This window comes from Lissotriton helveticus, chromosome 2_1, assembly GCF_964261635.1.
Source record: "Lissotriton helveticus chromosome 2_1, aLisHel1.1, whole genome shotgun sequence".
NCBI lineage: Eukaryota > Metazoa > Chordata > Amphibia > Caudata > Salamandridae > Lissotriton > Lissotriton helveticus.
In genome coordinates, this window is record NC_136059.1 from 238706635 (window position 1) to 238778723 (window position 72089).

The window sequence follows — 72089 nt, forward strand, 5'->3', positions numbered from 1 at the left end:
CATTAATGAGGTGCTTGTGATGCGAAGAACTATGGCGAGAATGTGTTGCGCAGCAGCTGTTCTGAGGAAGTTGTGAGGCTGTGATACAATGTGCTGTATTTTCATTGAGGATGACGTTGCTGAAAGGCTTGGAATGCCAAGTCCTGCATTGAGGATATATCATGCAGTAGTGGCTCCAAGGATGCATCAAGCATCAACAGTTCTGAAGTGGAAGGAAGGTGATAGTTCGCACTGACTTCATTCTGCCCACAGGACCAGAGCTGGGCTGGCAGAGCACCTTCAGGCTCACTTCCAAATATTCAGGACCTGACTGGCAGGACTCAAAGCACACAGAGTCCAGTTGCAGGGTTCACGGTGGATTGAGCCTTTTCTTCCCTAAAAGCACTGGAGGCCAGCCAACTAGCTCTTGGAGTCACTCTGGTGGTCTTTGAAACAAGATGCAGGTCCAGTCCTTCTCACTCAGGCAGCAGCACAGCAGAGTATCAGTCCTTCTTGATGAGCAGCACAGCAGTCCTTCAGAGTCTTTCACAGGTCCAGAGGTGAACAGAAGAACTAGGACTGAAGAGTTCATTATATATTACTAGTGCCCACTATGAGGTGGGAGAAAGTTCTGCAGGTTTCCACCCTGAGAGGTGTCTGGAATTTCCTGTCTCTCTACCCTGACCCCAGCTGGTATGGAGTTACAAACAAATTGTGTCAACCCCTTTGTTAGTGTGCTCAGGCAAAGGCTTTGTGATGTGCAGGTGTGGTAGGTGACAGCTCTGCATCGTGATCAAACCAAAGACGGTCCAACCTGCAAACACCTGTTTCCCCTTTGACTATCTGGCATCAGTACACAAAGACCAGCTGCCAGCTAGATCTAGTCATGTGACCCAGGATACAGACACTAAATGGTTAGGGCAGGAATATGCCAAATTTCGAATTTGCAATTAAAGAGGGATTTAAATCACAATTTCCCAGACACCAAACATGAAATGTTACCTGTTCCTGATCAAAAGCTAACACTTATTGAATATAATAAGGCAACCCAATGTTATCCTATGCGAGAGGTGGACCTCAAAGTAGTAAAAAACAAATTTGTAAGTTGTTCACTACCAGTACATATAAAACTTAAAAGTACATCTCCAACCTTTTAATTACAAAGCACCCTTCTTTATGGGCTGCCTATGGCCTTTCTTAGGGGGTGACTTATACGTAATAAAATGGGGGGGTGTAAGACTTGGCAAGGTGGTTATTTTTGGAAAAATCGAATTGGCAGTTTAATCTTCACTCAGGCTGTAATGGCAGACTTGGGTCATGTTTTAAGGGGCTACGTGAGACGGAGGCACAATGAGTGCTGCAGGCCCACTAGTAGCATTTTAGTTTACAGGTACTGGGTATACGGTATACAACCCTACGAGAGACTCATAAGTAAATTAAATAGGCCAATCAGGTGTAAGCCAATTATATAATGTTTTAGTTACTGAGCACAAGCATTTCAGCACTGGTTAGCAGTGGCAAAGTACACAGAGTTCAAAGGTCAGCAAAACTATTTCAGAAAAATTGGAGAGGTGAAGGCAAAAAGTTTGTGGGTGGCCCTGCAGAGAGGGCCAGGTCTGTAATTAACTATCGGTAAAAACGTTGTCACAGCCTGAAGATTGTGCATAGTAGTTGGCTTTTCTCCTAAGGGTCCTGAAGGGTCTGGACTATGTCCCTGAGACCTGTAATGTCTGCTGCATCACATTGTTCAGGTTGTGAGCACCCAATCAGGATTTACTAGTCTCTATTAAAGTGGCCAATCAGAGTATATTGGGACACCAAGAGTAAAAACTTCACTAACATTTGAAACTAAATTTCTGAAAAAAGCTGAATGTATTTACACAAAAAGTACACTTTCATAGTTAATATCTAGCTTTCTGCCCAATGTGGCGCAATTCAGTTCAGTTGTTATATCTATATCACTGTTAAGGATTCCTATGGGAAATTGCATGAGGAAAATATGTTTAGGGCCCCCCCTTTTTCTCAGCCCTCACTTGACAAATGACCCATCTCATATCCATTTTGGGAGCAAGATGCTAGAAATGGATATTTCACAAATTAAAGGATATTTATGCATAATGTTTGAACTATAGAAAGTCAGATTGCACAGAAAAACCCTTTCTGAATCACTGGCACTATGTGGGTGTTTGGTCAAAAATATTGAATAGAAAATATTGTAATACAAAAATATTGGAGACAGATAAACATGTTTCATGGGAATTAGATACAAAAGCAAGATCAAGGGCACACAATTCACTGGGAATCAATAATTCCGAGGTGCGAGTGACCTGACCAAAAAGTCTGAGCCAGTACCTTCGAGTCCCTGCAAACTGACTCCCATTTTAAGGCCTGCTGTTATTCAAGAGGGCTAGTTCACCCACTACTTTGGAAGTACAACCCTGATGGACTTGAGGCCCAAACCTCTTAAGAGTCAAATTAAAAGTGTCATGGTCTCTGTCATGGCGCTCAACCGCCACCTAATCTATAAGGGAGTGCCATATCTGTGTGGATATAAATATATTATCTGACCAGTGCTTGAACCTGTACTTGATTATTAACAAGTACACTATTGCTTGACTGGGGTCGCTTCATCTGACTTTTATGGACCTTACGTCTGCTTTCGACAGGGTTTATAGAGACAAACTTTGGGATATTCTCTTAGGGATGGGGTGGACCCAAAGATTGTTCACCTATTACAGGATCTATATGCTTTTACCACTGCCTAATACAGCCAGGCAGCCAGCACTGACCACTTTAATATTGGAAGAGGGATACGCCAAGGGTGCATATTTGTCCCTTTCTGATTTTCCCTGTATGTTACTAGACATGAACAAGCCCTGTTGACACAGGGACTGACAGTCTGTGGCTTCTCAATCTTTCCCCATCCTGCTTTATGTGGACAACGCAGTGCTGATGGCAAGGACCGCAAAGGACTTACAAATATTGCTGAACACCTTTGCAGATTTCATTGCAAAGTAAGATTTAGGGGCGATTCCGATGTCGGATGGACCTCAGACAGGAACTGGAACCAAACGACCTATTGCCGTTGGTTCTAGATCTGCAATTAGGATGCAACCGAACTCTGGGGGTCATTAGGATGGCAGACGACTGGAGTCCCACCTCCATCCTGGTGGGAACTGGGACTGTCTGCAATGCATGCGGCGGTCCCGCACACCCGATCAGGACGCGACCACCACCATGGTAGTCGGATCATGAATTTTAACATTGCAGTGGGTGCTGCTGCTAACAGCACCCGCTGCAATGTTAAAATGCCATGTTGTGCATTTCACAGCACTACGTTGAGGCACCACACAGTGACTGCTATGTAGTGCTGTGAAATGTAGGGGGTAATATGGGTACGCCTAAGTGCACCCTCACCTCCCCCCGCAATGGGCCGCCGTCACAAATCCCCACCAGCCTTTAAAGGCAGGCTGTAGCCAGCATCCTAAATTGGTGGATGGTGCCTGCTAGGCACTGCCACCATTTTAGGCTATGTTGTCCATCCGCCAGGCAATCTGTGAGATTGCTTTTGGTGGTCCCGTGCGGACGATCTTTGCTTCTGCTACGGTCCAAGCGCGATTCCCTCAGTGGGAGGGACTATTGGGGAAGGGCCACTACTGCATGGCTGGCAGTGAGAGGCCTTCCACAATCGTAATCGCCCCCTAAGTTCGTATGCAATCCTATACTTAACAATGTGAGCATGCATTCTGAACGGAATGCATGCTGGCATTTTTAAGTTCAGAGGTGCAGTTCATCCCTGCACCATAGGTGCCCCCTAGGCTACAATTTCGGGGTATCGCACCCAAGGGGGCCCTGTTGGTGGCCCCAAAAGACAGTTTCCCACTGCCTTTCTGTTTCAGAAATGCAAGCACAAAAAGGCAGTGGGAAACTGTGAAACTGTCATCGTACTCCCTTGGCTGGAAAGAGCCAGGCAGGGGAGTACTTAAGGGTTTCCGGATGGCAGATGGGCTTTTGGCAGTCATCTGGAAATCCGAGTCAGATTCCTTTCCAACCAACCCCATCAGAATAGCTAGGTCGGAAAGGAATCCAAACAGCAAAATCAGATGGAGGCAAGAGGGCTCCAACCAACGATCGGAGCCCTTCCTGCCCGCATCGGAATCAGTCCCTTAGTAGTAAATCCCACCAAATCTTTGGAGATTGTGGTGGACTCTGGCTCCACTAGGAGTCAAGCCTTCAGTATCTGTAACCACAAAAGTCAAAGCTTTCTCATATTTAGGAGTATTGTTTGACTCCAATATTAACTGGAATCCAATGGTGGCAGGCAAGAAGGTGGAGATATTCAAATCAATTGCCGCTGTTTTCAGTTTTACTATCAGATTGGGACAATACGTCCTTGTTGAAGATATATCAGGCTAAATGTGTCTCCAATGCTTTATACAGGACTTACATTTGGGTCTATGTGTTCGGCAATGGTCTCCAGCTAAATACATGCTTATGGTGTCTACTGTGCGTTCCACAAAGCACTCCATCTTTGTGTGTTCACAAAGAATTGGGTGTTGGGTACATGAGCGATCACTTAGCCCTCCGTCCTCTGTTAAGCTGGATTAGTCCATGGACAAAGAAGGAACTTTGCTTGAACAGATCAATCATAATGGACTGTATCCAGCTTGACGGAGCTCTTAAAATGCCATTGATCAAATATATTAAGAATACACTCATGACACTGGAGTGTGGGAAGCTATTAAATAATCTGGAAAGGGCCTGTAGAGCTGAAAGAATATAGGTAAAGGAAAACTTCCTAGCAAGGAGATCTTTGCATAGAGAGGAGACCGAACAGGTCATATCTACAGTTTGAAGTTTTATATTGTTAAAAAACCCCACACACAGTATTTGCAGCCATATCTCGTTTTTATTGAAAACAATAGGGATTGCTATCTGCTCACTTGGTTCAGGTTCAACCTCCTACATCTGTTTCTAGCTACTACCAAAGGATATTTTAATCATGGGGCCCATGGGATACTGTGGCTGCAAAACTATGTCTTCACAGGACACATTACATTTTTTGATGTTTTGCAGATTTTATGATGAACCTAGACTAGCTTTAATCTTACCACTATTGAAGGATAAGGGTTTTCGCAAAGTCCACACAGCATATATATACCTTCAGCTGCAACCTTATGATCTCACAACGTTTACTGTAACCTTCTTTTTAAGATCTATCACGAAACTAGGAACCTAAGGAACCTATGGAAAGATTCAATTTTAACATCTGTTTTATCCTGTTTATAGTGATTCATGCCTTTTATTTAATGTGTGTAATTATTTGCATTCTTTCGTGGTTGAATAGTAACAAAATAAAGATATTGAATTTAAATATATAATTAATACATCTGTTTTGCTGGAGATGCTTGAAAGATTAGGCGCCATTGCGATCAGAAATTAACATAAGATTACAGCTCTGAGGTGAAGAGAAAGGCCCATCAGCTTGTTAACGACCACCGTGCGCCTTTTAACAGGTTCCAGATCTAACTGAGCAACACCCCAGGTCAATTCTTCTTCCTCTGTTATATTGAGAGAACAGGAACACAAGGGTTAAAATCGCCAGCTGCAATTGCCTGATCATTGTGAGGGAGGGAGTCAATAACATCCTCTAGAGTTTGAAGCGCACACGATGGCCTATTTGCCACATTTGGTCTATTATAGAATTTGAAAATGTAATAAGAAGAACCACACTGCAAAAGCAAGAAAACTATACAAATAACTTAGTTAAAGCCTAGTAATTGTACAAGCTAGTACCTTCCTGATCCATGTAATTATACCAACTGCAGGCCAACTACTACCCTGTGCGATGGCTGGGCAAAAAAAGTTTATATACCCAGATCTATAAACTGGCTCTACACACTAGGATTCCTGAAGCATGCAAAGGTCAAATGAGTCAACACAAATTCTCTAGTGTGGATCAGCCAGTTTAGAATTAAGGCAAGAAATGTTCCGTGACAATATGTTCCCGGTTCCATGCGGTGGCTTTGAATAGGGAACCTTGAGCATCATTCTGCTGGGGGAATTGGCTGTCACATCTCAAGTTAGTCAGTGCCCCTATGCTGGGATGGAATCAGGTTGTTCACAACTGTGGTACTGGGCTCATTGAGTTTCAAGCAGATCTTAGACAATACTGGAGTTGGAAATCGCCGCCCCAGGAGCAAAGGGGTTATCTACTATGCTGTGGAAAACCAGATTTAGCTCAACAGTGTCTAATCCACCCAATGGGGATGGGCTGTGTTTCGCACCAACAGTGTCCTGGCGGATGATGGACGAGCATTCCCTCACATTGTGTAGCCAAAGAATACATTTACATGTTAGTCAGTGAGTTTTGATCTTCTCTAGCCCCTTCTGGTAACATTGGGATATTGTGCATAAGGATGGTAATTCGATTCTCTGCGTTGCGCACCCCAAAAGGGAACAAAGGACTGGCATCTGAAGGGCCAGCAGGACAAGTTGATGAGTTTTTCATTAACCCAGACCCATTGCTCAGTGTTGCATGAGAAGCGTCAAGCCCTATGCGATCTGGACCATATTTCGTATGATGTTGAAAAGCTGGAGGATTATGACAGGGGCTGTCTACCATAGCCTCACCTTGTGTCCTCTTCCCTGGCCTCTGGAAGGTACTAAGAGACATAGGAACCATGGGTTATCCAGTTGGGCTGCCCAAAGTGGGGCTGCATTGAGATAGTCATAGGGTAAGCAGCCAAGTATTTCTCACCTGATCGTCCACTTGCGGTTGATGGAATGAAAGCAAGGTGGTTTTGTAGATCAATTTGTGAGTTTATCTGTTCCTTCAGGTCAGTCAGTCAGTCAATAATCTTTATTCTGTCACTAAAAAGGCCATAACAGAATGAAGTAAGATACATATAATCAACAGGCTTAAGGTAAATTCCACTTTCATAAAGCATATCTCCTTAATTTGATAGCAGCAGAAATATAAGTAAGAACAGCAAAATAGATTTCTGGAGAAAATAAACATTTTAAATATTCCATATCTTCTTGATGAGATGTAAAATACTCAGTAAGCAACAAAGGAGGGACAGGGGCGGGACAATATTTAGAGGGGTCCAATGTGCGTGTCCCATCAGACAATGCTCACAAAGAATGCACAAAGTTCCCCTAGGGAGTGAAATAAAAATAGAAGAATAAATTTTGTAATCCTTCCTCTCTCCGGGTGTAGTTGTATGTGATAATCAGGGGCAGGTGTCCCTTGTCGGAACTAGGGATGCCTCACACAACCGGTTGGCTTAATGACTGCTGTCATATCACCAGCCAATTGTCACGTATCATCATCGGCTTCCTGCTCCTGCGTCAAGCCGGCGCTGCAATGCCTGACGGGTAGCACAGAGTGCTACACTTTTACGGAGATCTTTTGTTCCTGGCCGTTTGATTGAATGAGTGTGAGGGACCCTAGTGATAAAGTAGTGAGCGTGAGGTGAGGTGTATTAAAAAAGGTTAGTATAGTCTACTCTGGACACTTTATTCATGTAGCTAACTACCTTGTTAAAAATAAGAAGAGGGGTATGGCGACTCAACCAAACTATGGGTGGGAGACCCGTTCAACCCTCATTAGTGATCAGGTCAACATGTTTCTTGCCAACATGGCAATTCGTCAGGACCTAAATAGTGCTCATAAACTAGAAAGAAGCCCTAGTTGGGCTGAGGGGTCAAGCAGATACAACCTGATACAACCTGGAGGGTCAAAGACCGGAACAGGAAGAGTTCATGTGTTGTAATCCGCCCCTCAGTAGCTGTAGGGGGTCCCCATAGACTGCTTGGGTGGGAACAACGCCCTCAACCAACAATCTTGGAGGTGCGAGGAAGTTACCTCTGCACCTAAGCCCACAACACCGGCACGACTCGGTTGCGAAGCAGCCTGTAAAATACTCAGACAGAAAAATTGGGCCTAAAAAGCGAAGTCTCAAAGTGCGGTATAAAATGTAAAATAGCATAAAATAGCATAAAATGCGTAGTAGTTTGAGAAGAAGCATCACATGGACAGCATGGTCGAGATACTTCAAGTCATTTACCTCCGATTTGAGGTCCACAACAGACTTTATTGAAGTTTGGACCAGTCCTATCAGAGAGCCAGCTTGGTTTCCCTTGGATACTGTGCCTGCCACAGCAGCCAGCTCAACAGTGCTGACATGCACTAGACTTGCACGGGAAGGCGTAAAGATTACTTCAAGATTTGATGGGAATAACAGAGAGCTGGGTCAAAGAAATCTCATGGGCAGACACAATGGCTGAAGGGCTCATTGTAATGCAGACATTTCTTCTGCTTGAGAGGTTGTGAGGCTGCAGCTTGGAAACTTTAGACTTCTGCCCATTATTTTTGGAAAAAAATCCCAGCAAATGGGTTCCTCAGGCCCCTTATCACTGTGAGAAGGGATAACACTTGAAGCATGATGGGTTCTAACTTGGCCCAGGCTTTGCCCGGGCACATCCCACACCACAGTTATTGGGGAACAACTATTTGAGCTCAGCAAGTCCGCCCCCTTTCAGAAAAGGCCTCTTGGCGCAGAGGAACGAGGGACCTAGAGTCCCCAGAACATGTGATGTTGATGTCCCACACCGCGGGTATCATGGCAGCGCTGTATGCGCTCAACAAGTCGCACCCTTTCTGCAAATGGCTCCTGGTGCAGGGCAATGTGAGACCATGAGTTCCACAGAACACGCATTATCAGCGTCCTGTGCCACGGGTATAGGAGTAACTTCATATGCGCTCAGCAAGTCTGCCTCCTTGCAGCAAGCGCCTCCTGGTGCAGGGTGATGTGGGACCTGGAGTCACAAGAACAGGTGATGTTAACTTTAAATAAATTTTAGAAGTCAGCCATTTATCGCCATATATCAGTTTATGAGTTCTGCCAAGTACAGGCAACACAACAACGTCTCCGATCAGCCCCAGCTCCCTCTGTGGCGCAGTCGCATTCTTGATACTATTGGATCAAGAATATTGGGATGTTAAAAGAATCACCAAGAGGCATATTGAAGGTAAAAAATATTGTTTTAAGTGTTGTTTTTAACAATATTGCAAATAACATTGACTTAGAAACTATTATTGTATGTAATATTGCTTTTAAGTGCTAACTACTATGTAATTTACTGTAGTGTGGTTGATTTGATATGTTCATTACTTCTTTTATTTGTGTTTTTAGCAAGATAATTTATTAATTAGGACATTTTTGAAATTTGCATTTGTAGTTAAATTTATGTATAAAAATGAGGATTTCTAATTTCTTTTAGCAGCAGGATATGGGTTTTTAGGAAATAAGGGTGGGAAGAGTTTTAAAAAGTGGATATTTTAATGTAAATGAATATTGATTATTTTAATGATATACACATTAATATTGATTATTTTGTTGACATGAATAATATATAAATTATAATTTATAATTAATTAAAATATATTCATTATATTAAATTTTTTAAACTTTTGTTTCTTATTTAAATACATATTTATATTTCAATGTTTGAAATTTCAAAATATCTAACATTTAAATTTATTAAAGTAAAATTATTAGATTTTTCAAAAATAAATATTATATATTTTTATAATTTTTGTGAAAACATTCATGATTAAAATATTAATTTTTTTTAATGAAAATTAAGCCATTGTAAACATATTTTTTGATATTCTTTTTTAAAACAATGTTTTATATATTGTTCAGAGTTTAGGTTTAGGAATGGTAGCAAATATGCAAAAAATGTTTACCTATTGATATTGATAAAAATATTCTTTTATATATTAATGTTTACATTTGAATATATAGGTTTTCAGTTTTGGTTAGTGTGTTCTTTAATTACATTTTTGTTTATTTTATAGATCAAAAAATGTATGGAGTACTGATCGTTTATGTAAAATATTTAGGGCCTGCTATAGATCTTGGCAGATCTGGTCCTGCCATCACTTTTTTGATAGTTTCACCGCCCTACTGATTGGCGGTCAGCCCTCTCTATTTAGATATTAGAGGGGTCCATGGACGTAGGACCGCCCGAGTGCCGCCGACCTGCCTGGAATTTCCCCAGTGTCAACAGCATCATAGGTAGAAGAGGCTGTCGGCGGGAGTCCAGCCAAGAATACCGCCTGGCCAAGCCCAATGTGCTTTTCTGTCAAAAAACTGTGGCAGGGATACCTTCTACTTTGAGTTGGCAGTATCGAAGGAAATGAGGTAGAAACATACCTTTCTCACTTCTTTTTCCGTCTTGAACCCTATTGTACGGGCTCTCCCTTTGCCGTTACTTCATGACCACAGCGAAAATCAACTCCGTTATGGGCAGGATCTACAGTAAGCTTCATCTACACTTCTCTTATTGTGAATATTGTGTTGACAATGGCTTTAGTCATGTGTATTGCTCTTACATGCATTTGATTTCTATGTGTAATGCATTAGTGTACATTTGACTAATCAAGGTTAAATTACCAGAACTGTATTGACACAATAAAAATATATGTTGTTGTGGTGATTGTGACAGTTGTGCTTGTGGTGCTCGAGGGTGGGTAGTCAATAGTGGGTGTGTGTTGTTTGTGTAATAATAACTGTCAAGGTAGTTATTTGTTAACACTACCTCTTTTCACTGTTTTTAATATTGGGAAAGGAAGGTCTTTATTAAACTTTTTTCCTCCATTTACCCCATTTTATTGGCACCACCACATTTTGATATAATTTGTTTATTTCAACATTTAGCACTGCTTGTTAGAAACCTCCTGATACCTATTCAGTGACAAAACATACATTTGGATATAGAGAACAACTTGAGCACTGTTGTGCATTATCGCACACTGGGCCATTTCCAGTGTGTCTGATGATGTCTTTCCCAAATGATGTGGGGCGGTACAGGTTGGTTTTCTGATGGGAACACAACAAACATTCTGAAAGTGCCCAGGGAACGATTTTTCAAATAGTGCACACATACCTATGTACTCCTCTTCGGAGGTTGAGACCAAGTGCTACCTTAATGTTGGTTTCTGTAAGTTAAGAGGGTTGTTGCATTGTGGTCGTTAATATTCCCTCAGACCCCCATTCGAGTTAGTATTATTGTTTGTGTAATATGCAATATGTAGGAAAAGGGGCATAATACATTTCCAACATATAATTCAGAAGCAACCACAACATATGTATATATTGACACATAAATCAGTAGCACTTACCTGTCTCCACTTCACCAAGTACTCACTTCGGCAGCAAACCACCACTAGGACAACACCAGCACAACAGGGACATTAAAATAGGCTTGCCACTAACCTGCTGGTCTGACAGTGATGGAGTACTGCTAGCCAGCAGAGTAGCCTGCCACCTCGATGACGGTGCACCATTTACAGAACAGGAAACAGTCTGCCGATAAAGTTTGTGGTTCAGCAAGCACACATCTAAATACAGCAGGCGGGATTACATCAGCTTGGCGGAGTACTTGGATTCTCTGCCGCAGAGGGACAGCGGGAGTCCCACCAAGATCAAATCAGGCCCTCACTCTGCAGCACCATGTATAAAATGTATTAGAGTGTAGTGAAAATAGTAAATGTTACCCTTTAGTGTCCAACACCTTTCCACAGTAGAGTTAGATTGGAGTCAGAATAGTAAATGTGACCCCTTCAGTGTTCAACACCTTTTCCAAATTGGTATAAAGGCAAGTTTGAATAGTAAATGTCACTTTTTTAGTGTCCAACAAATTTCCCAAATTGGTATTGGTTGAGTGCACATAGTAAATGTCACTCTTTCAGTGTCCAACACCTTCCTAAATTGTTTGTGTTTAGGATTTTAATAAAACATGCTAGTTGTATGTAGGTATGAATAGACAAAGTCATTTCGTTTGATCTGTATGTGCTCGTTAGAGAAAGGTCGTGTTAGGCACAAACTGTGGAGCCTGTTCGAATGGTTTACGACTTAAAGATATGGTGGAGGCCAGAATTTGGGGCCCACAGTACAAGTGTCTGTTTGCAGGTGCGAGGAGGTTCTAATCAAGAGAGTGATGAATAGACTTTTGTTCAAGAGAGCCAGGCACAGGCCTGGAGGAGTCTTCAGGAATTTCCTGGGGGTACCGTCTTGTCGGAGAGGAGCCTGGGAAGCAAGGTCAACGCTAACGATGGGCCTAGAGGAGTACCAGCATGGAGCATACCAGAACCAACACCACGTGAGGGGTGTCTCTAAGGGGCGTCTCCAAAGGGCGTTTCTATTGTAAATGTGATTTTGTATTAGGGACAGTACCCCTGGGTGGAGTTAAGGCAGATGATCTGAGGAACCTAAGAGAGCGGATGGGTAGGCAGATAGGGAACTACGAGACATCGTTTTTTGAAACAAAGACTAAGAGAAGTGTGTGTTCTTCTTTGGAAGTCGAATAAACAAAGTAGAATCCACTCAGAGTGGTGGTGATCCCTAAAGTGATGGGGAACACACAGTGTTGTTTAAATGCCCCTCACACACCAACAGGCCCCTTGGTGTCATGCTTCATCATCGGGGCCTTCGCACCCCTCTGCGGGATGCGGCGTGCTACGACTCGCGACTACGCAGGAGCACTAAGTAGTGAACTATGTGAGGGGGTGTGTTTATTAAAGGAGTGAGTGAGGTGAGGTGAAAGTGAGTGGTTAAAAAATACCTGGCACGTAGGTGAAAAAATAATTTTATTAAATCCTCGGCTGGTATTAGTAAAAGAAGTGCAAAGTGGGGTTGTAAAAATACATGTTAGGGTATTACAACCGCCTCAAAGTGTCAACATGTTTCGGAGCGCAGGAGCTCCTTCTTCAGGACAAGGATAAGCACAGATCCTCCCCTTACTCACATGTAAATGTAAAAGTGTATAAAAAATTTTTTTACAACAATGTGTAATGTACCTAACAATGTTTATATATAGGTAGGTTCAGTTGCGCCCAATTGGCGTTTGATGAGAACCTGCAAAAAGAAAGCACAATAAACACACTGGTCTATAGTACACAAACTAAGAGAGAAAAGCTGGTTCTCTTAGTGTAAAAGGGTAAGCCCCAAGTGAGGGTCGCAAAACCCTGTAAGGATAAAAATGGACAAACACAGCAACATACAGACATACAATCACAGTGTGGAAATACTCTCTACTCAGGTGGAAAGAGAGAGAAAAAAACAAACAGGTTTATAAAAGGCTTACTTATAGTTCTCAAAATCAAAACCTCATGAGCCTATGCGTGTTATTGGGGAATCCTTCCTTACTGCTCAGTAAAGTAACCTAAAAGACATTAATACGTGGGATTTAGTTTGTTGTACACACAAACTCCCTTAAGCATCAAGGTAGTACTTAATGTCATGGCCCAACTCACGGTTACTGCAAAAGCTAGTTGCCTGCCTTCCCTCAACGCGGCTCTGATGAAGTGAGCGTGGGAAAGCTGGTGTCCATTTTATACTCTCCTAATTAGCAATTAGTTGGTTGTGGATTGAATGATAGGACCCGGGAAATGCCCAAATACGGGGACTGTTATAATGTAGATCCGGAACTGCGCGCCCGGTTAAGCGTTTGGAGACGCGCATGCGTGCATAGACCTAAGCTTAGTTGCGTGTGCGCAAGCGTCGAGGCGAGTGAAGCCGCGCATGCGCGTACCATTAACACTAATGGGAAATGCGGTGTAAACGCGCATCTGTATAATTAAAGTACTGATCAGAAGCGGTATTAATGTACCCAGGATCGGCCAAGCGCTGTTTAGGAATGGATGTCTAAGCAAGGGGAACGCCCGATAGAGTCAAAATATGTATATCTGGACCCAGGAGGTTAAGAGAGAGTGAGCCTAAAAGTAGTGTGGTCAATTTGGCAATGTTAATAGAGATATATCTTGGGGAGCAGTTTAACCATTACGGAACCTCCGTGATTACCCCATTGACTATGGCCATCCCATACCGAGATGAGATGCAGAGTTCAAAAAAGCTGGCCTGATATAGCTTAACTTGAGAAGCCCTGTTTAACAATGATTCCCAAGCTGATATAATTTATCTTAGCAGATTCCAAGGAATGGAGTCATTGAGGCCGGTAGTATCGGTCCCAAGACGGAACACCCACCGTTGTTCCTTTTCCAGAAGACCTGCCTCAGACTGTAATTGCTCGATCACTGTCCACTGTAACTCATTGACAAAGTGTTGATGTTCAATAAAGTGGGCTGACATTTTTGTTGTATGTTTTTTGCACCTAATGTTACTTTTGTGCTCGTTGAGTCTTACTTTCACTGGTCTTGTTGTCATTCCCACATATTCTTTCCCGCATGGACATGTGATCAAATATACAACATTCTTGCTGTTGCAGTTCGTAAATGCACGTTGTTCCCAATTAGTTCCATTGGAAAAAGTAAGAGTTTGGCTTTTTTTGGTGAGGTGACAATTATTGCAGTTGCCACATGGATGGTGGCCCTGTACCCCCTGCAGTCTTGGCTGTTTTTCTTTGATAGGACGGGGTCTTGTGTGGACAAGCATGTCTCTCAGGTTCCTACCCCTTCTGTGTGCAAACAGAGGTTTCTCCAGTTTTAGAGTACCACTTGTTAATATACGCCAATGTTTATTGACCAGTTTCGTAACCTGATTGGTTACTGGACTGTATGTGGTAACACAGACTGTTCTATCCGCTTGGTTGTCTCTCTGAGGGTTATCCTCCAGGAGGGCATCTCAGTTGTTATTTCTGGCTCTTTTCATAGCCTTCTGGATCACCTGGTCAGGATACTTTCTCTGTCTCAGTTTCATGCTGAGATCCTTGGCCTGAGTTTTATATTTCGCAATGTCACTACAGTTCCGACGTAGGCGAAGAAACTGTCCATATGGTAAGTTCTCCCTCAGATGACGCGGATGAAAGCTGTCAAATCTGAGGAGACAGTTCTTGGCCGTCGGTTTGAAATGGGTCTCCGTCTTCAAGACGCCTGCCTCATGATAAATGATCAAGTCCAGAAAAACCATGGTACTGCTTGACATTTGGTAGGTGAATTTGAGGAATGCATTCTGGTTGTTAAGCCAATGCATGAACTCAGAAATTGAGTTCACATCTCCTTCCCAGATAACCAAAATGTCGTCAATATATCTTCGCCATGTAAGAATCCTCGCCCTGTAGGGGTTGTTTGAATGTAGGATCTTAGAGGATTCCAGATGATGGACATAGAGTCCCGCCAGACTAGGGGCAAAAGTGCTGCCCATGCTGGTCCCGTGACTCTGCCAAAATAGAGTGCCCTCATATTCAAAAAAGTTCTTAGTGAGCGCCAGTGAGATACATTCCATCACTATACTGCGAGGGGTATGATACTTCCAATTGGTCGAGTGTAGTACTTCTTCAATAATCTGTAAAGTCTCATCATGTGGGAGGCTCGTGTAGAGACTCTCCACATCAAGGCTTAGAAGCATCTGAGAGGTGGGATTTTAAGTCTGATTTTGTAACAGTTGAAGTACTGCTTTCGTGTCTCTCAGATAGGTATCAGTGGCCTGTACGAGAGGTCTCAGGAAGGCATCGGCAAACTTGGACAGTGGTTCCAAGATAGATGAAATACCGGACACAATCGGCCGTCCTGGTGGATTCTCGAGGTTCTTGTGCACTTTCGGTATAGTATAAAAATACTGAATGCGCTGATTTTTTTGAACCAAGAATTCTGACTCTTTTTTGGTTACCCAGTCATGTGCGAGAGCCTCCTCAATCATACCACCTATTTGCACTCGTAAGGACTCAGTCGGGTCTTCAGCTAGGATCTGGTAATTCCTACTGTCCGAGAGAAGTCTCCTACACTCTCTGTCGTAAGCCGTGGTAGTTTGAATAACCACTGCTCCACCCTTATCTGCAGGTTTTATGGTAATGTTTTTGTTCATTCTCAACTCATTTATTGCCTCATTCTCCATTCTGCTCATATTTTGGAACACCCTGTGCTCGGTTTCCAAACATTTCAGTTCCTGCATCACTGCTTTTTCAAAAGCCAGCACCTCCACCGGGAGTTGGTTATCCAGTGGCGTGAAAGTTGACCTAGGTTTTAGCCCTGTATCCGAGGTCTCCAAAAAGGGTTCCTTATCTTTGAAAAAAGCCCTCAACTTGATGGTTCTCATAAAGTCCTGCATTTCCTTATGCAGTAGAAAAATGTCAGGTTTGTTGGTGGGGACATATCCCAGGCCTTTGATGAGTACCTTTTGTTGCAACTCAGTCAGGGGCCATGGAGTTATGTTAATCACTAGGTCCCCCTGCTGCTCGTTGAAGCTTGATTCGCCATCATGCTCCTCGTCAGCACCCGTGGGTCTGTCTCCTCTGCGGGCTGCCAGTTGACATTGTTGCCCTTCTTGTTCCTCCCCCTGCGGGATCCCTGGCCCCAGGATAAAAAAGGCTGAACATTTTGAGGTGTATTGGTTTGTTCTGGGACCCATTGGGGGTACATTTGTCCCATTTGTTGAGGGACAAACTGATACTGTGGGAACTGAAAAGGGTTCTGATACGGATTAAATTGAGGTCTTTGGAATCCTCCCCAGCCTCTCTGGCGGGGGAATTGTGATCTTTGTTGTCGAAACCCACCTCTTTGTTTCCTTTGCTGGAAACCTCCTGATTTTGTACTTGAATTGCTACCATCAGAGTTCACACTGTCAGTGTCACTTGTGTTATCTTTCATTACATAGTCTGCTCGTGTGTATGGGTATGCTCTTTCAGGGGTAAATCGATCTTTATCTTTTTTCAATTTATTAAATTTGCTTTGTTTCAAAATTGCCTCAAACTCTTTCATTTGTTGATTCATTTCTTCCTAACCTTTCTTTATGTCTGCTGGGGAAATGAAAGCTTTTAACTGAACTTCCAGTTTTTGGATCTCTACTTTAAGTTCCAAAGATTTTCTTGCGGCAGTTTGGAATATAAGCACCAGCCAGTCCCTGGTGCAGTGCCATGAGATGAGTGACCACGCTTTTTTAAAAACAAGGTCATCCTGGAAGATAAACGGTTCAGTTTTAACTAATAGGCCCTGCGGGGCTATTTTGTTTCTTAAATATTCCCTCATCAAAAGGCCATGTAAAGCTGTTCTAATTTGGGTTTTCCGGGCATTCATCAATTCGTCCCAGTCTGCTACCGCTGGGCCTGGGTCGGTATTGCTAAGGCCTTCAAATGGATTGACATCTGCGAGAATTCGGTCAATGTCATCCTCACTGAAGGTCAATCCATGTTCATCCTCCATGGTGATGTTTAGGAGGGTAGGAAGCTTCAAAGTGATATGATGTTTTGTATGAAAAAATGTCTGTGTGAGTCCAAAAGTGAATAAATAACAATGGGAAGGGGCTCCCACAGCTGCGCGCTGTCTATAACAAAGTTGCAAACAGAAGGGGGAGAGAGAGAGTCAGTGGATTCAGTCTCCCTGGTCATGCGAATAAACAAAGTAGAATCCACTCAGAGTGGTGGTGATCCCTAAAGTGATGGGGAACACACAGTGTTGTTTAAATGCCCCTCACACACCAACAGGCCCCTTGGTGTCATGCTTCATCATCGGGGCCTTCGCACCCCTCTGCGGGATGCGGCGTGCTACGACTTGCGACTACGCAGGAGCACTAAGTAGTGAACTATGTGAGGGGGTGTGTTTATTAAAGGAGTGAGTGAGGTGAGGTGAAAGTGAGTGGTTAAAAAATACCTGGCACGTAGGTGAAAAAATAATTTTATTAAATCCTCGGCTGGTATTAGTAAAAGAAGTGCAAAGTGGGGTTGTAAAAATACATGTTAGGGTATTACAACCGCCTCAAAGTGTCAACATGTTTCGGAGCGCAGGGGCTCCTTCTTCAGGACAAGGATAAGCACAGATCCTCCCCTTACTCACATGTAAATGTAAAAGTGTATAAACATTTTTTTTACAACAATGTGTAATGTACCTAACAATGTTTATATAGGTAGGTTCAGTTGCGCCCAATTGGCGTTTGATGAGAACCTGCAAAAAGAAAGCACAATAAACACACTGGTCTATAGTACACAAACTAAGAGAGAAAAGCTGGTTCTCTTAGTGTAAAAGGGTAAGCCCCAAGTGAGGGTCGCAAAACCCTGTAAGGATAAAAATGGACAAACACAGCAACATACAGACATACAATCACAGTGTGGAAATACTCTCTACTCAGGTGGAAAGAGAGAGAAAAAAACAAACAGGTTTATAAAAGGCTTACTTATAGTTCTCAAAATCAAAACCTCATGAGCCTATGCGTGTTATTGGGGAATCCTTCCTTACTGCTCAGTAAAGTAACCTAAAAGACATTAATACGTGGGATTTAGTTTGTTGTACACACAAACTCCCTTAAGCATCAAGGTAGTACTTAATGTCATGGCCCAACTCACGGTTACTGCAAAAGCTAGTTGCCTGCCTTCCCTCAACGCGGCTCCGATGAAGTGAGCGTGGGAACGCTGGTGTCCATTTTATACTCTCCTAATTAGCAATTAGTTGGTTGTGGATTGAATGATAGGACCCGGGAAATGCCCAAATACGGGGACTGTTATAATGTAGATCCGGAACTGCGCGCCCGGTTAAGCGTTTGGAGACGCGCATGCGTGCATAGACCTAAGCTTAGTTGCGTGTGCGCATGCGTCGAGGCGAGTGAAGCCGCGCATGCGCGTACCATTAACACTAATGGGAAATGCGGTGTAAACGTGCATCTGTATAATTAAAGTACTGATCTGAAGCGGTATTAATGTACCCAGGATCGTCCAAGCGCTGTTTAGGAATGGATGTCTAAGCAAGGGGAATGCCCGATAGAGTCAAAATATGTATATCTGGACCCAGGAGGTTAAGAGAGAGTGAGCCTAAAAGTAGTGTGGTCAATTTGGCAATGTTAATAGAGATATATCTTGGGGAGCAGTTTAACCATTACGGAACCTCCGTGATTACCCCATTGACTATGGCCATCACATACCGAGATGAGATGCAGAGTTCAAAAAAGCTGGCCTGATATAGCTTAACTTGAGAAGCCCTGTTTAACAATGATTCCCAAGCTGATATCATTTATCTTAGCAGATTCCAAGGAATGGAGTCATTGAGGCCGGTAGTATCGGTCCCAAGACGGAACACCCACCATTGTTCCTTTTCCAGAAGACCTGCCTCAGACTGTAATTGCTCGATCACTGTCCACTGTAACTCATTGACACAGTGTTGATGTTCAATAAAGTGGGCTGACATTTTTGTTGTAAGTTTTTTGCACCTAATGTTACTTTTGTGCTCGTTGAGTCTTACTTTCACTGGTCTTGTTGTCATTCCCACATATTCTTTCCCGCATGGACATGTGATCAAATATACAACATTCTTGCTGTTGCAGTTCGTAAATGCACGTTGTTCCCAATTAGTTCCATTGGAAAAAGTAAGAGTTTGGCTTTTTTTGATGAGGTGACAATTATTGCAGTTGCCACATGGATGGTGGCCCTGTACCCCCTGCAGTCTTGGCTGTTTTTCTTTGATAGGACGGGGTCTTGTGTGGACAAGCATGTCTCTCAGGTTCCTACCCCTTCTGTGTGCAAACAGAGGTTTCTCCAGTTTTAGAGTACCACTTGTTAATATACGCCAATGTTTATTGACCAGTTTCGTAACCTGATTGGTTACTGGACTGTATGTGGTAACACAGACTGTTCTATCCGCTTGGTTGTCTCCCTGAGGGTTATCCTCCAGGAGGGCCTCTCGGTTGTTATTTCTGGCTCTTTTCATAGCCTTCTGGATCACCTGGTCAAGATACTTTCTCTGTCTCAGTTTCATGCTGAGATCCTTGGCCTGAGTTTTATATTTCGCAATGTCACTACAGTTCCGACGTAGGCGAAAAAACTGTCCATATGGTAAGTTCTCCCTCAGATGACGCGGATGAAAGCTGTCAAATCTGAGGAGACAGTTCTTGGCCGTAGGTTTGAAATGGGTCTCCGTCTTCAAGACGCCTGCCTCATGATAAATGTTCAAGTCCAGAAAAACCATGGTACTGCTTGACATTTGGTAGGTGAATTTGAGGAATGCATTCTGGTTGTTAAGCCAATGCATGAACTCAGAAATTGAGTTCACATCTCCTTCCCAGATAACCAAAATGTCGTCAATATATCTTCGCCATGTAAGAATCCTCGCCCTGTAGGGGTTGTTTGAATGTAGGATCTTAGAGGATTCCAGATGATGGACATAGAGTCCCGCCAGACTAGGGGGCAAAAGTGCTGCCCATGCTGGTCCCGTGACTCTGCCAAAATAGAGTGCCCTCATATTCAAAAAAGTTCTTAGTGAGCGCCAGTGAGATACATTCCATCACTACACTCCGAGGGGTATGATACTTCCAATTGGTCGAGTGTAGTACTTCTTCAATAATCTGTAAAGTCTCATCATGTGGGAGGCTCGTGTAGAGACTCTCCACATCAAGGCTTAGAAGCATCTGAGAGGTGGGATCGAAAGTCTGATTTTGTAACAGTTGAAGTACTGCTTTCGTGTCTCTCAGATAGGTATCAGTGGCCTGTACGAGAGGTCTCAGGAAGGCATCGGCAAACTTGAACAGTGGTTCCAAGATAGATGAAATACCGGACACAATCGGCCGTCCTGGTGGATTCTCGAGGTTCTTGTGCACTTTCGTATAGTATAAAAATACGGAATGCGCGGATTTTTTTTAACCAAGAATTCTGACTCTTTTTTGGTTACCCAGTCATGTGAGAGAGCCTCCTCAATCATACCACCTATTTGCACTCGTAAGGACTCAGTCGGGTCTTCAGCTAGGATCTGGTAATTCCTACTGTCCGAGAGAAGTCTCCTACACTCTCTGTCGTAAGCCGTGGTAGTTTGAATAACCACTGCTCCACCCTTATCTGCAGGTTTTATGGTAATGTTTTTGTTCATTCTCAACTCATTTATTGCCTCATTCTCCATTCTGCTCATATTTTGGAACACCCTGTGCTCGGTTTCCAAACATTTCAGTTCCTGCATCACTGCTTTTTCAAAAGCCAGCACCTCCACCGGGAGTTGGTTATCCAGTGGCGTGAAAGTTGACCTAGGTTTTAGCCCTGTGTCCGAGGTCTCCAAAAAGGGTTCCTTATCTTTGAAAAAAGCCCTCAACTTGATGGTTCTCATAAAGTCCTGCATTTCCTTATGCAGTAGAAAAATGTCAGGTTTGTTGGTGGGGACATATCCCAGGCCTTTGTTGAGTACCTTTTGTTGCAACTCAGTCAGGGGCCATGGAGTTATGTTAATCACTAGGTCCCCCTGCTGCTTGTTGAAGCTTGATTCGCCGTCATGCTCCTCGTCAGCACCCGTTGTTTTTTTCTCTCTCTTTCCGCCTGAGTAGAGAGTATTTCCACACTGTGATTGTATGTCTGTATGTTGCTGTGTTTGTCCATTTTTATCCTTACAGGGTTTTGCGACCCTCACTTGGGGCTTACCCTTTTACACTAAGAGAACCAGCTTTTCTCTCTTAGTTTGTGTACTATAGACCAGTGTGTTTATTGTGCTTTCTTTTTGCAGGTTCTCATCAAACGCCAATTGGGCGCAACTGAACCTACCTATATATAAACATTGTTAGGTACATTACACATTGTTGTAAAAAAAATTTTTATACACTTTTACATGTGAGTAAGGGGAGGATCTGTGCTTATTCTTGTCCTGAAGAAGGAGCCCCTGCGCTCCGAAACATGTTGACACTTTGAGGCGGTTGTAATACCCTAACATGTATTTTTACAACCCCACTTTGCACTTCTTTTACTAATACCAGCCGAGGATTTAATAAAATTATTTTTTCACCTACGTGCCAGGTATTTTTTAACCACTCACTTTCACCTCACCTCACTCACTCCTTTAATAAACACACCCCCTCACATAGTTCACTACTTAGTGCTCCTGCGTAGTCGCGAGTCGTAGCACGCCGCATCCCGCAGAGGGGTGCGAAGGCCCCGATGATGAAGCATGACACCAAGGGGCCTGTTGGTGTGTGAGGGGCATTTAAACAACACTGTGTGTTCCCCATCACTTTAGGGATCACCACCACTCTGAGTGGATTCTACTTTGTTTATTCGCATGACCAGGGAGACTGAATCCACTGACTCTCTCTCTCCCCCTTCTGTTTGCAACTTTGTTATAGACAGCGCGCAGCTGTGGGAGCCCCTTCCCATTGTTATTTATTCACTTTTGGACTCACACAGACATTTTTTCATACAAAACATCATATCACTTTGAACCTTCCTACCCTCCTAAACATCACCATGGAGGATGAACATGGATTGACCTTCAGTGAGGATGACATTGACCGAATTCTCGCAGATGTCAATCCATTTGAAGGCCTTAGCAATACCGACACAGGCCCAGCGGTAGCAGACTGGGACGAATTGATGAATGCCCGGAAAACCCAAATTAGAACAGCTTTACATGGCCTTTTGATGAGGGAATATTTAAGAAACAAAATAGCGCCGCAGGGCCTATTGGTTAAAACTGAAACGTTTATCTTCCAGGATGACCTTGTTTTTAAAAAAGCGTGGTCACTCATCTCATGGCACTGCACCAGGGACTGGCTGGTGCTTATAGTCCAAACTGCCGCAAGAAAATCTTTGGAACTTAAAGTAGAGATCCAAAAACTGGAAGTTCAGTTAAAAGCTTTCATTTCCCCAGCAGACATAAAGAAAGGTTTGGAAGAAATGAATCAACAAATGAGTTTGAGGCAACTTTGAAACAAAGCAAATTTAATAAATTGAAAAAAGATAAAGATCGATTTACCCCTGAAAGAGCCTACCCATACACACGAGCAGACTATGTAATGAAAGATAACACAAGTGACACTGACAGTGTGAACTCTGATGGTAGCAATTCAAGTACAAAATCAGGAGGTTTCCAGCAAAGGAAACAAAGAGGTGGGTTTCGACAACAAAGATCGCAATTCCTCCGCCAGAGAGGCTGGCGAGGTTTCCAAAGACCTCTATTTAATCCGTATCAGAACCCTTTTCAGTTCCCACAGTATCAGTTTGTCCCTCAACAAATGGGACAAATGTACCCCCAATGGGTCCCAGAACAAACCAATACACCTCAAAATGTTCAGCCTTTTTTATCCTGGGGCCAGGGATCCCGCAGGGGGAGGAACAAGAAGGGCAACAATGTCAACTGGCAGCCCGCAGAGGAGACAGACCCACGGGTGCTGACGAGGAGCATGACGGTGAATCAAGCTTCAACGAGCAGCAGGGGGACCTAGTGATTAACATAACTCCATGGCCCCTGACTGAGTTGCAACAAAAGGTACTCAACAAAGGCCTGGGATATGTCCCCACCAACAAACCTGACATTTTTCTACTGCATAAGGAAATGCAGGACTTTATGAGAACCATCAAGTTGAGGGCTTTTTTCAAAGATAAGGAACCCTTTTTGGAGACCTCGGACACAGGGCTAAAACCTAGGTCAACTTTCACGCCACTGGATAACCAACTCCCGGTGGAGGTGCTGGCTTTTGAAAAAGCAGTGATGCAGGAACTGAAATGTTTGGAAACCGAGCACAGGGTGTTCCAAAATATGAGCAGAATGGAGAATGAGGCAATAAATGAGTTGAGAATGAACAAAAACATTACTATAAAACCTGCAGATAAGGGTGGAGCAGTGGTTATTCAAACTACCACGGCTTACGACAGAGAGTGTAGGAGACTTCTCTCGGACAGTAGGAATTACCAGATCCTAGCTGAAGACCCGACTGAGTCCTTACGAGTGCAAATAGGTGGTATGATTGAGGAGGCTCTCGCACATGACTGGGTAACCAAAAAAGAGTCCGAATTCTTGGTTCAAAAAAATCCGCGCATTCCGTATTTTTATACTATACCGAAAGTGCACAAGAACCTCGAGAATCCACCAGGACGGCCGATTGTGTCCGGTATTTCATCTATCTTGGAACCACTGTCCAAGTTTGCCGATGCCTTCCTGAGACCTCTCGTACAGGCCACTGATACCTATCTGAGAGACACGAAAGCAGTACTTCAACTGTTACAAAATCAGACTTTCGATCCCACCTCTCAGATGCTTCTAAGCCTTGATGTGGAGAGTCTCTACACGAGCCTCCCACATGATGAGACTTTACAGATTATTGAAGAAGTACTACACTCGACCAATTGGAAGTATCATACCCCTCGCAGTGTAGTGATGGAATGTATCTCACTGGCGCTCACTAAGAACTTTTTTGAATATGAGGGCACTCTATTTTGGCAGAGTCACGGGACCAGCATGGGCAGCACTTTTGCCCCTAGTCTGGCGGGACTCTATGTCCATCATCTGGAATCCTCTAAGATCCTACATTCAAACAACCCCTACAGGGCGAGGATTCTTACATGGCGAAGATATATTGACGACATTTTGGTTATCTGGGAAGGAGATGTGAACTCAATTTCTGAGTTCATGCATTGGCTTAACAACCAGAATGCATTCCTCAAATTCACCTACCAAATGTCAAGCAGTACCATGGTTTTTCTGGACTTGAACATTTATCATGAGGCAGGCGTCTTGAAGACGGAGACCCATTTCAAACCGACGGCCAAGAACTGTCTCCTCAGATTTGACAGCTTTCATCCGCGTCATCTGAGGGAGAACTTACCATATGGACAGTTTCTTCGCCTACGTCGGAACTGTAGTGACATTGCGAAATATAAAACTCAGGCCAAGGATCTCAGCATGAAACTGAGACAGAGAAAGTATCCTGACCAGGTGATCCAGAAGGCTATGAAAAGAGCCAGAAATAACAACCGAGAGGCCCTCCTGGAGGATAACCCTCAGAGAGACAACCAAGCGGATAGAACAGTCTGTGTTACCACATACAGTCCAGTAACCAATCAGGTTACGAAACTGGTCAATAAACATTGGCGTATATTAACAAGTGGTACTCTAAAACTGGAGAAACCTCTGTTTGCACACAGAAGGGGTAGGAACCTGAGAGACATGCTTGTCCACACAAGACCCCGTCCTATCAAAGAAAAACAGCCAAGACTGCAGGGGGTACAGGGCCACCATCCATGTGGCAACTGCAATAATTGTCACCTCACCAAAAAAAGCCAAACTCGTACTTTTTCCAATGGAACTAATTGGGAACAACGTGCATTTACGAACTGCAACAGCAAGAATGTTGTATATTTGATCAAATGTCCATGCGGGAAAGAATATGTGGGAATGACAACAAGACCAGTGAAAGTAAGACTCAACGAGCACAAAAGTAACATTAGGTGCAAAAAACTTACAACAAAAATGTCAGCCCACTTTATTGAACATCAACACTGTGTCAATGAGTTACAGTGGACAGTGATCGAGCAATTACAGTCTGAGGCAGGTCTTCTGGAAAAGGAACAACGGTGGGTGTTCCGTCTTGGGACCGATACTACCGGCCTCAATGACTCCATTCCTTGGAATCTGCTAAGATAAATTATATCAGCTTGGGAATCATTGTTAAACAGGGCTTCTCAAGTTAAGCTATATCAGGCCAGCTTTTTTGAACTCTCATCTCGGTATGTGATGGCCATAGTCAATGGGGTAATCACGGAGGTTCCGTAATGGTTAAACTGCTCCCCAAGATATATCTCTATTAACATTGCCAAATTGACCACACTACTTTTAGGCTCACTCTCTCTTAACCTCCTGGGTCCAGATATACATATTTTGACTCTATCGGGCATTCCCCTTGCTTAGACATCCATTCCTAAACAGCGCTTGGCCGATCCTGGGTACATTAATACCGCTTCTGATCAGTACTTTAATTATACAGATGCGCGTTTACACCGCATTTCCCATTAGTGTTAATGGTACGCGCATGCGCGGCTTCACTCGCCTCGACGCATGCGCACACACAACTAAGCTTAGGTCTATGCACGCATGCGCGTCACCAAACGCTTAACCGGGCGCGCAGTTCCGGATCTACATTATAACAGTCCCCGTATTTGGGCATTTCCCGGGTCCTATCATTCAATCCACAACCAACTAATTGCTAATTAGGAGAGTATAAAATGGACACCAGCGTTCCCACGCTCACTTCATCAGAGCCGCGTTGAGGGAAGGCAGGCAACTAGCTTTTGCAGTAACCGTGAGTTGGGCCATGACATTAAGTACTACCTTGATGCTTAAGGGAGTTTGTGTGTACAACAAACTAAATCCCACGTATTAATGTCTTTTAGGTTACTTTACTGAGCAGTAAGGAAGGATTCCCCAATAACACGCATAGGCTCATGAGGTTTTGATTTTGAGAACTATAAGTAAGCCTTTTATAAACCTGTTTGTTTTTTTCTCTCTCTTTCCACCTGAGTAGAGAGTATTTCCACACTGTGATTGTATGTCTGTATGTTGCTGTGTTTGTCCATTTTTATCCTTACAGGGTTTTGCGACCCTCACTTGGGGCTTACCCTTTTACACTAAGAGAACCAGCTTTTCTCTCTTAGTTTGTGTACTATAGACCAGTGTGTTCATTGTGCTTTCTTTTTGCAGGTTCTCATCAAACGCCAATTGGGCGCAACTGAACCTACCTATATATAAACATTGTTAGGTACATTACACATTGTTGTAAAAAAAATTTTTATACACTTTTACATTTACATGTGAGTAAGGGGAGGATCTGTGCTTATCCTTGTCCTGAAGAAGGAGCCCCTGCGCTCCGAAACATGTTGACACTTTGAGGCGGTTGTAATACCCTAACATGTATTTTTACAACCCCACTTTGCACTTCTTTTACTAATACCAGCCGAGGATTTAATAAAATTATTTTTTCACCTACGTGCCAGGTATTTTTTAACCACTCACTTTCACCTCACCTCACTCACTCCTTTAATAAACACACCCCCTCACATAGTTCACTACTTAGTGCTCCTGCATAGTCGCGAGTCGTAGCACGCCGCATCCCGCAGAGGGGTGCGAAGGCCCCGATGATGAAGCATGACACCAAGGGGCCTGTTGGTGTGTGAGGGGCATTTAAACAACACTGTGTGTTCCCCATCACTTTAGGGATCACCACCACTCTGAGTGGATTCTACTTTGTTTATTCGCATGACCAGGGAGACTGAATCCACTGACTCTCTCTCTCCCCCTTCTGTTTGCAACTTCTTTGGAAGTCACCACTGCTGACACCTTTTTAGGTTAAGAGCTTGCTAAGTAGGGATGTCACTTAGTCTAGTGTAGGGACATTCTAATCTGATTTCTTTCCTTTCTGTAAATGACTCATAAGCTACAGCTTGTGTCTATTCTTGCAACTTTGATGATTTTTGAATTGGTTTTGGTACTATTCTTCTGCCGACTAAGAGCATTTAGAAAATTCATGTTTGTATTGATACCCGTATATCTTTTGAACCTTATATTGAGATGTTTGTATCTCCAGTTAAGTTTGGCTTTGTAATAAACTTTTAAACTTTTTAAGCTTCAGTGGTTCTTTAGAGTGGAGTAAGTCATTAACTGATTGACCTAGTAGTGGATTGCCTTTTACTCTATGACAGGTACCAACGGTTCAGTCGACCGGAGTCGGGATCTAGATCTAGAACAATAGACCAGAAATCCCGCGTTAACAGTTGGTAGCAGAGTGAGGATGGTTACCTTCTTGAGGAAGGTGATCTAGACTAGGTTAAGTTTACCCCAAGGTCCCTAGAGATCGAGAGGTGGCCCGCCGAAGAGGGTGCTGGCGGCGCGAGAGAAAAGCAGCAGAATCGGACGAGAGTGAGTATAACAAGGGTCATGCGTGGACAGATTGCGTTGTTTTATGTTGTATCTGTATTGTAATGTCATGCGGAGTTGAATGCCTGTAGAGTGAATGAGAGAGGGTTGTGAGCGCGCGCAACCTGGCAGACTGGTAAACTGGTAACCTGGGAAACGGGGGAACCGGTGAACTGGTGAAAATCTTAAGTTCGGGGAAGAGCTTAAGTGGTTCGGGTGTATCGAACATCCAGAGTAGTTGTCGACCAGAGAAAATGGGGTCATGAGGTACCATTGATCGCCCGCAGGACCGAGATAGGGGGGATGCAAGAGTGAGTGTGTGGGTAACGGACGCAGGTCGAAAGTTACCGTGTGCAAGTAACCTATCAGAGAAGGCGATTGTCTGGACCAACGGAAAGACATTTCGTCAGTTAAGGTGACAATTACAGTTAGACTGTGGACGTACAGTCAAGGAAAGTGATCGCTTGGTCAGAAGTAATCATTTTTCAGAGTATGAATGGGACGCATGCATGACCGGGAGACGAGCGGAGAAACGAGGGGAACTGCTGCGAAAGGGGGACGAGTGACGTCAGCGAGAGCCGCGCTGAGATAGGTCGGTCGGTGTGAAGCCGCGCTGAGACGAGTGACGTCAGCAAGAGCCGCGCTGAGATAGGCCGGTTGGTGTGAAGCCGCGCTGTGATAGGGCGGTTGGTGTGACGTCAGCAAAGAGCCGCGCTGTGATAGGCCAGTTAGCGAAAACCGTGCTGAGATTGGTGGATTGTCATCAGGAAGTAAACGAACGCGGAGAAAATAGAAATTTTGTAGATTTTTGAACATGAAGTGTTTTAAATGTTTGAGAGAGATTTTTAAGAGAAAAAGAAGAGAATCTTATTCCGGGAAAGAGGCACCACCGGAGGGTACACCAGCTCACTATATGGCAACGAATGTTGAGTTGCATACTATACTGTGGCTTGGGACTTGGAGTAAGATTACAGAGGGGAATGAGGAACTGACTTTTCCAAAATACGGAACGTTTAGATTAGAAGTGTTACATCAGTTGAAGGCAGTTATGTCCTCATTGAGACCTTTGCCTAGACCAACACAATTTGAGGCCCTTAATGCATGGATTAGGGCGGCGCACGACAGGAGTCAGAACAGACGCCAAGAAAGGGTACGGCGATCAGTAAGGGCAGTGCAAGACGCCAAGTGGGATGCAGAAGCCAAGAAGTGGAGGGTACAGGTGATTGAGGTGGATAAGTTGTACCCCATGAGAGAGGTTACAGGAGGAAAGAAACCCATGGAAGAGGATGATGAGAGCGAGTCGGAGGACGGCCTAATTAATAGGTTGTTGATAGATAGACCGCCTCCGGACAATAGGGAGACAGAAAGTACGGAGCTCCCAAGGGGAGATAGGGTTGACATAGAAGGGTATAGGTCACTCCCTATTGCGGATTGGGTTCCTACCAAAGACGAGGGGACACTTCAACATAGTCCAGTACAGAGTGTAGTCGGAAGGGTTGTGGTGCAGAAGATGCCAGCAACAGAGAGGGCTGAGTCTCATGGATTGCCAGATGCTCTTCAAGTACCTGTTACCATAGGCCCTATACGGTCGATTTATAACCCAGAGAAAGGGAGAGAGGAAGAACAGGTACGGCTAGACAGAGAAAGAGTAGAGATGGAGAGAAGGAATAACACGACAAATGCCTGGAGGAAATTGCCAGGACCGATAACGTGGAGCACACCATTGGATTCAGCAGTGGGTCCCGTAACGGAGCAGGGGGGTCAGAGAGGACCGATGGACCTGAGGGGACCACGGCCGAAATCCTACAAGGAGTTGAGGGCTGACTTGAGGGAATGGGATGGGTCCACAGGAGTACCGAGCAACAGGTCAAGAGCAGAAGCAGAATGGGGAAGTCGAGGAAATGGAATATTATCCCACTGCGGGGCTAGCGAAAGCAGTCAGGAGTGGGAAGGTAAAAGTCAGGAGAGTAGAGGAGTTATACGTCATACAGACAGAGGAAATGAGCAGGAGCAAAGAGGCAGAAGTACGGAGTGTGGAGAGGCATCTCGTTTCATTCAAAGAGAGGGAGACCAAAGGACCCAAGAATACAGAGATAGGTTTAGGTGCACTCACCATGCACCTAATGATAACGTACAGCACTGGAATCGTGGGAACACTGGGAACAGTGAAGGATCTTGCCAGGTGTCGAGTGATCAGAGATCACAGGCAAATGGTGGAGAAATGGGGAATAACGGAATGTCTTACCATGCACCTAGGGAAACCAGGCAGGATGGGAATTGTGGGACTATGGGAAATAGGAAAGTGTTTCACCATACACCCAGAGAGGATGGAACTGCATGGGACCTGGAGAGATGGGAGCATGGGAGGACTCCCCATATTTCGCCTGAGCCTAGACGTAGGACTCAGAGCTGTGATGGGAGAGATGTAAATAGACTCTCTAGAGATGGCATACTGAGAGCTGTAATAAAAGCCAAAAGACTCGACGTGTCCAGTTTAAAATCTGACTGGGACGAGATAATAGATGGTACAGTGCCGATAGAAAGGATTGACATGTACGAACAAGATGAGCTACTGTTTATAGCAAAGGACATCACTCGAAAAGCCAGAGCAACTCATGAGAAACTGTCTGAACTGGCAGACAAGTATATGGTAGATTTGTCCAGAACCAAGGCATTACAGGGTAACCACAGGTTGCATTATTCAGATCAGGATCTAGATGAGAGGAGGACAACAGGATTAAAAACACACATAAGGGAACTGATCACAGGAATAAGAGCATGGAGGGACCTGGACAAATGGGAAGAGAGGTGGTCGAAAAAGGGCACTGTTAGGCGGAGTGCGAATGTGATGTCTCCGGAGGGAAGACTAATGCAGATGGAGGCATTCCCTTTGCGAGAAATAGGGAATGGGAATTATGTACACGTACCCTGGAGTAGGGGAGATTTGGCTGCCTTTACCAACTCATTTCCGAAGTTAAGGGAGAACCCTGTAGAGTGGTAAAAGAAGGTAGAGAGGTTTGTGAAGATTTCGAAAGTATTGTGGATTGATTTGAACACCTTGTTTGACATTGTGGTCCCAGGAGACTTGTGGATGACATGCAAGGTTAGTGTCGAGTGGCCAACTGCAGAACCAGAAAGGGATACTCGTACTAATGGACCGTCAGAAACAGTAATGTTAAAATACGATAGGGTAATGACATGGCTGAAGGAGAAGGTGCCACCACAAGACATAGATTGGGTAAAAATAGACCGAACCAGAAAGGAACAAAAGGAGACAGTCCATGAGTATTATGAGCGATTGCTGAAAGCATTCAAACAATACAGTGGACTAGATGTAATGGACCCCAAGGATATAGGGCAGTTTGTATCAAAGTTTGTTTTGGGGTTGAGACCTGATATTTGTCTGATGATTCAGCAGCATTTAATTTGTTGGCAAAACAAACCATTGGATGAGATTTTGAGATACGCAAGATACTGCAGTGATGAGATAGAGTCCAAAGCAAAGAAATTAAAGGAGAAACTGATGATGGTGCAGATGCAGTCAGCTGGAAAGGGAGGACAGCAGCAACAGGGAACAGGGACAATGGGACGGAAATCAAACAATCAGAATAAGGACAACGAGGAAAATCCGAGACCTAGAATATACTTTGCTACATTGAAAAAAACAACAAAGTGTCATCAGTGTCACCAGGTGAGACATTGGAGACGCGAGTGTCCCTATAACCCTGAAAATGGAGAACTGGAAGTACTAGAGGAGGAAGTTCAGGAAGTTCCAGTCCAAAGGGTGACAGTGATAAAGGGTAATGTGGCCAAAGGGGGGATTTCGGCTCCACGAGCTCAGTTCCCGCAGCCACCAAAGATTACGACAGGAGGAAAGGTCTATAGACAAATGCCTTTGTTCACAGGTAAAGAAGAGTGTTACTACGTTGATCCATTGACGGGACGACGTGTAAGTAGAGAGGAGGACTGTACCCTCGGGGCAGTTCTAGAAGTGGATCAAAGAGGACCGTTTGTTGAGGCTGAAGTGGCAGGGTGTCCTACAACATTCTTGGTGGATACTGGAGCTACTCGATCAACTTTGAGATCGGCAGTGGTTCCAGATCTACCAATGTCGGGGAAAACGAGTCAGGTGGTAGGAGTTGCAAATAAGAGAATGAATAGCCCTTTGACGGAACCAGTATCAGTGAAAATAGGAAACTACACGGATGAACATCAGTTTGTAGTATGTGATTCTAGTCCTGTGTGTCTGTTAGGAAGGGACTTATTGTGCAAACTGAACTGCACAATATACTGCACACCTCAGGGAGTAGAGGTACAGACTACAGACGATGAAGCTACCTTCAAAGTTGTAAATTCGAGAACATGCATAGAACTGTATCCTACCCTGACAGTGGAGGAGCTCCCATGGGATTTACGAGATGCAGTGTCATCAGAGGTATGGGATTTTACTGGAGAAGAGATAGGACTGATCAAAGGAGTAGAACCGGTGAAGATTATGGTTAAACCAAATGCTGAATATCCAAGAACGCCCCAATACAAACTGACCCCGGAGACGATCGCAGGAATAAAACCTGTAATCGACTCTATGATAAAACAGGGAATACTGAAGGAAATCGTGGGAAGTCCATGCAACTCTCCGTTTATGGGTTTGCAGAAACCTAGTGGGAAATTTAGAATAGTGCAGGATCTTCGAAAGATTAACAACATAGTTGTTTCATGTTGTCCAGTGGTACCGAATCCATCAGTGATATTGTTTCAGATACCATTCCAAGCTGAGTGGTTCACAGTGATAGACCTTTGTCAGGCTTTCTTCTCAATCCCATTGGATGAGGAGAGCCAGTATCTTTTTGCTTTTAAGCTGGAAAATCGCGTTTTAACATGGTGTCGTATCCCACAAGGGTATACAGAAAGCCCATCAATTTTCAACCAGCTGTTGAAAAAAAATCTTGAAAGTCTGGTACTGCCGCAGAAATCGGTTCTGGTCCAGTACATAGATGACCTACTTGTTGCGTCAGAAACTGAAGAGGCTTGTAAGACAGATACCATTGCCTTGCTGAACCATTTAGCTGAAAATGGACACAAGGTATCTCCAAACAAATTGCAGTACTGTATGACAGAAGTACAGTACTTGGGTCACAGGATAGAAAAAGGAAAGCGCAAAGTGTCACCTGATAGGATAGAGGCGATAATGAAGATGAACGCGCCTACGACACAGAGAGAGGTTAGGATGTTCCTAGGAATGGTTGGTTATTGTCGACAGTGGATAGCTAACTTTTCACTGAAAGCAAAACCTTTACAAAAACTGACGCACAAGGAGGTGAGTGATCCGGTACCATGGGACAAGGATTGTTTGATGGCATTTCTACAGCTGAGAGAGGACTTGTGTCGTGCTCCGGCTTTGGGGATGCCTGACTATGAAAAACCATTTTCACTTTTCTGTTGCGAAAGGGAAGGTTGTGCTTTGTCAGTTTTGGTACAGATACATGGAAATGCCCGTAGACCAGTTGCATACTTTTCGGCTACCTTAGATCCTGTAGCCGCAGCGTTGCCCGGATATCTCAAATCCGTTGCTGCAACAGGTGTCAGCATTGAACAGTGTGAAAATATTGTCATGGGACACCAGTTAGTGGTGTATGTACCTCATTCTGTAGAACTGTTAATGACCAGGACCAAGACACAGCACTTGACCAGTAGTAGGCTCACGCGCTACGAGCAAGTTATACTTGCTGTGGAGAACGTGACTCTTAAGAGGTGCTCTGTTTTGAATCCTGCTACGTTGATGCCACTTCCAAATGATATTGAAGGTGAGGAATGTGAAGATCACGACTGCCTTGATGTGACTGAACTATGCACGAAGCCAAGACCAGATATCGTGGATGAGCCGTTGATCGACCCTGATGAAATTTTCTTTGTTGATGGCTCATGTTTAAGAGACGATACTGGACGGTTGAGAGCAGCTTATGCTGTTTGCACCATTACTGGAGTTGTGGAAGCCGCTTGCCTGGAAGGAGTACACTCTGCTCAGGCAGCAGAAATCATTGCATTGACACGTGCCTGTATAGCAGGAAACAAAATTAGAGTCACCATCTATACTGATAGCCAATAAGGTTTCGGTGTAGTTCATGATTTTGGGCAGTTGTGGTCTCAGAGAGGTTACATGACCTCCTCTGGTTCGCCTATTCGAAATGGGAAATTTGTGCGACTGTTGTTAGAAGCATTACAAGGTCCAGCAGCAATTGCAATTGTCAAATGCGTAGCCCACACCAAAAATACAGATTTTGTGTCGCAAGGTAATAGATATGCAGACGAAGTCGCCCGTTACTGTGCTGAGCACGGATATTCTTTCACGGAGGTGGAAGTAGGTGGGGCTCAGGAAAAGACAGAGTTAAATATGATGCTAGAAACAGTTGATACTTGGGAGGATTTAAAAGAGATGCAAGAGAATGCACCTGATTCTGAGAAAAAGGCATGGGAAACAGCAGGTTGTGTGAAAAGTGAAATGGACTTCTGGGTTTCAGCAGATGGTAGGGCAGTATTACCTGAGGAATTTGCGAATCCCATGGCACGACAGATACATGGTCCAGTACACTTAGGAAGAGATGCCATGCTGAGGGTATTTAGGCAGACTTGGTATTGCCCTAAGTTTAGGATTAAAGCAGAAGCAGTCTGTAGGAGATGCGTTACTTGTCAACAACTGAACGTAGGGAAAAGAACACCAGTTACAATGAGTCACATTGGGAGGTCTGGGGGGCCTTTCAACAGAATGCCATTAGATTTCATTGAGATGCCAAAAAGCAACCGCCTCAGGTATGTTCTGGTGGTTGTATGCATATTTTCCAGATGGGTCGAAGCATACCCTACACGCAGGTGCGACACTCTCACAGTAGCAAAGTTGTTGCTTAGAGAGTTGATCCCGCGCTTCGGGGTGCCGACCTCTCTGGAATGGGATCGAGGAACTCATTTCAACAGTGAAGTTGTGAAAATGCTTTGCTCTGCACTGAACATTGATCAGAAGTTGCACTGCAGTTATCGACCAGAGGCTTCAGGTATTGTGGAGCAGATCAATGGCACTTTGAAGTCCCGAATAGACAAAGTATGTTCATCGACGTCCTGAAGTTGGCCTGATGCTCTGCCCTTGGTACTCATGAGTATGCGTAGCACACCAGACAGGAGGACAGGTCTCTCTCCACACAAAGTTTTAATGGGGAGGGCAATGAGACTTCCGTCTGTACCAACTACAGGTTTGTTGAATATTACAGATGACCTGATCCTGGATTACTGCAAGGGTCTGTCTGACGCCATTCATTCTGTGTCTCTTCAGGTGCAGGCTGCTGAAATTCCATCTTCAAGAGATCTATGTCACGACCTGTGCCCAGGTGACTGGATCCTGCTGAAGAAGCACGTCCGGAAGAACTGCTTAGACGTGCGTTGGAAGGGCCCCTATCAAGTTATCCTGACAACGAATACCGCTGTGAAGTGTGGAGGGCTGCCAAACTGGATTCACGCTTCCCATACTCAAAGAGTTCCAGCACCCCTGGAAGAAACAGCTCCTCTCACAGATGAAAATCCAGCTGTGGATGGTGAACCACTAGAGGGGATCAGTCAAGCTGTGGGGGTGTCGGAAGAAGTTGGGAGCGCTACAGAACAAGAAGAAGAAGGACAGGACGGCAGTGAAACTGAAGTTGCCACAGAAGGAGAAAGTTGCTGTGAATACGGCTCAGACCCAGATCAAGCCCAGAGTGATCAAGAACTGAATGGGAGGACAAGATACAGGAGAATAAAGCGTGGAGAGGATAGTTGGCCTGAAAGAAGGAAGAGGCCAAGCTTGAAGCCAGCTCCAGAGAAAACTCTTGCCCCTGTATCTGAAGACTCGGATTTGGACGAAAGTGCACAAGGACAGGAACAGGAAGGTCCGAGAAGATCGAGGAGGGTGCGAGTGCCTTGCAGAAGATACGCTACTCCTGAGTGGACCTACCTCGCTGCAGATGTCCAGTGTACAAGGAACTGGGAGGGTGAGGGAAGTGACCCTGATCAGTACTGACCCCCATCATAACCGTGGCAATAGTGTTGTTGATACCGGGAGTGGAAGTCGAAGGGTTGCTGACACTCAATATCCCCTATCCTCCTTATCTGAGTGCAGAGGTAGTCCCAATTTTTAAAAAGGGTAGTCGGGATTTACCAGGAAATTACAGGCCAATAAGCCTTATAGACTCGACCCAGAAGGTGGCGGGAAAAGCAACTCTACTGGACTACGGCAACGCCCTCTACGCCGGAACCACCGCCAAGCTCCAGAAGAGACTCCAACGGATCCAGAACGCCTCAGCCAGACTCATCCTCGACATCCCACGACACAGCCACATCTCCGGACACCTAAGAGACCTGCACTGGCTCCCGGTCAACAAGAGAATCACCTTCCGTCTCCTCACCCACGCACACAAAGCCCTACACGATCAAGGCCCGAGCTACCTCAACAACCGCATCAACTTCTACGCTCCCAAACGACACCTCCGATCAGCCAGTCACGCCCTCGCCGCCGTCCCCCGCATCCGAAGAACGACAACAGGAGGAAGGTCCTTCTCCTACCTGGCTGCCAAGACCTGGAACTCCCTCCCGACCGACCTGCGCCTGACCCAAGACCACCTCGCCTTCAGGAAGAAGCTCAAGACCTGGCTGTTCGGGCAGTAGCAGCACCCCCCCCTAGCGCCTTGAGACCCTCCGGGTAAGTAGAGCGCTCTATAAATGTCTATGATTGATTGATTGAATTCTAGGGAGGATTCTTTTATGGGTGGATGACAACCACATTTTGTCCGAGATGCAGGCTGGGTTTCGCTCAGGTACAGGAACAATTGAACAAGTCTTCAGACTCCTGTTACTATATTGGAAGGTGGTGGTGCTGGGCAAGGGCAGTCTTTATCTGGCCTTTATAGACCTGAAGACTGCCTTTGACCTAGTTCCTCGGGAGGAACTTTGGAGGGTGTTGTATGGTCTTGGGATGCCCCCTTACATCTTGAACCTCCTCATGAAATTGCATAATGCCAACTATGCCCAGGTTAGATGGGGTTTGAATGGGGAGAAGACCGATAAGATCCGGGTTGATAGGGGTGTTCGGCAGGGCTGTGTTCTAGCGCCCACCTTATTCTCGCTCTATGTGAATGGGGTGGTAGAGCATCTGCTTGAAGAACCTGCAGACGCCCCCACATTGGGTGGCGTCAAGATCCCAACCCTGTTGTTTGCCGACGACACCCTTCTCATTTCAAAGACTCCCCAAGGCCTCCAGAAGCTCCTGAACCGGTTTCAGGATTTTTGTGTAAACAGAGGACTTGTCATAAATGTGGATAAAACTAAATATCTAGTCATGCACCCTCCCAGGAAATTTGGTAGCCCCCCCCATCCTGAATTCTATCCCTCTTGAAAAAGTTTCAGAATTTGATTACCTGGGAATACGTTTGAGTGATGGTATGAATTGGACTTCCCACATTAATAAAATGACCTTGGGTCATAAAAGGGTGGGGGGAGCCTTGTTAAAGGAGTATAATAATTCATCTAAACATTGTGTAGCTCCGATAATTGATATATACAAGGCTAGAGTAGTATCCGCATCACTTTATGGAGCAGAGTTATGGGGTCTGGGAAACATGGAGTCTCTGTCTAAGGCGGAGAATAAATTTATCAAGGACCTATTGGCAATCCCGACGAGCACCCCGACAGTCCCGGTGCTTATGGATGCGGGCTGTAAACCAATCAAGGATTTGGCCCGCCTCCGGCCTCTCTTACTGTGGGCCCGCCTGTGGAGGGTCCCGGAACTAAAATCCTATGCAGACGGGCTGGTAGAGGTAATGCATTCGGATGGCTGGCAGAAGATTAAATGGCTAAGGGACATTAAACACCTGCTTGGGGACCTGGGATTGGGTTCATGCTGGTCCACTCACTCAGCTCCCCCGAAGGAGTCCCTGAAAAAAATATATTGGGAATGGGTTTTCTCAAAGCTTATCAGCAATCAGCATCACTGCAATTCCACCGCAGCCTACTTGAGATTAAAAGATGTTGTTGCCTTTGAACCCTATCTGGACATTATTACCATCCCAATGGGCCGGGCCCTATATATTAAATTCAGACTAGGGACCCTCCCCCTAGCCGATCTCCTCTCTAGATGGAACCTGAACAAGCTGGTATCACGTAACTGTGCCCTGTGTACTGACAGACCCGAAACCGTGGCACACTTCCTCCTTGAATGTCCGGACTATGTGCGCCCCAGATCCTATTGGCTCAAACCACTTTGTAAAGCGATGGGTATTCGTCAGCATTCAGTGGCTTTACGTATTTTACTGACTGATACAGCTCCTTTTATTGTTTGCGCTGTTTCCAAATTTTTAAAATGGGCCTGGTTGATTCGCTTAAAAAGACTGTCTATATCGATTTAATGCCTTTTTAAATTTATTTAACATGTTCCATAGTCATTTTTACTGTTTTCTATGTACAGTCTATGTTTTATGATGTGCTGTTTTATATATTTTTGTGTAACGCTTTTATGATATAAGCATATCGAAATAAAGCTATCAACCAACCAACCAACCAACCTTATCTGAGTAGAATAAGAGACCTGGTTTTGAACAGAATAGATTTCCCGACTTGTTGTCCAAGAAGGTCAATACTTGGGGAGGTCCTTCTTCGTTTGGAAATATTAGAAGCCGTGATTAGAGTCGCTGGAACACGTATAATTTCGGATTGCTAAAAGACTGTGTGAAAGACTTTGTAAATAAACCAATTGAGAGATAACCTAGCGCCAAGTGGAAGAAGAAGAAACTAGGGACTTCCATTAGAGGACGGAGAAGGGCTAGGGTTGTCTGTTGCTATAGAACACAAAGACTGATCTTGCGGAAAAGATTATCAGCTTCCAGGTGTGGTTCGACAAGAGACATTGTGCTGTGAAAGAAAACTGGAACTACACTGTTTGAGATCATGGAGGTTGGCAACCCGAACCGCAGGGCCAAATGTATAGTAGGCACACTTTTAGTGGGAGTGATTTTTCTTATAGCTTTAGTAGTTACTATATCATATGTAGTGGGACATGAAAATGAAGAAAAGGCTGCAAAGGAAGCTAAAATTTTATCGACACAGAAACCTACTATTGTTGGTAAAAAGGGGGACAATTTAGAGAAAGATAAAGCTTTACTAGCAGCAGAGACTCGTAGGTTACATGTAGATGAATCGCAGGGAAATTTTAAATCAAATGCATATGCTAAACTTCTTTATGAGTATATTGATACCATGGAGGCTAAGAATTGCTATGTGTGTATGAAATTGCCAGCCTTTGTAGACGAAGGTATCAGATATCATCATCTTCCATTGACTTATGGAATCACATGTAGTTTGTTGCTGAGCATATTTTATGAACGTGATGGGTTTGAATACTATTTCTCGAATTTCGATGCTATTTTACCTGAAGTGCCGAACTACAAGCATTTAAATAAGTGGGATTATTATAAGAGTGAACACAGATTACAGAAGTTTTTCTTTCCCTGGAAAACATTAGATACTTCACATGCCCGAAGAAATAATTTGACTTGTAAAGTGTCAGAAATTGAGAAAAAGTTTGTAGGGCAGGTGGATGATCGATACAGGAGACAGAAGATTTTGAAAGCTTCAGGTCAATGGAAAACAGATTGGACCGAGGAAGAAAGGGCACATCAAAGAAAGGGTAGCAACGGTCCAATAGCTTTGGATCGAGAGAAAAAGGGGAAACTGTGTATACATAGGGGTGAAACCTATTATGAGAATGTGTTTGTGGGAAAAGTAAGTTGTGAACATGCTTTCCAATTAGAATACTATTCGAAGGACTTCTTGAAAGAAATGCAGGTGATCCCAAATGTATATTTTGTCTGTGGAAGAAATGCATACGTGAAACTACCAGATAATTGGTATGGATCATGTTATTTGGCAATTGTCTTCCCCAAAATATACCATGCTGAGGATTTGGAAATTATAGAGGGAGGAACTCAAGCTAGAGGAAGAAGGGATGTAAGCGCTGAGGAGGTAGTTGGAGACGTATTTGGTGCTATGTTTCCTATTTTAGGGATAGCACTAAATGATGTCAAGATTAGAAGATTAGCAACAGTTGTAGATAGGTTGTCCGCCAGTACTGCTAGATCACTAATGCTGGTGGAGGGAGAAATGCAATCGATAACGGCAATGGTTCTTCAGAACCGACTTGCTCTAGATGTTCTGTCAGCCAAAGAGGGAGGAGTCTGTAAGGCTTTAAAGGTCCAGGAATGTTGCACTTACATTCCAGACAACTCAAAACCTTTAGAAAAGTACATTCGGAACATTACTGAAATACACCATGAAATTGAGGATTTGACAAAGGTAACAGTGTGGGAAAAAGTAGGTCAAGGAATGGGTAAAGTTGGAGGTTGGTTTGCCAACCTAGGAAAGAGTATCATTTGGTACATACTGAAACCTATCATCATAATAGTGATTTGTATAATCACCTTGTGGGGATTGGTGCGGCTGTATCAATGGTATAGATCAAACAGGTTGCAAAGAACCATGAGAAGGCAAGAGAGGAGATTGACTACGATGCAGGATAATCAGTGTAGGAGTCTAAAGGCTCTAGAGATGATGAAACGAGGGGGTACTGCAACGACTTCAGTTTGACTCAGTCCATACCTCAGGGATGGTGTTGTAATGGTGATGACTACTAGAAGTCATCAAAGGGGGGATTGAAAGAGCGCAAATCAAGAAAATTATAGAAGTGCACCATATTTACAAGCACGTTGTATTAGTTTAGTAAACCTTATATAAGAGTGTCGAATTTATAGAGTGAAAATACATAATAGTGTTTAATTAGAATAGAATACTTATATAGAGTGTGAAAAGCTAATGTAGATGTTTTTAGAGATGTTGGAATGATGTTGAAATCCCATGTTATGTGGCTGTCGTGGAAGAAAATGTAATACTGCAAACGTAGAAATGTGTAGGCCACATGGCAGTTCACATAGAGTACAAGATGCTGTTACACTCTTACGCGATGGTGGATTTCAATATTATTGTAATTCAAAGTATTATTGATCCTAGAACTGAATATGTTTTATAGACGTTTCATATAATCACTGTGTGTAATAAGTTAGAATACTGTTTAACAAAGAAATTAAATGTTTTACAGAGTGCACAGGCCCGTTCATGTAATTCTAATAGGCCTGAATAGACAAAGTCATTTCGTTTGATCTGTATGTGCTTGTTAGAGAAAGGTCGTGTTAGGCACAAACTGTGGAGCCTGTTCGAATGGTTTACGACTTAAAGATATGGTGGAGGCCGGAATTTGGGGCCCACAGTACAAGTGTCTGTTTGCAGGTGCGAGGAGGTTCTAATCAAGAGAGTGATGAATAGACTTTTGTTGAAGAGAGCCAGGCACAGGCCTGGAGGAGTCTTCAGGAATTTCCTGGGGGTACCGTCTTGTCGGAGAGGAGCCTGGGAAGCAAGGTCAACGCTAACGATGGGCCTAGAGGAGTACCAGCATGGAGCATACCAGAACCAACACCACGTGAGGGGTGTCTCTAAGGGGCGTCTCCAAAGGGCGTTTCTATTGTAAATGTGATTTTGTATTAGGGACAGTACCCCTGGGTGGAGTTAAGGCAGATGATCTGAGGAACCTAAGAGAGCGGATGGGTAGGCAGATAGGGAACTACGAAACATCGTTTTTTGAAACAAAGACTAAGAGAAGTGTGTGTTCTTCTTTGGAAGTCACCACTGCTGACACCTTTTTAGGTTAAGAGCTTGCTAAGTAGGGATGTCACTTAGTCTAGTGTAGGGACAGTCTAATCTGATTTCTTTCCTTTCTGTAAATGACTCATAAGCTACAGCTTGTGTCTATTCTTGCAACTTTGATGATTTTTGAATTGGTTTTGGTAATATTCTTCTGCCGACTAAGAGCATTTAGAAAATTCATGTTTGTATTGATACCCGTATATCTTTTGAACCTTATATTGAGATGTTTGTATCTCCAGTTAAGTTTGGCTTTGTAATAAACTTTAAAACTTTTTAAGCTTCAGTGGTTCTTTAGAGTGGAGTAAGTCATTAACTGATTGACCTAGTAGTGGATTGCCTTTTACTCTATGACAGGTACCAACGGTTCAGTCGACCGGAGTCGGGATCTAGATCTATAACAATAGACCAGAAATCCCGCGTTAACAGTAGCATTGGCATAGCCAATAGGTCTCGCTTTTGGGGCCTTATAATGTTTAGCCATGCGACTGTTGATGTTGTTGCACCCAGGATATTGTGTTGGATAACTAAACACATATAATGTCCCAAATGCGAGACCTATTGGCTATGCCAATGCTTGTTAAAAGTGTTACTGGAGGACCCTCCTCAACCCCCAAAAATAACCTTTGAAAAAAACTTAGGCTCACACTCACAGCTATTACGCTTTGTCCAATGAGGGGCATACATTTACACACCACCACTTTCCAATTGTATTATCAAAAGATTATGGCGTAACAATTAACAAACCATAATAGGTTCAACAGTTAGAAATGAAGGAGTTGAGAGTTTAGGTCGTTTAACAGAGAAATACAGAAAACCTCGTGGATCATCTGTACAGTGGGCTAGCCCACGACTGCTTTCACTTGCCACTGGAAAGGCAGCGAACTCCTGATAGCACAGTGATTTGTGGTGGAAGATAAGGGCGCACCGAAACTGGGGAGAGAAACCCGCAGAGGGGAATGCGCGATGTAGATAAAATAATTGCACGGCTTATGCAAGCAGCGACATAGCTATATAGTTGTCAATGTTTCCAGTAATAAGAGGTAGCTTGGCAGTAGCTTTTCATAAATCATATTTCTTTTACGTGCCCACAAGTATGCTGAAAATATGTCGAGCGGCTTGTCAAGGTGAAAATGTACCACCCACACAGATTCCTCAGGTTTTTATTTGTTCAGGGTTACCTGTGGGGAACACAGAAGGAAATGGCATGTGTCAGGTATTCAAGACTGCAGCTCGAGAACCGTGACACACACTACTAAAGTCAAGGAAATGTTTTATTTCTGTTTTTCCGTATCTCCTATCTCAGTGGATTTCTTCAAGTGTGGAGGGTGGTGTTATATATACAGTCTTAACATCGCAATAACAACTGAGCACCTTGCTGCAAAGAGCTCCTATAGCCAGTGGCAGTGGAACAATCAGAGCCTGGACACAGACACCAATGTTACAGCACTGAAGTCCAAGGGGTTTTGACAAGTGCAAGCGTCAAACAACGAACAAGTGTACTAGCAAATGTATTCAGCAAAAAAGTGGTAAGTAAGTAGATTGCAGCCTGTAGTGCATTTTGCAGCATGGTGTGGTCGCAAAGGGTTGTTTATAGACTGCACATGTCCCATTGAAAAGGCCACAAAATTTGCACAGATGTACAGTTTTACTGATAAAACTATATAGTGCACAAACGATAATGTGTGGATTTGACGATTCTTATAGCTCAACTGAGTGAGGAATCACACGTTAATTAAACACAAGGGGGGCTAGCATTATAGCATGAACTTTTATTCACTCCTTCTGAGCAGAAACCTTAGAAATCTTCCAAAATAGAACTTTAGAACATCACAATGAACCAAGAACTCTTATGCCCAGATGCATCAAGCACCCATTCTGCGACTTCTAATTTGCGAAAAATACCGAATCGCAAATAGGAATTCGCAGAATGGATGCATCAAAAATTGCAATAAAAAAATGCGATTCGCAATCGGCTGCAATCGCCGAATGCGAATTTCCTAAAATCGCAGAAAAATCGCAGAATCGCCTTTCTTCCTACCCAAAATTGCGATTTTGCAATTACCGAAATCGCAAATTGCGATCTCTCAAATTGCGAGATCGCAAAAACAGTAAGTCGCATTTGAGAACAATGATGACATCACAACCAGGAAATAGCCAGTTCCCTCACTCATTCTGAACACAGAGCTGGAGAGAGGAAGAGGCACAGCAGTGAGCTCCATCAGACCCACCCTGCAGCCCCACTATAGGACAAACATCAAACTCCAGAATGTCCCAGGATGCAGAAGGAGCCAGTGCAACTGGCAGGAAGCGAAAAATAAAATTTTTAGAACAGGAGCTGGAGTTCCTGATCCAAGGAGTCAGCAGGGACCATGATCGCCTCTTTGGGAAGGAATCCAGGAAGGTGCCTGAAGCAGACAAGAGGCGCATTTGGCAGCGCATCAGGGCGAAGGTGAACTCTGTGGGAGTGACCTAGCGCTCAAATGATTTTTTTTTTTGGTCCTCATCTCACCTATCAAGCCTCTGCGGGTCTTACAAAGCCACTCTTACGATCTGTGGTCCTTCCGGCTTACCGCACTCGCTTGGGTCATCCGACCGATCCCTTTTGTGAGGGAACTTGGTGTAATCATTAGACCAATTATATTAATCTTAAATGATGGCCCCAACTCACAAAAGGATGCCAGCTGTTTAATGGCTTATTTTCTGCGCTCTCATATTCCAGACGAGCCATGGCAAATGAGGCCTTGAGCCAGTCCTCCCTTTTTGGTGGTAGGGGATCTTTCCACTTCTTACAGATTTCCCTCCGGGCCAGCAATACCAAGTAAATTAATAAACCTCTGTTTTTCTGAGAGAGGGTCTGACAGAATCGGCCATCATCTCCAAAAAAGACCAATGACATGTTGATATGAATATTGGTGTTAAAAATAACTCGAATAGTGTCGCCCACCTCTGTCCAAAATGTTACCAGTTCTGGACACTCTAAAAAAACATGTAGGTCATTAGCTAGGGGTAGCAGGCATCTTGGGCATTTAGGGGGTGGCTCTGGGGCAAACTTGGCGATCTTTGCGGGAGTATAGTAAAGTCTTTTGATGACGAAGAAATGGTTCTTTTTCAAACAGGCAGGTTTGACATATTTATACAAGACATTTAATGAGGGCTCATATAAGGACTCTATTGATGGGCCCAAGGGGGGTTTGAGTCCACACCACCGCTAAAGTGGGGACCTCAAGATCTTCAACTTCCATCAAGTGGTTATACCAGACTGAGATTTCCTTCTTAATTGGGAGAGTGGATTGCCACAGCCCTTCAATCTCCCCATTCCCACTGACTTCCCAATTTTCTGCGTCATACCATGACACCAACTGTAGGTATTTGAATCTAGAAAACCCTGGCCCAATCTTTTGCTCTTAGGTATTCCCATGGGTGGATCCCCCCAGAGTCTACTAGCTCGGCCCAGGTAGTGATGCCCGCCCTTCTTATAGGCAACGCCAAACTGTCTCTGAGGCATCCCGGTGTTCCCGGTGTATCCCAAACAGGGACATTGTCCGAATAATACCCTATGCCTCAGCTACATCTAAGCCTATACCATAGCTCCAAGGCCGCCCTCAAAACCTTCAGACGTACCCGCTTAAAAAATGTTGGGGATCCAAACTTATATAAAAATGCCTCACCGCCTCCTCCTCCTTCCGCTCTCGCCATTTCTCCTAACAGCCTGCCCCAAGCTGACTCCTCTGGTTTGACAAGTAGCATCCGGATGCTTTTAAACTGGAATGCTGCTGCATATAGCCTAACATCAGGAAGGGCTAGCCCGCCTTTCTTTACTCTGCGTCTGAGTTTTTTCCATGCCAATCGGACCCCCTTATCTCCCCACACAAAGCTCCCGATCTTGCTCTGCACCTTACTTAGGCTTTTTTTCATGAAGGTTAATGGTATACAGGAAAATAGGTAAGACAGCTTAGGAAGAATGACCATCTTTACCAAATTGGTTTTTTCATAAATGGTTAAGGGAAGGTTCCTCCATCTACTAAAGAGGCTTTCTATTTCTTTAATGACTCTGTTGAGATTAATCTGAGGTATTTTTCCAAATCCTTGACAATATAGATCCCCAGATATCTCAGCTCTGTGCTGACCCTTCCTGTCCACTCCAAGTTCCAGCACATCACCTCTGTCTTTGTTTTATTAACTAAATATCCAGATAGGGATCCAAATTCCCCCATAAGCTCCTCTACCCTCGGAATCACTGCCTCGGGGTCACTCGTATACAGTATTAGTTCAGGGCTATTTTAGTACTATATCGTTCAGATCTAAAAGGATAAATTAAATCGTCCAATCTCATCGCCTGTGCCAGTGGTTCCATATATATATGAAATAAAAAAGGGCCGAGATCAGACAGCCCTGCCTGGTCCCTCTCTGGATATTGAAGCTCGATGTTAATAGCCCATTTAGAAGGATTCGGGCGGAGGCACCCTGGTAACAGTTCTGCAAGGTTTGGATAAAGATAGAACCAAACCCCATTGCTTGCAGAACCTCCCAAAGGTACACCCAACCGACTCTATCAAAAGCCTTGGCCGCGTCTAAAGCAACTACGGCCAAGGGTTCAGTCCTCTGAATGGCCAGATCTATATTGCCTATTAAGAGCTGCGTCTGTTCCTGAATATGTCTTCCTGCAACAAACCCTTTCTGATCCGAGTGTATTAACTTCGGAATCAATTTTGCCACACTCCCTGCCAATATGCCCATAAAGATCTTTTAATCAGCATTCAGCAGGGAGATTGGACGGTAGATGTCTGCCTTTTTAGGGTCCTTACCGGGTTTTAAAATCAAAACGATTGTTGCCTCCTTCCAAGACTTGGGCACCCTTCTGGTTGGACAGTAGACTGAGTTAAAAGTAACCCCCATTGCAGTTATCAACTCCTCTGCGAGGAGTTTATAAATTTCACTCAGGAGTGAGTCTGAGCCTGCAGCTTATTTATTCTTAGATTTTTTGATTTGATCGGCTATCTCCTCTAGAGTAAAGGGAGCATCTAGTTAATTCCTACTTTCTTCCGACGGGGAGCGGAGATGTTTATTACTCAGAAATGACTGAATAGCACTCGGTAAAGGTGCAAGATCCTCTCTATATAGTTGATATTGATGATCAGTTCTTTTATATAATTCCTGGCGCGATCAGTTCTCGCTTTCCCAGCGCTCAATTGATGAGCTAAAGAAGAGGTGGTATGACCTCAGAGGCCGTGCAAAAGAACGCATAGCAGAGAGGCTGGGGCAGCAACATGCCATGGGAGGAGGAGACCCCACAGTTGCGGACAACACTCCACTTGAGGACCTTGTGGAGGATACCATAAACACAGCAGCCTGCGTGGGGGTCACTCGGCTGGACACCTCCTGACCTGACCTGTCTCGCTCTCTTTGACCACCTCTTCCCCTCCCTACTCCCCTCCTCTGCTACCAGGTTTTCCCCTGACTCTCCATCTAGCTCCACCCATTACTCCCTTTCTCCTCCCCTGACTTCCCTACACTCCAATAGGCTGCACCCTCGGGAGGCACAGGTCAGCCCTCCTCCCTCCCCCTCCCTTGTGCCGCCCTCTCCCTGTCTTCGCACTTAACAGTATGCCCCCCTTCATCACATCAGCCTTACCACTAGCTAATACGCTCATTGTCCACCAGTACTCCAATCTCATCTCCTCCCCCCTATTCCTACCTGCTACTCCCTTTTTTAGTCCACCCCTCCGCCACCCTCCTCCCCAGCTAACTTTCCTTATGCTCCCCTCATTCCTCACTCTCCCCCTCTTCTCTACCCCCTCCTCCCCTCGCTTCTTACCCCGATTTCTTCACAATCCCATTGCATCTCTCTCCTTCTCCCCACTCCGCCAGCAATGCTGTGCTGCCCCCTTTACCCCCTGGTAACCCTTTCCATCCCCCTCTATCAGGCCCAACAGAACAATTTCCTTTCTTCAACTTCCCCTTCTCCCAACCCCCCCCACTCTGCCAGATGCCGGTTCCCTCACAGCCACCTCTCCTAACCAACAGGACCTCTCCAACCACCTCCCCTCTTTTCCTCCCAAACCTCCTACACTCCTATGACACCTCACAGTCCTCCCCTCTCCCTCTCCTTCTTCCCCACCGCCTTGATTCGCACCCATCTCCCCCTAAATATGTCCTAAATTCCTTTCCTTCGTGCAACACCAACAAAGACAACTCTCCCTTCACCTCTGATACACCAACCCCCGCTCTCAACCTCCACCTTTCCCTACCTATGAACCCTATACCCCAACTCTCCTCCTGTCCCCCCACCGCTCCCTGCCTTCCACCACCTATTTCACCCCCTCCTTTTGCCATTGAGACACCCAACCTTCCGTGCTCTGCCCTACTCTCTCTTGAAAATAAGCTATGCTCTCTTATCACCTCCATCTCCCAGCTTGTAGCTTCCATTTCACTTTTAAGCTCTAAGATTTCAACTTTCCCATTCACCTCAACTCCTTTGGAAAACTCTCACCTTCCCACGAGATACACCTCGCCCCCTCACCCCATCATAGCCAAGCATAACCTGTCTGCAAACATCGTTCACTCACACAAGCCCCTGAACGCCACCCTTCTTTAACCAGCATCTCTGAGTAACCCAACTATCTACACTATTCCGACCATCTCCTCTGTCAGAACCAAGCATCCACCTAAACTTTCCCGTGCACCCCCGTATAGGTATAATATCCCTATCGCCCTTCTTATCCCAAGTGCCCCCGTCACCAAAATAGTCTCGACAGAGCTCCGCTGTCTGCTCCACAACTGCAGATCTGCAATAAAACACAATCTCGAAATCTCTGATACCATCACCCTTCACAATATTGATCTGTTCTTACTAACAGAGACCTGGTTCAACGATACCTCTCACTCTATGTTTTATCTCCTATTACCCACAGGCTATTCTATTTTCAGGAATGACAGACCTATCAAAGTTGGGGGAGGTGTTGCAGTCATCTTTAGAAACTCCCTTCAACTGAAGGCTTTTCCTATCAGCGCCTTCCGCACTTTTGAATGTCTATCTCTTGAGCTTCAACTACACCACCGCTCACCCCTCAGATTCCATATCATATACCGCCCACCTGGCAGCGGCCCTTCGTTTATGGAGGAACTCACTGACTTCATCAGCGACCAATACACACAAAGTGACAATCAGACCTTCGTGGGTGACTTCAATCTCCACTGGGGCTCCCTGCAAGACTCTTCCGTGAACTTGCTGGCCACCTTCCTCTCTACAAACGATCTTATCCAACACTGCACGGAATGAACACACTCCAAGGGCCATGTTATTTCTAAAGCAGGCATGCTTTCTATCGCTACCCCTATTCATGCAGACTGGTCTGACCACCTCCTCATTCCATTCTCTCTTCACCTAGCACACTCTATAACTCTTGGCCAACCTAAGAGGGCTACCTCCTGGTTCCGTGACACTAAAAATATTGACACTGTTTGCCTCTGTGAATCAGCTTTGCTGTCACTTCCAAGGCTAGACCCGAACCTAGATGTTGATGATCTCACCTCCCAATGCCTCTCAGTCCTTGCAGTCGAAATCAATAGCGTCGCTCCTCTCCAAAGCAAAAAGAAAAGGCCCATTCCCTCAGCACCTTGGTTCAAGAAATCCCTATATGAAGAATGGAAGCACCTAAGAATCCTGAAGAAACAATGGAGGCAAGCACCCTCCATCGATAATTTGGCCACGCTTCGTTCAGCAAGATCCAAGTACCACAAGCACACCTTCCTTGGGAAAGCATCACACTTTAGAACCCTCCTTGACTCAGCCAAAAATAGACCCAAAAAACTATTTGATCTCATCAAGAATACTAACTGCTCTCCCTCAACCTCCAAGTTGGAGGGTTCTACAAAGAAAGCTGCGGATATCGCTGTATTCTTTGACGAAAAAGTGAAATCACTTGTGGATCAAGTCGCTCATCCTACCCCTCCAGAGGAGCGCAAATCACTAGCCATTTGGCAGAACTTCGACCCCATCTCTGAAGATGTCCTCCTAAAGTGCATCCTCGAAACAAAGCCCTCCAACCATTCTCTCCACCCTATCCCTAGTGCCATTGCCGTTGAATTCTATACCCATTCTCTTCCCTATTGGACCACTCTGGTCAACCTCTCCCTCTGTCAAGGCTCCCTTCCTGTTCCCTTCAAAACTGGGCAGGTCACCCCTCTGCTTAAAAACCCCACTGCTGATGCGAATGACCTCAACAACTTCCGCCCCATCACTACCCTACCCTTTCTTGCGAAGATCACAGAAAGATGTATTGCGAAACAACTTTCTCGTCATATCAAGGACAATGATCTTCTTGACAATTTTCAGTCCGGCTTCATCCAAAACTGCTGCACTGAAACAGCCCTGCTTAAGTGATTGATGACGCGCTGCAGATACTCGATTCGGGGGTTCTTGTCTTCTAATTCTCCTTGACCTTTCGGCAGCCTTTGACACTGTCGATCACAACACCCTCCTCAACACTCTTCAACAGAGAATGGGCATGGAGGGCACTGTGCTTAAATGGTTTGCTTCCTTCCTTTCTGATAGATCCCAAATGATCAAAATAGCGGACAGTCTTTCATCTCCTTTGGCGGTGGGTCAAGGTGTTCCTCAAGGCTCTATACTTGCACCCACATTGTTCAATCTCTATTTGGAACCTCTGGGAAATCTCCTAAGTAAATCTGGGGTCCACTATCATCTCTACGCAGACGACACTCAAATCTACCTCAAGGTTGCCTCCACTCACGATCTCTCCGTTCTAAGCTCTACTCTCGACTCCATTCAAAACTGGATGTCAACACATCAACTGATTCTGAATCCCTCCAAAACTGAATTCCTCCTCCTCTCCTCCTCACTTTCTCCTCCCCGGTTCAATCATGGATGGACCAGATGAATCTGCTGAAAAATAAACCCATCATTGTCGACAGCGCAAAATCCCTTGGTGTCATACTTGACACAAAACTCAATCTATTCTCCCACATTAATTCAATTGCAAAGTCTGCTCGATACCAACTGCGCCTTCTTTGGGGGATTTGTCGCTTCTTCCCGGAGCATGACCTTAAAACCCTGGTCCAATCTCTGGTCCTCTCAAGACTGGACTACTGCAATTCTCTTCTGACTGGCCTCCCCAAATCCCACCTGTCCCCCCATAAGTCTGTTCTCCATTCAGCAGCTCATTTCATTTATGGGGCCAAAAGAAGCGACCACATCACATCCATGTTATCCACCCTCCGCTGGCTTCCCATCGAGGCAAGATCTATCTACAAGACTGCCTGCATTACCCACAAAGCCTTGAACTCCTCCTCTCCGCGCTACCTGGCGAATAAACTGAAACTCTCTGGAGGCTCTAGACCATTACAAAATGTGGAAAATCTACTGCTTGAACCTCCCACTTTCAAGACGGAAAGATCGATGGCGCAATCCTTTTCAGGCAGGGCATTGAGAATCTGGAACTCCCTTCCGCCTCAACTCCGGACCACCACCTCATCCCAGGCCTTCAAAACTGACCTCAAAGTTCTCCTCCTTCAAAGACACATCCAAATGTAATTCATGGCCTCTCTATTATCTGAAGGAAGTCCTTCCATTTTAGAAAAATCTACTTTACATGACTATGGAAGTGCCTTCCCAGTGTGTTCTGCCAGTTATTGCAGTATTATCCTTCTGCATGTGTTTGGTACTCGTTTGTAACATGCACACGTCACTTTTCTCTTGTAACACACTGTTTTCTACCTCTTACATTTTGTTTGTTTTCGCTACCTGCACAAGTACCACCAGTGCCTACGTAACGTTTGTTCTTGTGTTTGAGTGTCCTCCATATATTGCAGTATTATACCTCTATGTGTACTTTGTACGCTTTTGTAACCTGCACACATGTCACTTTTTTCTCCTGTAATGCACCGTTTGCTACCTCTTGTATTTTGTTGGTTCACAATTGTCACTTTTGCCTCATTTAATGTAACGTTTGCTTTTGTAATTTGGTCACTTGTAATGTTCTCATGTATCAGTTCTGTTCCTTTTGTGAAGCGCTCTGACACCTTCGGGTAAAGTCCGTGCTATATAAAAATGCATAAATAAACACAACAATCCCAAGGTAAGAGCCATGCAACTGCGACCCCGTCCCCTAACAATGCCCATGCTCCCAGAGCTAGACATTTGATAACCCCAGTAATGCAGGCCATGCACATCAGAAACGCCATATTGCATTGGGGGACCTGTAGTGTGACAATAGTTCCCTGATAGCCACACACCAGCCAAACCTGTCAAATGAAACATATCCCTAAAGCCAGTCAGGGAATGCAAGCCTGCATGCATGTTGCAACATCCCATGTGCAAGATACCTATCATTAATCATGCACCCATTTACATCACAGGTGCTGCAGAACAACCCAGCACAGACAGAGAGGCACTCCAAATTGAGGAAAACCCTGAGGACACCGAGGGAAAGAGCCATCCTGCCCCACGACCTGGACCATCACAACCACCAGCACCAGTACCACCACCTCCCCGTGCGGACAGGGCCACCCCTGCAGCCACAGGAGGACAGCAACCACCCCATGTGACACCCATCGCAGTGGTACAGGCCACACCACCACCCAGGAGGCAGACACAGCGCACAGCCACTGTGCGGTCGCAGTCCAGTGGCCTGATGAGGCAGCAACGCAACATGGCAACACGCGCTGGCAGGGGCAACATGTCCAAGATCCAGGGCTGGGTATAGAACGCCGGATGCTAGCTGTCCACCAAAAGCAGGCACGGCACATGGCAGCTATACAGCTGCAGCTTTATAAGACTGCGCGCAATGGGAGCCAGCTCACGGAAATCGTGCAGGTGTTGACGGCTGCAGTCAGGGAGAACAGCCAAATCATGGTGTCACAGCAAGACATCACCCGCCGCCGCCACTGCCAGCTGCTGACCCGGCTGTCAGCATATACCAGATCAAACCACCTGATCGGTAATGCAGCCTCCCAACTTTCACGGCGGTCCCTGGCGATGCAAATTTAGATGGTGCAGTGCTGCCAGGATGTTGCTAAGGCATTGGAACAGGTCACAACCGCTGTCCAGAATCAGCAGGCGTGTGGCCATGGCCATGCAAGGGGGGGCGGTGATGCCAGTGAGGGCACATCCAGTCTGAGCACCCTGTCCGTGCCGGTGGTACCCGAACGCCGCCGCAGCACCAGGCCCAGTGCAGCATCACAGGCCAATACTGGCGAGGAGGATGTGGAGAGGTGACTGGGTGCGTCCGGCCGGAGGCGCCAGTGATTGCATGTACTCTAGCAGCAGTGCCATGCTGATATGACAAGCACGCCTGCTTCGCTATCATGGGGCTGTATGAGGAAATACAGTTTTCGTGTATTGTGAAAAAAAAGTGTAAGAAATAATTTTTGTCCAAAAAATAATACGAATTTATTTCAAACGTAAATCCGACTCATGTCATTATTTCATTTGGAATGCATGAGAGCAGTGTTGTGTGAGGGGTATGGGTGCACTAGAAATAGTTCATTGTGATGTTGTTGTGGTGCCTGTGTCCTTCTGCAGGATTCTCCCCGTGTGCATGATGCACATGTGTAGGTGGGCGGTTGTCCCCCTCCGACTCACTGCCAGAGATCTCCAAAGGTATCCTCCGCTTGGTAGCAATATTGAGGAGTATGGCACACACGGCCACGATGCGGCAGCAGACCTCAGGCTGGTATTTGAGGGCCCCACCAGTCTTATGTAGGATGCGGAATCGGCTCTTTAACAGCCCAAATGTACGTTCAATGGAATTTCTAGTGCGAATGTGTGCAGCATTGTAATGCCGTTCCTGTGGTGTGGCAGGGTTGATGTATGGGGTGAGGAGGTACTCACAATCAATCAATCAATCAATCAATCATGCCATTTGTATAGCGCACTACTCACCCGGAGGGTCTCAAGGCGCTTGGGGGGAGGGGTATGCTACTGCTCGAACAGCCAGGTCTTGAGTTGTTTCCTGAGCTGTAGGCGCTGTCACCTGAAGGAAAGGAGCTGAGGGTCAATGCCCGTTATGCGCAGCTACATGGTCTTGACGTACTGTATGTGGGCATGTGTACTTACCTAGGAGTTGTCCTTCGCCAAAGTCACCCCTGGCCAAGTGGGTGTGTATGCCACTGTGCCGGAAGATGAAGGAATCATGCGTGCTCCCCAGGTATTGGGCCACTATGTCAGTGATTATTGTCTTTGCATTGCAGACCATCTGGATGTTCAGTGAGTAGTAGGACTTGCGGTTCCGGTACATGTACTCTGTCTCAGCAGGTGGCCAGATGTGGATGTGGGTACAGTCAATGCATCCAATTATATGGGGAAATTGCGCGATGTTGTAGAAGGCAAGCTTAGTTTGATTTAAGTCCTGTTGGGTGGTTGGGAAGGTTGCGTAGTGGTGTATCGGGTCAGCATGGCGTCCAGGAAACACCGTAGGCAGCATGACAGTGTGCTCTGGGAGATCCCCCTGCATATGCAACTATCCCCTGGAAGCTTCCGGAGGCCAGGAGGTGCAGGCAGCACAGGACCTGGAAATGGGTGGGCACGGCATTGTTCCTCCTTGTTGGGTGCTGCATCAGGGGGTCAAGGTCTCTGATGAGCTTGTGAATCATTGCCCCATTTAGCCTGTATTTGGAGTATATCTCCACTTCAGTCTGGCCCAGGAGTGTTATCCGCAGCCGGAAGATGCGCTCCTGAATCCTGCGTTGGTTGCGGGCTGCACGCTGGAGCCTCAGCCGCCTTGCCACGATGTATAGATCTGGCATTGTGAATGTACTCATGCTACTACTGTGTCTCCTTAAGTGTGTTTGTTTTGCCCCGCCCATTGTTCCTGTTTGAATTTTTTTTGTTTTTGTTCCCAATTGAACTTCATGGTTACCACCTGGTTTGACTTCTCCTTAAATTGCGACTCGCATTTAGCGATTTTGTTTTTTTCCGCAATTTGCGATGTTTGATGAATTGTATTTGCGACTTATTTGCGAATCCGCAAATTAATTCGCAGAGTTAGTGGAAAAATCGCTATTACAGATTCGCTAAGGGGGGGTCCACATTGATTCTGCGGATTTATGTTTGCGAATTCGCAATTTGGTAGGTTTTTGCTTCATGAATTGCGGAAGCGTAAATTGCGATCGCAATTGCTGTTTCGCAATTTCGGTTGATGTCTATGCCTTAGTCTCATTGTTGTCCATCTTCTTTCCCTTTTGTTTGAATCTTCTCTTTAGCCGCTTTGCCGAAACGCAAATTCCGCCGCAGTGTGGCAGAATTAGACACGTGCGCAGATCGGACAGCCTCTGGCTGTCAGATGCACACGCCAACAGTGACGTCGGACGGCTGGGGACCGTCGACTCATGGAAGAGGTTATTCTTGTTATTCTGTTATTCATTTGTAACATATTCTTTATCCACCCTTAGTTATCTGCATAAGAATCCAAAAAATATGTCTTTTTTTCCTTCACTCAGCATGGTAAACTCACTCTAAACCATCAAAGTCTTCCAAATTAGTCGTTGTAGCAAAAATATTAATGTTCATTCAAATTCCCTACTAATGAATACTTCTTCCTCACATGGGAAGGGTAGGTGGAATAATGCTAGCTTCCTTTTCTTAAATAAATTGTGATTCTTTATTCTGTTAACCTATAGGAAACATTATTTTATGGAAAGTCAGAAGGCTAACATTATGCATGTTTAAAGTCTTTCAAAGCACAATTTGAAACATGTTCTAAATGTTCCACACACAAATTCGGTAAATTGTCAAATTTAGGGTGAAAAATAGATCAAGACATGCTCTTTGTTTGTTTGTAAATTGCAAAAATTATTCCATCTGGTTGAAAGAACCTACTTGAATCTTCTAATGCCTCAACATTGGAAACCTTTTCGAAAGAAATAAGGCATAATGATGTTGCTAATTTCCAAGCTAATTCTCTCACCTCTAAATATCCAATTCACAAATAATTGTAGTACGAAATCCACAATCCACAATTTTTGAAATTTTGCATTCAGTGGTCTCTCTTACCGAGTCCCTTTAATCACTCTGCATATCAATGGACTTCTACCCACTTACAGTCCTTGATGTAATAAATGAGCTGTTGCCACTACTGACCTGTAGCAATTCGCTGTTCTGTAAGATAACCATTTCTCAAATATCCCCGCTAGGATATTTGCCACATATCTTGACCAGCCTCCATGGGGTGAAGTCTCTCTCTACGCACTGATGCAACCAAACTTTCCATGCTCCTCTGTATCGTTTCCTTGGTTCTGTTTCCCATGACTCACTAAGCAAGCTTCTAGCTATTCCCGAAAATTCTAAGAATCTACCTGAACACCTGATATCCATACTAGGACCCTCATTTTGATGTCGGTGGGCCCGGAACTTAGTTTCTGGGATCCTGCTGGAGAAATTTGGAGATATCTTATTCTGCATTTTACTTGTAATCCTGAACAGTTTCTGCAAGATTGAGCAAAGGTGGGGCTCTAATTAGTTGCTTTAGCTTGGCCTACTCCCTATCAGGATTAAAAAATTGAATGCACTCTGAAAACCTCTTCCTTCCCAGAATACCTACACTTGCAAGCAGTGTTGTGTGTGCGTCTTGTGATAGGAATCGAGAGAGAAACAAGGACGAGGAGAGTGTGAAACACCAGACTAGAGCTCACTCTGAGAAGGAATTGTCTCTGTCCAGGGATGGCTAAACACCAACTCTGTGTCAAGGAGATAGGTTAACTTTGTGCTTACTTGAAAATGGGGAAGGACAGGTGATTATGTATAACTAGCCATAAAAGAGATATCAAGATGCATAAGGTTACAATGCTTACCAACTGCTGGGTTGAGCCTCAGTAATCAAGTCCTAATGCTCGAGACTTTCCCATGAATACACAGGACAGTTCAGGAATAACAAAAAGAGGCAAATACACCAACAAAGGGCAAAAAGAGGACTCTATTGGGGAACAGAGAAGGGAAGAAAAAAACAAATGTGAGGGACAGGGGTGAGTGTGTACTGGGGATGAAAACAGAGTGACCAATGCAACTAGCGACACATTGCCTTGTGAAGAACCTGAGCCCTGAATGGTCTTAAATAGGGTTATGCCTCTCCTGACCCAGACATGACCTTAACACCAGTAAGTGAGTATTCATTCAGTTAGCAGTCTAGTGTTCCAATTCTAATGAGTTTCCATTGACCTGTTGTCCTCTGTTTCCAGCCTCTATATATTCTATACAGCTGTGTTTGCTCTGAATCCTAACATTTGCATTGGTTACTAATTTAGATTTCTTTTTTAAAAGGTAGGATACCTTTTGACTAGTGTTTAAGCAGATGCTTTAACATCTTGGTCTGGTGCATTCTGCTGAGGCAGCTCTATAAGATATTTACTGAAGTGACACTTCCACACTGATATAAAAGCAAGGCACACCATTATTTATGAACACACAAGACGGAGCAGGATTCCTCCTTCGCCAGCCATAGAGTAACTGACTCAAGTGAAATCCTGCATACAAACCATTCTACAGCCATCACAGGAGGACATCACAGTAAAACGTGGAATACATTAAAGAACTAAAACATCCTGAGTACTACACACACCCTTCCATTCTACTCAACAGCAGAGAGGAAAAACAAAACAGTGAGAAGATAAAGAAAGGCAATAGGTAAAAACAAGGAAGCAGAACAAAGAATCATGGACATGCCCCTTATAAGATGAAATAGCAAATTGGTACTCTAATTGTGGGAAAAACAAGAGAAAAGTACAATGCATAAAACAATACAATAAGTGAGACCCCAATGAGTGAGCTTCCTCCACCATGTTTGCACATAATTCTCTAAATAGAAGGAGGTCTGTGAAGCCTAGGCAAGTGAATTCCTCTGGCCCACTCAAGGGAAGAAAGGCCACTGGGACTGGGAACATGAGCATCACCAGCATCACACGCTACAAGCTCACCCCTGGCACCATCCTTATTGCTGACCAACTCCTCATCACTCATCAACATGAACCCATTCAAACTGATATGTGGCCCGACGCAATCATGCCTGATCACTTTATTATCCACGACCCCTTTCTGCTATAATGCTACTTTGTGCTTGTTCCATTTGTTACTGTTGTCCGGAAGCACATAACTGTCAAACACTTTTTTTTACCTTGAATTGTAATTGTAATTGTAATTGCATTTATAAGGCACACAGCTACCCACGATGGGGTATCCCGGCACCACAGCTGGTGCAGCAGCAACTGGTCAGGAACTACTGTTGAGGGAAGAGCCAGGTTTTCAAATCTCTGCGGAACTTAACAAAAGATCGTTCGAATTTCAATGGGGCAAGAAGGGAGTTCCAGAGTCTCGGGGCAAGGTAAGAGAAAGAACTTCCGCCCATTCTAGTAAGTCTAAATCGAGGGATCAAGTAGTTCCCTTGGGAAGAAGACCTAAGAGGGCGGGAAGGAACATATTGGAGGACGAGAGACTGGCGGTAAGTGGGTGCAAACCCCTGCTTGATCTTAAACATGAAGCAGAGGGTCTTGAATTTGATGCGGCTATCTACGCAGAGCCAGTGTAGGTCCCGGAGAAAGGGAGAGATGGAAGATCTCCTAGGGACTTTGCACAGGAGGCGGGCAGCGGAATTTTGAACAAGCTGGAGCTTCCTTTGAATCTCCTGAGTTCCCCCAAGATAAACCTTGAATAGGTCCCAGAACTTAGATAATCCTTTCCATAGCATGCCATGCCTTATTTCGACACATTCCCCAGGAGACCCACTTTTACCACCAACCCTGACACCATTTCCACCATTTTCCTCATAACCAGAACATTGGCTTGGGGGTTATAAAGTCCTGTGCGATGATGAGAAATATCACAATTATCCAGAAAGGATTTCATTTAATGCGAGACAAGTTGTGTACTGTTGTCAGTAATAGGAAAACAAGGCAATCCTTCCTCTTGAAAAATATCCTTCAACATATCCACCATCGTTCTAGTGGTCACATCAGGCATAAATCTGAAAATCAACCATTTTGAATGTACATCCATCAAAACCATGGCGTTCCTCAATACCTCCTCCAGCATCTCCATAGGCCCAATACATTTTCTCTCACCCATTTCTTTGTCATAGTTTGGCTGAGGTGACGCTCCTGCACCAACGTAATGATCTTGTGCCTCAAACAAAATATCCCATCCTTGTCGCCGAAATGTTGAAGTGAAACCTCCACACAGATATAAAGGCAATGTACACCTTTTTTTATGAACACACAAGCTGGAGCACGATTCCTTCTTTGCCATCCATGGAGTAATGGACTTGAGTGGAACCCTGCATCCAAACCATTCTCCAGACATCGTTGGATGACATCACAGTAAAATGTGGAATACATTAAAGAAACACCCTGAATGCTACAATATTATGTCAGGTGGAAAAGATATAGAGACTTAAACAAATAATTTTCAATTGACAGCATAAACTATTGGAGCTGAAATGACGTTATTTTGTCAAGGATTGAAAGAGGAAATCAAAGATGAGATAGTTAAAACTCCTTGTTAACTTCTTTTTTTGACCTCGTTGATACAGCAATTAACTGAAAATAGATCTCTGGAAAGGCATAGGAAAAGAAAAAGTCTTCATTCGGGTGTACTGGTGTCAGGACTTCACTTAATACTCACAAACTCTCTAAGCAGTCACTGGAAGAGAATTGCTGAATTTTCCCAAATCCCCCAACAAGCCTTCACACAAGCTCTCTATACACAAGAGCTCTGATGAATCCTGCGAGGGGAAAGAGGATTGGGACACAGAAGAGACAGCCTTGCTTCTTGTGGTTCACTAGTATGGGCGTTTCTCTGGTACTGCCTCTGTGTGGTTTTCTTAGTGAACTGTAATTCAAAAACAACCCATCATTACTAAACGCTATGTACTTCCCTACACTCACTCTATAATATTTTTTATTTTCATTATTCTTTTCCTTTCTCTCACTTACCCTGTTTTTAGCTTGGCATTGCCCTTCCTCTATTCTCTTTTAGTGTTTTTTATTCTTCTGTATCGATGTACTCATTTGCTAATTAATTAATCTATTATTCATTACACCCAAGATTCAATTATCAAATAATTCTTTCTTTACAGGAATACGTGCAGTTTTGCAGATGAAGAAAAGTACTTCTAATCACCAAATCTTTGTGAGGAGCTGAAGAGGTAAGTGATTTTCGTTTTCTTTCTTTTTGAATATCCTTATTTGCTTTTTTCCTTCTCTATTTATTCTCATATTTTTGCCTAAGACTGGTCGTTGCTTAACTAACTTTCTGATGCTTGAGCGGAACAAAAACTACCCTGTTCTACAACTGCGCATTCTCTGATAAACAAACCTACACTAACTCCTAAATAAACTAGAGCACAAGCACGAACGATGCACACTCCTGAAAATACGTTGGTGAAGGCACAGCTCAGAACGCTGCCGATACACTCTACAGTCCTCATGCCTTCGAAGGCTTGCGAGAGACTAGACCGGCAACCTGAGGATTCTTTCTGTGACGCCTACCAAGGATTTCTAAAGGGCGGAAGCTGACGTATACCTCATGGGACTTCTGACACCCCAACCTTCGTCCCCCACTTTGGCTGCGGTAAATAACTGCTGCACAACGCGCGAGATGGGTGATGGGGAGGGAGTCCTGACAACTGGTTTTCTTGGAAAGCAGCCTCTTTAGGTGATTCCTCTTTGCAAGAAGAACCTAGGCACATAGCAGCAGCCAGGGGTCAGCTAACAGAGGACGAAAAGTAATTTTGGTAAAAGGAGGGATTTTGTCTATATTGTGGTGAATCTGCACAGATGATCCATGCCTTTACCATTGACCACAAAATGTATTGAATAAACACAAAAGGTCTGAGAAAGAAATTGGAACAGGTATGAAATTGCTCTCTTACATTACTTGTGTAAGCGACCTTAACAGGCAATTTTTTCTCTTATCAATTGTTTTTACAATTGGAGAATTATTAATGTTCCAGTGCTGTTAGGTAATGGAGCATGTGGACTATTAATAGAACCTTCCCGGGCCCTCAGATAGCAAATGAGAAATCTAGGTAGTTGAAACATTCAATGGTACACCTCTGTTTTCTAGGCCAGAAATAAGGCTTCATTGCTTTTTCAGGTTTCTTTTGGAGATTTTGCAGATTGTTCAGAAGTGCTTCACTTTAATGTAATAGCCTCTCCTAATGATGCTGTGATTTTGGAATTTCCTGATTATATAGGCACAATACATTTTTCCATTGGGCTACCAGAACAATAATTTTATCATTAGCAATACCCTGTCCACCAAACTCTAAATCAGGCTCTTATTCTAATATACTTACCTCCAAATATTTATTTCCCTCCTCCTCGCATTAACAATATAAATGTGTATGTTTTAAAAATATTTCATTTAAAGAAGTTCTTACTTACATGAGCATGTGGACTGATTACTTCACCAGATTAAAATACCTATTCTGCAATAGTGAACCCTGCGGATACTTCTAGTTACATAATTATAAAACCATAAAACCTAATAGAAATCATAAGGTTATGTAAAAAACATGTCAAATATATTAAAACATTGCAATAAGTCTTTAAAGAATATATAAGAAAAGCTCCTTTATTAACATTAGTATTTTAGTATTTAAGGACAACACCTCATTCCGTACCTTGGTAAGGAGCACAAATGGAAGCTAGTCCCATTAACAAATCAGTCATGCATGCATATCAAACCTCCACCACACATATCGGATATAGAACCATTCCATTTAGTTCCACTAGCTTTTACTCTCCGAACAAAGACAAGGATTTACAAATAAGACACGAACAGGAAGCAAGGCACGAAAACAATAGAGATAATGTTGAGGAAATCAATTCCATAAATGATTTTATTTTATACTTTCTGATATCCAGCTGCAAATAACCTGCTATCTAACTTACTAGTGTACAAATTGTCTCCTCCTATAAATGCAAAGGGCCCTAATCACTAAGTTAGATTTACACATTGAGATTTAGTCATCTGTAAATTTACTTCTACACTTTTGTAGTAACTTTACCACTTTTGGCTGTTATCTCTTTCCAAGTGCAATGTTACTCTAAATTCTAGCATTATTTGTTTTCTCCCCCTCATTTTAGGTGGTGGAGTCTGCATAAATGTAATTTATGAATGTAATGTTACTTCTAATAATTTTATGATTGTATATCATGTGTCACACACTTGAGTGTGATCTCCCCGAGCAGAGTGGAGACCTCCTCATGAGGGAGAGACTTTTGCATGCAATGACATAGGAGAATTGCATACACCTGAACCAAATCATGCACACCTGACATCCATTCCCTTCCAGCAACATAAATTCTGCCTAACCACAGGCTCTGCTGCTTTTCTAATTGCATTTCAGACCCTGCTACCGCCACAATGTACCTTAAGTATGCAAACCCCAATTCTGAAAAGGAAGAGAAATTTCACTGAGGAGGAGACAGTCTTTGTAAATCTGCTTGTGGTCAAACACTACAAACAACCACATAGGCTGCATTCATTAACCCTAAGTGGAACATAGGGGCCAGCCTAATGGTAGTAGGCAATAGATTTTGTCAATTCATGGTGGAGGAGGCACACCCCATGGAGGACACAGAGAAAGTGGCAAGATCAGAGGAGGCAGGTGAAGGAGAAGTACTCCAGAATTAGGATGACACCAACTATCCCAGGAGGGCACCTGGATCCAATCTCCTGCTCACTACACTTGAAAAACCAGCCCTGTCCACAAGGTTACCCCACCTGCTATGTTGGCTTCCCCTTTCATACATATTACTAATGTGCTGCCAGGTAAGATTCTGAACCTCTCTCTCTTTCTCTCTCTCTCTCTCTCTCTCTCTCTCTCTCTCTCTCTCTCTCTCTCTCTCTCTCTCTCTCTCTCTCATTAAAACAAACATATGCTCAGCCACCTCTGTCTATCCTTGCCCCTACCTACATTGTTAGCTACAAATCACATACATACCCATCAAAAACACCCTCTAACTCATAACTTGTGGTACTTACAGGTTTTGATGACATTTCTTTTATTTGCACTCTTTTAATACAGCCATTCTTTTGAGTAGATTGGTTGCTTCAGCTTGTAGAAGAGTCGCTGCAGTAGTTTAACAATACAAATGATAAGGTCAGTTTATAAGTCACTATAGGACAGGTCTCGCAATGAACACAACTAAAAACATAGGTATGTCCTTAGGCTACAAGTTTTACTACAGCACTGCAGTTGATTTATATCACTCAATTGTTACACCTGAACACTATATTTTAAAATGTGTTTGACTGATTTATAACTGCAGTCAAATCTGACCTTGACATTTTTATTGTTAAACTATTACATACCGAAACACTGTATTTTTTCACTTTTAAGAACCTGTGTTGGTGTCCAATCCAGAAACTATCATCTAATCCGGCTCCTAGACCTGCATCAAAACACGGACTGGCAACAGTGCACAGAGACGGTCAGAGACTGGTTAATGAAACACCTGCTCCTTTCGCTTTGGGTCTAATATTTTTTATTTTGCTACTAACGGGGTACTGTTATGTGTAGTGTCACATATCTCTATGTGCATGCTGGATAATAATTAATGCAATTGTTGAATAAGTTATTTATTGTCTGATAAAATTGCCCTGAGATTTAGCATTGTAAGGCAAATACTACAAAAAACTGTTTGACCGTGTCTTAATTTGCAAAAGCAACATCTGTGTGGAACTCAAAATCTTAATTTAGACCATCAAAATGTCATCTTCATGTATGATTTAGGATGGCTGATTTCTTCATGTACGTCTCTCTTTCCTGTCAGCTTCTGTCATGCAACTACCCCTAGAGTCCTCCTTATGAATGTCAATACGTATGATATCATAGGACAACTGGCAGCAATTAGGCCCTCTAACATCCGTCAGTCAAGTAAACTTGGAACCTCTTATCTTAACTGTTGGAAATGGGATCCCCGGCTGGCCAGGGCTTTCGCCAAAGTCAGTCAGAGACCACCACACCCAAGTCAGGGCAAGGGAGTTACACGCCAAGATAACCCCTACTCACCCTCTAGGTAACGTGGCGCGAGCAGCAAGGCTAAACTTGGAGGCGATGTAGGTTAAGTATTTGCGCACGCACCCCAGCAACAACAACTAAAGGCCCACCACAAAGGAAAACTCCACACAAGGTTATATAAAAATAGCCTTTGTATTATAATAAATAAACATCAGATAAGACACACATCTTGTTACACTGTGCCAACAGGCACGGGCGGAATTTACAAGGGATCTTTGTACAGGACAGGGCCACTTGAACCACTGTCAAGGGTATCAACACTTTTAGCAGCAATACTTTCAGTAATAAAGCAATACCTTCAGTAATAAAGCAATACTTTCAGTAATAGCACTTTAGCAATACCTTCAGTAATAAAGCAATACTTTCAGTAATAGCACTTTAGCAATACCTTCAGTAATAAAGCAATACTTTCAGTAATAGCACTTTAGCAATACCTTCAGTAATAAAGCAATACTTTCAGTAATAGCACTTCAGCAATACCTTCAGTAATAAAGCAATACTTTCAGTAATAAAGCAATACTTTCAGTAATAGCATACAACCAGTAATTACTGGTAACAGGGCCTCACTAGCACCACCTGTACTAGGGAGAAAACAACCACCTACACGTCACACTACCTGTAGGGGTGCAAAAGCAACACACATGATGTCGTAACATTCAGGGGTGTAAAAGCACATGACGCATAAACAATACATTCAGAGGTGCAGAATCAATAACAATTTCCCCAAACTCACCAGTCACCACCTGTGACTGTCCCGGTGTCCCAATGTCAGGGCCTAAACGTGGCAGTTGCCCACAAAGTGCTGGGCAACTGGAGCAGGGAAAGTTAGCGCAAAGTTGGAGCCTCTCTGGGCTCAGAGAACCACCACTGTGGAACTGGTGAGCCTCTCTTAGGCTCTCTCACCAGTAAGGGGGGGGGGGCTGCTGAGCCTCTCAGGGCTCCAGCAATGAACAGGTGCAGCCTCGCTGGGCTGGGGGGTCCCTCGCTCTGGGGACCCGGATTACAGACAAATGCCCCTCAGAGCCTCTCTGGGCTCGTAGTTAATGTACTCGCGAGCCTCTCTGGCTCGCCAAACAAGAAATGCGCCAGTCGTTGGAGCCTTTTTTTTTTAGGCTCGGGTTGGAGTCCCCCTCTTGGGGACTCGGGTCGCTCAACAAGGCCCCCTAAGAGCCTCTCTGGCTCTGACACAGGCGCGAGGTCGCGCTACAGAGAGGGGGCGGGGCGGACACCGGCAATGTGTCCCGACGCTCCCCCCCTCCTCTGCAGGCACCTTCACTCACCGGGTTCGCGCTGGGCTCTCCAGCGGCGGCGGGTCTCTCCCGCTGGTCCCGGGGCTCTCCTCTCCTCTCGGGGAGCCTCGGCAGGCTCTCTCGCGGCTCGGTGGAGGAGGCGGGACTTCCGGGTTGACTCTCCCGGGCCGCGCGGTGATTGGACGGCCGTCCCTTCACTTCCGGGTCGCCGCGGGCAGCGCGGCGGCTCGCTTTAGGCAGGCAGGCGGGCTCCCAGATGATCCGAGGAGTGGGCTCCCTCGTAGATCAATCAAAACCGGGCACAACAACGCGGCAATGAGCGGGGTAGCACCCGCGCCGCCAAACCACCACACGGGGCGGACAAAATACAGCGCTCACGGCGCTCGGGCAAAATCCAGCGTTTTCAAGCGCTAGGCAGGCGATCTCAGCGCTCCTAGCGCTGAAGGGCAGAGAGCAGCGCTCTCAGGCTGCAGGCAACGAAGTCCTCAGTGCTCCCCAGCACTGGAGGACAGGACAGGGCTCCAGCAGGGGCTGGAGGCAGGCAGGGGGGCAAGGCTGGGCCAGCGCCAGCACACTGGGTCTCCAGGCAGGGAGACAGTCCAAGTGGCGGTCCTCCTGGCCCCAGCAGCAGCAACAGCCCCCTCTGGCAGGATCCAAAAGCAGAACATTTTCCAAGGGGACACAGCCCCTTCTTATACTGTAAATTCCTTTGTTACAATGTGCAGGGTGGGGGGAAAACCAGTCGCAGCTGGTTCTGGAGCACTCTTGATGGCCCAACCACCCATTTCATTCACTGGGGAGGCTAGGGTCGTTAGACACACCACAGGGGGGCGGAGCCAGCATTGTGTGGGGAAAACCCAGCCCATCCAGGACACAGGTACACTCCTCCCACACATCACTCATGCTAATCTCCCACTCACCACCGGGCAGACCCATCCAGACTTCCTGGAGCCTGGCATGCCAGCCAGCTCCAGCCAATCACTCTCCAGCACCCTCACAGCACGCGCACATCAATGTCCAGAAGTAGCACTTCCCTTCTAGACACATACATGCCGCATATACCATCTCGCAGCATTCACTCTCACGAGTTTACACATACTAAACTCGAGCCTGCACTCCCCACGCATCAGGAACTACCAGGGACACACACATTCCCCATGCATTCCTATGGGAGGGCAGGCCAGCCATACTACACGCACGCACTTTCACTCTGGGACCCAGGGGAAAGTGCGCAGAGACCCAGAAATCACTGACACAGGGTCACACATAAGGCAAAGAGTTTAGGGGTGAACCTGCCCTGCGGGCCAAGTCCCACATAACCCCCTTCCAGCCAAAACGCAGGGGAGAACAATCACCACCGTGATGGACTTCCCTGCTTGGGGCGATAGAACACGGACGCAGGCCCGCCACTGCCGGGACCTCCTCCTGTTCTATGCCATGGTGAACCCCTAGGGTTCCTTCTAAAGCTACTGTAAGGACCAACTGGGCTACCCCACTGGTACTCCTCAGCTGTCCGCGGCCAGGACCAGGCCCTAGGCCACCCAGGTGCCACTGGTTCCGGCCTACTCACGAAGTGGGGGGTAGTAACCCCTGGCACATAGTAGCCACTCTCCACTCCTCCTGTCTGCAAGACAGGGCTAGACTGCCACTGGTTCTCCAGCCTAGGGTCTACACCCTCAGGTGGACCAGGAGTCTCAGGGAAGGCTCTCCTCCCCTTTCCTCTTCTTTTAGGGTTCCTCCTCCCCGTGCGAGGGGGACACCTAGAACGCCATTCCAACCTAGGGTTTAACCCCTCAGGTTGCACCGGGGTCAGAGTTGGGCTCTACCACCCTCTGCACCCCTTCCAGAGGTCTGCCCTCTCCCACCTGGAGAAGTTCCTCTGGAAGAAGAACCGGTCAGGACACTGGTTACAGTCGTCCTACCCTTCAGGTCAGGCTGATCCTGAACCTGGCCATCCAACCTCCGGTCTAAAACCTTTGGTGGAACAATTGCCTGGCACTCCAGGACTTCTTGGGACTCACACACAATCCCTCTGAGGCTAACAAATGACACATCTGTTGTGTGACTGTCTGTCTGGCGCAGATCTCCCGCCCTCTGTCCACCTGACAGTGCGTGACGATCCCCCAGACCAGAAGTGGCACCACCCGGGTCCCTCCAAGAAGATCTAGCCCAACTGGCTAGTCTCTGGTCCACTGGTGCATCCACTGGGAAACTCATCCCCCAATCACTCCTCACGCTGGACTCCTGTACCCTCCCTAGCGGAGCGGTACTGCCAGCCTCTAGAACCACAGGAGCTCTGGTTACAGACGCTCCAGGTCCTCTACTCACTAGGAGATCCTCCTCAAATGGGCTAACAGGACAGCCTAGGTCCCCAACCTGGTGTTCCCTCAAGAAACCACCCAGGTTCTGAGACAGGGCTTCGGGCCTCTGGGGGCTCTCAGCCACCCACTGACTCCTGCTCCACTGAGCCAGGCAGTCAGCCCCTACACCCTTCTCACTATACTGGGACCTAGCTGGGCTACACTGAGCCTCTTCCACCACGCTGGGCTGGAAGATCCCCGACCCACTACTTTCGGAGTCACTCACCAATGACTCTACAGAACCCCTGGTCCTTTCCCAGCGGTCTGCTTCCTCAGCAAGCTCACATGCCTCAGACAATCCACACCCCAACAGGTGTTGGCGCAACCCTGGTGAACAACAACTGAGCAACTGCTCTCTGAGAAACATATCGAACAATATGTCCCAATCACATTTCGTGGGCTCCCGTACCCAATCACACAGGGCTCCACAACAGTCATCCTCAAAATCTTCCCAAGACTGATGAGACGGTTTCCTAAGGTTCCTAAACCTCAACCTATTCTCCTCCTCTGGGGAAACAGGAACCAGACTGGGGGAACTGGGACTGGGATTCCCTATACTGGAATCTAAATAGCTGCCACCACTGGACTCAACCCTCCCTGGGGGATCCAGAAAATTAAGACTGCGGTCAGGGGATAACCTACACTCTAGGGCTATCTTCTCCCTGGCCAAGGCCCTCTCAGCCTCTGCAGTCCGCTCATTCACACCCAGCTGCGCCATCTCTCTGGCATACTCTAACCGGAGCTTCTCCATGGCCAGCTGGTGCTCCCTCTCTTCTCTCCTATCCACCCACTCCTCTGGGGACAGGGAAAGGGATGGGGTGCTACATCTGACACTGGACCCAGCAAGGGACTCCCTATCTAGGGGGTACTCGCTCTCTGCTGGCGCCCATCCACTGTCACACTCACTCTCCACATCAGACTCTTCAGGGCTCCCCTCAGACCCACCACCCTCATGGTGTGCGGTCCGGGCCCTCTCCCTCTCACTGTGCTCACGCTCCCAGTCACTCTTCTGCCACAGGATCAGGTTATCCCTAAGCTTGGACTGGGTGTCTGACTCACTCACTGGGATGTCTCTCTCCTTACATAACCGTACCAACTCATGCACACTGTACTTAAACAGGCCACAAAGGTTAAAAGGAGATTCCATCTTGACAGGATGCTCACAGACACGTGCAACACAAGGGATCTAGCAATCTGAAGTAGGAGTACACAATTCCAAAACTTCCACACTCTCCTTAAAAAAAGAACTCACTCATGCGTCCAGGGAAACACACCATTCATCCACACACACCCTCCCCTCGGATCGGTAAGGCAGTTTCTACCACCCCTGACTTCTCAACCTGACCAAAAGTGACACAGGTACCAAACTCTGGAAGCAGGGCGGGGGACAAATGTACTGAACACAATTATAAAATGACACTCTTCAGGAGAAGAAACAATGGAATTTCACCAAAAACAATAATCCCCAAAATGTGGTTATCTAACAAATGTAGAGCTTTGAAGTGCGGCCAGCTGCTACTAAGGTACAACGCAAACACAAATCCTTATCCCACCGCTTGCCGCCAATGTTGGAAATGGGATCCCCGGCTGGCCAGGGCTTTCGCCAAAGTCAGTCAGAGACCACCACACCCAAGTCAGGGCAAGGGAGTTACACGCCAAGATAACCCCTACTCACCCTCTAGGTAACGTGGCGCGAGCAGCAAGGCTAAACTTGGAGGCGATGTAGGTTAAGTATTTGCGCACGCACCCCAGCAACAACAACTAAAGGCCCACCACAAAGGAAAACTCCACACAAGGTTATATAAAAATAGCCTTTGTATTATAATAAATAAACATCAGATAAGACACACATCTTGTTACACTGTGCCAACAGGCACGGGCGGAATTTACAAGGGATCTTTGTACAGGACAGGGCCACTTGAACCACTGTCAAGGGTATCAACACTTTTAGCAGCAATACTTTCAGTAATAAAGCAATACCTTCAGTAATAAAGCAATACTTTCAGTAATAGCACTTTAGCAATACCTTCAGTAATAAAGCAATACTTTCAGTAATAGCACTTTAGCAATACCTTCAGTAATAAAGCAATACTTTCAGTAATAGCACTTTAGCAATACCTTCAGTAATAAAGCAATACTTTCAGTAATAGCACTTCAGCAATACCTTCAGTAATAAAGCAATACTTTCAGTAATAAAGCAATACTTTCAGTAATAGCATACAACCAGTAATTACTGGTAACAGGGCCTCACTAGCACCACCTGTACTAGGGAGAAAACAACCACCTACACGTCACACTACCTGTAGGGGTGCAAAAGCAACACACATGATGTCGTAACATTCAGGGGTGTAAAAGCACATGACGCATAAACAATACATTCAGAGGTGCAGAATCAATAACAATTTCCCCAAACTCACCAGTCACCACCTGTGACTGTCCCGGTGTCCCAATGTCAGGGCCTAAACGTGGCAGTTGCCCACAAAGTGCTGGGCAACTGGAGCAGGGAAAGTTAGCGCAAAGTTGGAGCCTCTCTGGGCTCAGAGAACCACCACTGTGGAACTGGTGAGCCTCTCTTAGGCTCTCTCACCAGTAAGGGGGGGGGGCTGCTGAGCCTCTCAGGGCTCCAGCAATGAACAGGTGCAGCCTCGCTGGGCTGGGGGGTCCCTCGCTCTGGGGACCCGGATTACAGACAAATGCCCCTCAGAGCCTCTCTGGGCTCGTAGTTAATGTACTCGCGAGCCTCTCTGGCTCGCCAAACAAGAAATGCGCCGGTCGTTGGAGCCTTTTTTTTTTAGGCTCGGGTTGGAGTCCCCCTCTTGGGGACTCGGGTCGCTCAACAAGGCCCCCTAAGAGCCTCTCTGGCTCTGACACAGGCGCGAGGTCGCGCTACAGAGAGGGGGCGGGGCGGACACCGGCAATGTGTCCCGACGCTCCCCCCCTCCTCTGCAGGCACCTTCACTCACCGGGTTCGCGCTGGGCTCTCCAGCGGCGGCGGGTCTCTCCCGCTGGTCCCGGGGCTCTCCTCTCCTCTCGGGGAGCCTCGGCAGGCTCTCTCGCGGCTCGGTGGAGGAGGCGGGACTTCCGGGTTGACTCTCCCGGGCCGCGCGGTGATTGGACGGCCGTCCCTTCACTTCCGGGTCGCCGCGGGCAGCGCGGCGGCTCGCTTTAGGCAGGCAGGCGGGCTCCCAGATGATCCGAGGAGTGGGCTCCCTCGTAGATCAATCAAAACCGGGCACAACAACGTGGCAATGAGCGGGGTAGCACCCGCGCCGCCAAACCACCACACGGGGCGGACAAAATACAGCGCTCACGGCGCTCGGGCAAAATCCAGCGTTTTCAAGCGCTAGGCAGGCGATCTCAGCGCTCCTAGCGCTGAAGGGCAGAGAGCAGCGCTCTCAGGCTGCAGGCAACGAAGTCCTCAGTGCTCCCCAGCACTGGAGGACAGGACAGGGCTCCAGCAGGGGCTGGAGGCAGGCAGGGGGGCAAGGCTGGGCCAGCGCCAGCACACTGGGTCTCCAGGCAGGGAGACAGTCCAAGTGGCGGTCCTCCTGGCCCCAGCAGCAGCAACAGCCCCCTCTGGCAGGATCCAAAAGCAGAACATTTTCCAAGGGGACACAGCCCCTTCTTATACTGTAAATTCCTTTGTTACAATGTGCATGGTGGGGGGAAAACCAGTCGCAGTTGGTTCTGGAGCACTCTTGATGGCCCAACCACCCATTTCATTCACTGGGGAGGCTAGGGTCGTTAGACACACCACAGGGGGGCGGAGCCAGCATTGTGTGGGGAAAACCCAGCCCATCCAGGACACAGGTACACTCCTCCCACACATCACTCATGCTAATCTCCCACTCACCACCGGGCAGACCCATCCAGACTTCCTGGAGCCTGGCATGCCAGCCAGCTCCAGCCAATCACTCTCCAGCACCCTCACAGCACACGCACATCAATGTCCAGAAGTAGCACTTCCCTTCTAGACACATACATGCCGCATATACCATCTCGCAGCATTCACTCTCACGAGTTTACACATACTAAACTCGAGCCTGCACTCCCCACGCATCAGGAACTACCAGGGACACACACATTCCCCATGCATTCCTATGGGAGGGCAGGCCAGCCATACTACACGCACGCACTTTCACTCTGGGACCCAGGGGAAAGTGCGCAGAGACCCAGAAATCACTGACACAGGGTCACACATAAGGCAAAAAGTTTAGGGGTGAACCTGCCCTGTGGGCCAAGTCCCACATTAACTTTTGCATCTCATCGGTAGTCTAGTTACTAAATTATTTTTCATATTTTTTTAATAGAAAATATTATTTGTGTTTTATTGTCAGTAGCTCATTGTCTTTTATTCCTATCTCCCAATACTTCTCACCTTCTTAGAACCAGCTGATATTTTACGATTCGCCTTATTAATATAAATTTGTTTTCCTCTCATGCGTTATTCTTCTCTCTAGCTGAAGGACTAGTAGATACTTTGACAACCTCAACTATGAGAACTCTGCTTCAGCTGCTGACATCATGAAGGTCATCCAGAAATGAAACATCTGTGGCTGAAGCTAGTGTTTTTACATTGTTGAAATATAATAATTCCATGCATGGATCAACCCTTAACTGTATATGTTTCTTTATCTTCACATGTGTAAGAAATGGAGTTAATGGGGCGGGGGTGAAATCTTTCTTAAGCAGCATCCAAAGTTCTTCTCAGGGTGAAGTCACAGCAAACCCTAAATTAACTTGTGATCCACACTGGTGTAGCTTGGCACAGAGCAGTCAGGCTTAACTTAGAGGCAATGTGTAAAGTATTTATGCAACATTTCAAGCAGTAACACAATGAAAATACACCGTAAAAGAATCCCGCACCAGTTTAGAATAATTGAGTACTTTGAAATACATAAAACAAGCCCAGAATGATAAAAATCCAAACAGTTGAACAGGAGATAAGCAGGTGTAATTGTTTTAGTGAAAATAGAGCCTGAAATCACAAAGCACCACTGTGGATATCTGGTCACGCCAGACCGGTACAAAGTCACAAGCTCAGGCTGACCACGAAGAAGGTCGGGCCAGCTACAGGGACCCTATCAGGTCAGCTTAA